Genomic DNA, 60,948 nt, shown 5'->3' on the forward strand with positions numbered 1-60,948 from the left:
GGCGGGGCCAAGGAGGTGTGATCCTCAGAAGACTGGCCAGTACAGACCTCTTGTTGCTCGCCCCCAGGCTCCTCTGGTCCTGGCAGAATGCTGGAAGGGATGGCCAGGGCCCGCATAGCTTCTGGGGCCTGCTCCCTCCCAATCTGTGGCTGGAGCAGGGAGAGGGGGGCATCCTGGGTTCTGATCTCTGCATCTGTAGCAGTGCAGGGAGCCGGAAGTGTGGGGGGGGATGGGGGTGCTGGCCAGGGTTGGGGTACGGGCCTGGAGGAATTCTCGGCTCTTCAGAAAGCCTGGCACAGGTGTCTCAAGGGTATCAGGCAAGGGCAAGGAGAGGGAAGTAGGGCTCAGGGCAGAGAGCAAAGGTCCCAGATGCCGGCCCTCTGGGGTCCCAGGGAAATGCAGCTCCAGCTTAGGGTCTGGAAAGGCAGAGGGGAAGAGACAGTGTCAGTAGGGACTGGCGGGGAGTTTCGAAGCAGCTACCACTTCTGGCAAGAGTGCCCGTGAGCCCTGCCCCACCTTTCACTGGCTGGGCTGAGAGTCCACTCACTGGTACTGGAGGCCAAGGACTCAAGACCTAGACTGGGTCTCCCAGGATAGGAATTACTCTGGGGCTTAAAGAGCAAAGAAGGAGAGAGTGGGGGGCGGGGGTCCTGGCCCCTCCTCTTACCCTGGAAGCAGAGAGAAGCCTTGGAAACACCACCAGCGGTCTGCAGCCTGGAATTCTCAGCCTCTAGGAGGGTCCTGGGGATGAGGGAGGAGATGCCGGGTCAGCCGTCTGTCCGCAGGCCTCTGGCAAGCTGGCCTGGGAGGACTTGCTGAGCCTGTGTCCCTGGCCCTGCCAGCTTCCTCTTCATTCCCACTGCCGCAAAAGCCACGCGTGGGGTCACACTTGGCTGAGCCCGGGGAGTCCCATGGACACAAACCACAGCATTGCACACATGCTTGGGACACATGGCCAGACTCACACACAGCGGATTCCCACACAGTCCACACAGTGTGCACACACCCACACAGCCCCCCCCACCCCCAACCTCAGGCCAGTGATCTCATCCTCCCTGTGGGGCCGATTCTCATGCTAATCACCGCCTTTGTCCATAGTGCAGTCTGGAGGGTCTGAGTGGGGGGCTTCCCAGGGGAAGTGGGAATTCTCACGCTGTTCCCATGGGATAGGCTCCCTCCTTCTCCCCCAGGGCCCCCAAAGCTGGTCACAGACAAAAGCAAATGAATTCTGCTCTCTCTCTCCAAATCCTTTTCATGCCTCAAAAACCAGTGGTTAAGCCGGCCCTGACTCTTTCCCTGGGTGGTTTGACTGGGGGTCGAAGCCCTCATCCTGGGATCTCTAAGTACTCTGGATCCCAAGCCTTTGGGGGCAGTGGCAGTCTTTGTGTCCATGACCCTGCCTCCGTGCCCCACGGGGAATGAGGAGGGTCCAGGGACGGGGGGGGGGGGCGGGGGGGATGCTGAGCATCCACTCCCTGCTCCTCTCAAGGACTCTGAGTCTGCTTAGTGTCTGCCGTGATCTCACCTCTGTCCTTCCCCACAGGGCTCTGACTCTCTGAGCTCGGTGTCCTCTTCTTCATCCCAGGACCCTCACTGACCTTCCCTCTCGGGGCCCTGCCTTCCCTGACCTCCTGATCCTGTCCCGGGGTCCCTGTCTTGGTCGGCCTGTGTATTCTCGGGGTACTGTCCTTGCATATCTAGCTCTGGCCCCGGCCAAAGGCAAAGCCCCATCCTCAAACTCCATCCCGGGGTCCCCCCCAACCCCCCAGGCCAATTTCCCAGAAGAGACTGTGGCTTTGAGAGAGGCGGCACTTCCTCGGTCTCAGCCTTTCTGGAGCCAACAGGAAATGTGATCAGCGGTAGGGCTGGGCAGGGCCAGGGGGCTGGGGCTCAACGGGAGTCAGGCCTGTGACATTCAGGATGGAAGGGGCCTTGGATGTCACCCCGCCCCTCTCCCACCTCCAGACAAGGAGACCAAGGCCCAGGTCGGGTACCCCTGGCCCCAACCTGCAGTTCATCCTTTGTGCGGCTGCCTGGGACTTCATCCCCTTGGCGTGAGCGCACACACACACATGTGTGCGCGCGCACACACACATACACACACACAGACTGGGCTTTTCAGCCTCAAGGTGGGGTCTGGATGGAGAGCCCCCCCCCCCAACGCCTGTGTGTCCAGCGGTCTCTCCTGAAGCCGTCCCACTCAGCAGCATCACCTGCCCTTGGGGGATCTCCTAGGCTCAGGAGACTTTTTCGTTCCTGCGCACACACCGGAGCAGGTGGACTCCGGTGGGACACGCCCTAGTGGGGTAGGAATCGGCCCGGAGTCACAGCACCTAGCGGCAGCCCAGTTCCCACCACCCATGGCTCTGGGCCCCTCTGGTGGTGACCCGGCCTCGGAAGGGGTGTGTGCATCCGTGTGCCTGGCCGGGCCCGGAAACCCGTACCTGTAGGTAGCCACCTCCAGGCTGAGGGACATCTGGAGCTCTGCCAGCTGCCGCCGACCTGCCAGCACCTGGGCGGTCTGGCCCTGCAGGCCGAGCTTCTCCTGCTCCAGAGCCTCCACAGTGGACTGCAGAACAAGGGGGGACAGCCCGTGAAGGGGCAGGCTTCCCCCACTAACTAACCCGGGGCCCCCTGGGCCGCAGCTCCCTCTGCTCCCTGGTGGATCCCCCCTCTACTCCCCTACGTTCTGCCCAGGGCACCCCCTCTGGGGTTTCCGAGGTTTGCGACCCCTCCCGGCCCTCTCCCAGGGGAGTGAATGGGACTGCAGCTCCCACAGGAAGGGGGAGGTGAGGGAGGAGAGGAGATGGGTTCCAGGGAGGAGAGGGGAACAAAAGTGGACGCAGAAGGAAAAACGATTCATCAAGAGGCCTGGAGCCCGCAGTCCCGGTTCCAATCACTGTCTCCCGTCCTCACACGAGGCCTCCACCCCCTCCACTTCCCACATGTTCTGGAATCTTTCTCCTCTGAGAGGAGGGGTGGGAGGTGGCGGCGGCCTGACCTCTGTGTAGCCCAGGCGGGAGGCCATTTTCTCAGCTGCTGCTCCCATCCACGCTGTGTCATGGGGAGCAGCTGTCCCGGGCTCTGGAATGTGCTGGGGGGGAGCTGAGCAGAAGTTACAGAGGAGTGGGACTGGGGCTGCACATGGGGCCCTACTGACCCCCTCTTGTCAGGGGGAGGGGGCAGTTAGGAACTGGGCAGACTCAGCGCTGGGGGGTGATGGGGGCTGGGAGGGGTCATGAGTTGGTTGCTCTGGTGAGCAACACCAGAGCCCGGGAGGAGCAAGGGGGGGGGGGGGGGGGGGGGGGTGGTCATGGCCAGACAGTGAGGAGGCCGCTGCCACCGTCCGTCCTATGCCTGTCCCTCCCCTGTCCCTCCTGGCAGGCCAGGGGTGTGCTCTTTGCCGCGGCTCTGAACCCCCCACCCTACTCTAGACAAAGTGGGGGAAGTCAGGGGCTTCTGGCACCAGGATGGGCTTTCTAAGAAGTGGCTCCCGACTGGGCAGCCACCGCCACTCCCGCTCCCCACTGCCTTCCCCAGGTCCCTGAGCCCCACGGGGACCGCACGGCTCCCCGCCCCGCCCCGCCCCTGTCACCTGGAACTTCTCGGTGGCACGCAGCCGCTCCTGCCAGCAGCCCTCCAGCCTCTGCTCCAGCGCGGCCCTGCGCTCCCGGAGGCTGTCACGTTCCGCCTGCAGCTGCTGCAGCTCCAGGCGACCCTCGCGGGCGCCCTGCACCGCGCGGCCCAAGCGCTCGCGGGCCTGGCCCAGCGACGTCTCCATGCGCGCCACGCGCTCCTGGTAGCCGCGCACCGCCCCGCGCCACGCGTCGCCCAGCTGCCGCGCCAGCTCCTCCAGCTCCGGGGCGGGCACGGGGGGCCCGCGGGGCGCGGCGGGGCGGCTGGGGGCGCGGGGCCGGGCGCTCAGGACCGCGCGCTCCTCCTCGTGCGCCGCGCACGCCACCTCCAGCTCGCGCTCCAGCTCCGCCGCCCGGGCGCTCAGCCGGGTCTGGGCGCACTTCTCGGCCTCGGCCGCACGCCGGATGCGGGCCGCCTCGGCCGCCGCCCGCTCCCGCGCCAGCCTCTGCTGCTGGCACTGGCCTGCCACGCCCGCCACCTCTTCCGCCAGGTTGTCGCGCGCCACCTCGGCCGCGTGCTTCTCCCGCCAGCGCTGGTCGACGAGGGCCCGCAGGGCCGCCAGCTCGTCGTCGGCACGGGCGCGCCAGGAGGCGTCCCCGGTCTGTGCCCGGAGGCCTCCGAGCTCCGCGCCGAGCAGCTCATTCTGCTCCTCTAGGGCCTTCACCCGCGCCAGGTAGGCCTCCAGGCGCCGGTTGAGCTCCCACATCTGAAAAGATTCCTCCCCCAGGCAGCCCTCCATCTTGCTCGCGAGCCTGACCCACCGAAGGCGGCGAGACGCCGGGCAGCGGGAGAAGCCAGCAACTCTCACAGCTCTTAGGATGCACGGGGAGGGGAAAGGAGACCTCCGGGGACAATGACGGGGCGGGGCGAGGAGCAGCCGAGCGACTGAGCGTCGGGAGTGGGAACGAGGCTATTCATACTCCCGCCAGCCTGGCGGGAAAAGGGGCGGGACCCGGGCCTTAACCCCTGGAGTTCGGGAAGCGGGTCCGGCCCGCGTCCGTGCGCCGCGCTGTGCGGGAGCTGGAGCCAGCGCGACGCCTGCCTGGGGAACCCGATCCCACGAGAGGCTGCCTGCGGGGGAGGCCGTGCCCAGAGCTGGGCCTGTGGAGGGGGCCGGGGACCGACGCCTAGGGGGGCGGGCGGGCATGGCGGGGGGGGGGGGTCGGCAGCGGGGCGGGTCCCTGTTCCTCAGCACCCGCAGCAGAGGTACCGCTTACGAAGTCCTCGGACTCAGTTTCTTCATCCACAAAATGGGAGCGATGATGGGCCTCTCACAGGACGTCGGTTTGTCTCGCCCTGGAGAAGGCGGCATCGCAGAGAGGACGGGGGTGGGGGGGACCCCGCGCGGAGAGCGAGTGCAAGGACGTTCTGTCCGGAGGCGCGGCGTGTGCACAGACGCCAGGACGCTGGGAGATGCAGGGGGCGGTGCCCGCCCACAGCTCGGCTCGGTGCTTCCCGCCGCTCTTCCCTGGGCCTGAGGCTCACAAACCCACTGATCGGGGAGGGCAAGGCCCCCCCAGTTCCCAGGAAAGGGGGGCCCCCAGTTCCCAGGAAAGGGGGGGCCCCCTCCCGCCCTCGGTGTCACGAGGCGTGTAGTGGGCAGAGAGTGCCCCCCGGTGGTGAGTGGCGGGGCCTCGAGGAGGAAGGGAGCCGAAAGAAGGGGCCCTCCTGGTCACGGCCAGTCCCTTTCTTAGTCCTTGTAAGGGGCGGGATCGTGTTCCCACGTCTTACTGGCGCTCTGGGACCGAATCCGCAAAACCTTTGAGGATTCTGCATTCTGGAAGCCGAGAAATCACTGGGGTGGGAGCCATGGGCGGGCCTTCTGGAGGAGGGCATCCTCCAGCCCAGTCGTCAGGGGCGGAGCTGCAGAAGTGCTCAGCCGACTGCCAACAGGTAAGTGATACTTGAAGCCATGACATGTTCAGGGGAAGAAGGCCCTCCGTGGGGGCCAGCGGGCACTCAGAGGGTGCCTGGAGAGCCAAATGGCCTCCTCTCCCCTGCCCTGGGGCTGTACTGGATTCCTGGGGCTTTTGTGAGGCTTTCGGCTGCACTTTTGTCCCCGGGGCCCAGGCCACATGGGCCACATGACACTCCAGAGGGCAGATAGAGTTCAGTGGCCATCCCCAGAGATTGACAGCCACGGATGTTTGCTGAAGAGCAGAAGGAAAGCGTAGACCTTATTTGTCCGATCTAAGGCTCATGCAGGAGCCGAGAGTTAGAATTTGACCAAATAGGAAAAAATGGACCCAATGACGTTTAATGAGGATAAATGTAGAAATCTGCTTTTGGTTTCAAAGTCAGCAGGAGTAAGAAGGGACCAGTGAAGAGGAGAGCATCTCCGCTGAAGACAGCCCGAGGGTCTTAGCGGACCACAGCTTGTCGTGAACCAGTGCTGGGAAATGGCTGCCCAACCCAGTGAGTGGTTAATGGACGCAGGGTGTCCAGACCAGAGGTGAGAGCCCCGTTGCCCTCAGTACATGGAGAATAGTTCTGGACACTGTGTTTTCAGAGGGACTTTGAGGGGTTGGAATTGATCCCAGAGGAAGAAGTCCGGGCAGCAAGAGAACCTAGAGCAATGTTCGATGGAGGCTTTCTCAGTCTGCTCCTGTCCCAGCGAAGCTCCAGAGCTAGAAGAGGGAGCCTCTGAGCCCCACACCCCCCAGAGGAGCATCCCAGAGCCGCTGGGAAGGTCTCTGTGCCCCATCCACATGTGCTGGGGTGCCGCTCCAGAAGGCAGGCTGCAGCTTCTCCCTCCTCCGCTCAGAGGAGAAGTGTGATGCCTCCCCAAGGCGAGAGGGTGTGGGCTCCCGAGGGGACCAGTCTTCGGGGGGGGGGTGCTGCCTGAAGGGCACGCTGGGGTCCCACTCCTGGGCCAGGAGTGTGCTCATCTCCCTCTGGGCCTGGCTGAGTTAGGGAAACAGACTCTGGATGGGGATGGCGGGGACAGAGGGCGCCCCAGGGAGGGACAGGTGAGGTGTGGGTGTGCCAAGCAGATGCCATGAAAGGAGCTGCCATGGGGCCATAGCCCTCCCGGGGGGGGTCCACACCTGAGGGGGGCTGACTACAACACTGGCTAAGCAGCACTCAGCCCCGTTTCCCCCTCCCACAAAGAAGCTCGGAGGGCGTCTGCCAGAGGTCCTGAAGGGATTGCAGAGGGAGATGCCGGCCCCTCCCTTTGCCTCCCTGTCCCCCTCCTTCCAGCCAGCCGGCTGGGCCTGGCGTGGGGGTCTCTCCTCCGCAGCAGGGCAGGGGGCCTTCCCAGCCTCCATCCTGGCCAGGCGGCTGACGCACAGACAGCAGGTAGGGTGGAAAGAGCACTGCACAAAGAGCCCTATCCCTCTAGGCCACTTGGAGGCGTCAGTGTACCGCTCTGGGTCTTGGTTTTCTCATGAATGTACTGGAACAGCACTCCCGAGATTCGAATGCTGGGGGCACCGCGTGCTCTGAATAAATATTGTGAGGGAATCACGGAGGACCCCTGTGGGCACCCGTCCCGGAGCTTCTGGCCATATTGGACAAAGGGGGCCAAACCATGGGACCCATAGACAGGCGGGCAGAGCAGGGTGCTGTGGGGTTAAAGTGGGGCCTCTGCCCTCAAGGCAGCGAGGAGCCATGGAAGGGTTTTAACCTCAGTCACGGGGTAACCTGCTCAGACTTGTGTCTTAGGAAGGTCACTGGGGAGGATTGAGGTGGGTGGACGGGGGGACAGGTGGGGGGACCATGAGCATGGACGGGCCGCTCCCGGAGAGAAGGTACAGAGACGAGACGTGCTGTCCCCTTCCGTCTGTGGGCACTCCGGGCCAGGGGTTCGGTGAGCACCCCACAGAGAGGCAGCCTTCCGGCTCCCGGCTCCCGGCTCCCCACCGGCCGGTCCGCCGCCTGTAGCGGGGTGTGGCACCAGGGGCCGCTGTTGCCTCAAGAAGCCTCCATCCTCCCGCCAGAACTGAATGTCTGAAAACTAAGATTTAGGGAGTGAGGCAGGTAATAGTGTTGTGATGGTGCCTGGTTTCCACTGGAGGAGACGGCTCCGAGAGGGTGAGTGACCCGTCCAAGGCCACACGGTCAGAATCTGGACTGTCAGACTCTGGGCATGAAGCCGTTGGGGTCACAGCACGAGTCAGAGAGAGGGACGCACAGAGAAGTCTAGTCTCTGCCATCCCTCGTGCTTCTCCTGTCATCTGACTTGGGGCCACCATAGGCCACATGGAGCCACCGTAGGCCACATGGAGCCAGGAGGTGACCGACTTGGGACACAAGTCCCATTGGCCTGGTTAGAGTTGAGTCTCCCTCCCCCTCCACCACCGGCCCGCCCAGCTTTGGGAGAAGTGGACAGAGAAGGACAGGGGAGCTGCTGGGGGACGCTGGAGCTGGGATTGGGGATGCGGGCTGGGCCACCAGGGCCTCCCCACACGGAGCCCCTGACGGGCGTTTGCTGCCTCACGGACCACAGCCGGGGCTGAGTGTGGGCTGGGCACCCCCCTGATGGAGGGCACAGACACCCCCTTCACCGCATGCCTGGAGCAGTGGGGCAAGGCTGCAGGGGAGGCTGTGCAGACCACCGGCTCTCGAGGCACACCCGAGTGGGAGTCCTCCAGAGACCCCTAAACTCTCCGAGTCCCAGCTTCTCCTCTGAGGCGCGACGGTGATACCTCTGGGCCTGAACCCAGACGGTTTGCTTCGGCCCGCCCTGGGCAAGTGCCCTGCGCGTGGTCCTTCCCAGGAGCTCACGGATGAGAGTGCCGTGAGTGAGGGGGTGGGGATGTGGGTCCTGGTACCCAGCGCCACCGGAGCACCCGTGCCCAGGCCTCCTGGCCTGCGAGGCCGTCTGGGAGGGGATCGCACGCCCTCACGGAACCAAACACGGCTCTCCGGAGTGGGCGTGCGCATCCTGTCCCCAGCAGTGGGGCTGCAGCAGGTCCCGCGGCTCCGCACCCTCCAGGCGCTGGTGCTTGCCTTTCCCGGGCTGTGCTCACCGGACCCCACCGTGGGGGCACAGCCGCACGGCTGAAGCCCAGGAGCCTGTCGTGGAGCAGGAAGAGCTGGGGCAGAACCCTCACGGTCGCATCCCGGCAGAACAGCGCGTCCCACGGACACGGGCGCACACGCAGCGTCTCCGGAAAGCAAACGGACGCTGGAACTGAAGGAAAGGACGGTGGGCCCCTCTGGGAAGAAGGACAGAGACGCAGGGCGTGGAGGGGTAGGCCCTGTGTGTAACAGAATTCTTTTTTTTTTTTTAAGATTTTATTAATTTATTTGACAGATGGAGATCACGAGTAGTCAGAGACAGGCGGGGGTGGGGGGGAGCAGGCTCCCCGCTGAGCAGAGAGCCCAATGTGGGGCTCGATCCCAGGACCCTGAGATCATGACCTGAGCCGAAGGCAGAGGCTTAACCCACTGAGCCCCCAGGCGCCCCTGTAACAGAATTCTTGATGGACAGAGTGCATGGAGCATTTGAAAGTAAATACAGAGGATGGGGTCATCCTGGGCATCTGGGAGCTCTTGGGTAAAAGGGTCCAGACTTTTCTTCTGTGGGTCCAGGAAAGGCCTGCGAGGCAGAAGCTGTGGGGCCAGAGGTCAGCCCGGACGGGGTGGCCGTCACCTGCTTCGGGACTGCAGCGGCTGTCACCGAGGGAGAGAGTGCCCTCTTGCTGGCGTCTGACCCGCCACCTGCCACCTGCTGGCTCATTTGCTGGGGGTCTGTCCTAAGGACCCTGGGGGCTTCCTCAGGCCGGATACTCCAGCAGTCTAGGAATGAGCAGCCACTGTCCTGATTCCAGGCTCCCTCTTCTGCCCTCCCTCGAGAGGCTGCGGTTCCTGCCCAGAATGTTCTATGGACCAAAGCAAGAGCCTAGAAGTTAGTTGCAGGCAGAACTTGCTTGCGCTGTGGGACCAGACAGGAGCGGAGTGGGGTGAGAGAGGGGCAGCGGGGGCGGGGGGCCTCCACCAGCCCCCATCCCACCCCCTGCCCCTGGCCAAGTAGGAGAGGGGCCCCGAGGCCCAACCTGCAGGAGCAGCTCCTGTCCACCAACTCCTCCCTGGGGCTCTGGGAAGCCTGCCCCAGCCCAAACCCCATAGATAAGCAGGGAGGTGTCCTGACTCCTCCCCCCTCATCTATGGGGTTTGGGGCTGCACTGTCTCCCTGCTGGGAGTCCGGGGCCAGGGGGACCTACTAGGAGGGCATGTGAGGGGAAGACCTTAGAGGAGAGCCTGGTCTGAGGAACCTGGGTGAGTGGCAGAGAAGGAGGGACTCATCGTCGGGGCAGCTGCGGGGGAGGGGGAGGTATATTTATCTTGTGAGCTGCTGGCATTAAAAATAACCAGGGGGCCCAAGTAACCCAAGCTTCCCGGCCACTCCATCCGTGGAGGCAGAGTGAGGGGGAAGCAGAGCCTGGGACCTGCCTTCCTGCTCCCACCCCGCCCCCAGCCCGGCGCAGTGGGGCAGGCAGGCGGGTGCCCAGGAGCGCCGGCCACCAGAGGGCAGGGAGGGAAGGAGCAGGGGAGCGGGGAAGCCGGCAGAACAATGCTGGCTCCCAGCCAGGAGCTCCAGTGGGGGCTGAGGCGAGGGGAGGGCCGGGAGAGAGGGGTGGAGAACGAGGGAAGAAAGGTGAGGGAAGTGGCGGCAGCGTCCCCACCCGGGTGTGCCCACACACTTGCCTGCCTGGTCCCTGAAGCCACCTGTGACCGGAGCGTGTCCTCCGGGTCCTTCCATGAGGAACTGACTCGGCAGCACCGCAGCAGGAGGCACTTAAGTCAGCCCTGAGGAAGGACTTCCCTGTGGAGAGGGGCAAAGGGCAGGTGGGAGCCAGAGAGGGCTGGGGAGGGTGACTCTCTCCTTCTGGGCATCCTCCGGGGAGTCCCCCGGCTCGGCTGGTCTGTGGCCCACGCTCTAGTCCTGAGGCAGGTGGCTGAAGGGATGACCTCACCTTTCTGCCTGTGCATTTCCACAGTCCCCGGCTGGTTTCTGCGTCAGGAGCTGTGATGACAGAAGAGACAATCCCAGGAAAGCTTGTGTGAAAAGTTGAGCCTCTGTAGGGCGGGGAGGAGAGGCCTCAGGGGCAGGGGAGGGCCGTCCTCCTCGGTACCGGGTCCTGCACAGTGAGCTCCGAGGTCCCCCCGGGCTCCGGAGCCGAGGGCTCCTGTGGAAGGACGGGGTGGGCACCTAGCGGGGGTCAGAGACTACTTCCTTAGTGGCCGGGGGTTTATCCCCACCGCAGGGTCTGCACAGAGCTGAGCTCTGAAAATGTTTGCCAGGGGGATAAACGCTGCCCGTCCGCAAAGGGCCTGGCCTGGCCCCTGGGAACCATGATACCACCTTCCCTGTGTGTCACCCAGGTAGGGGGAGGCCCCCCAGGCTTCCTGGTGCTCAGACACATCCCTGGGAGGGCCGACATGGATGGGGGCTAGGTGTCCGGCTCCGTGCTGTGCCAGGCCAGGGGACGATGGCTCTCCCTCCCCAGGCTGCTCTAGGCTAAGCCCGGGATACCCTTGCCTTTAGGCTCCTGCTGAAACCTTAGCTTATAATCCTCCACCTGAGACTGAAGGGCCCTGGCACCTGTCGGGCCCTCATAATCTGGGGCCCAGAAAGAGAGAAGAGGGGCCCAGTGAGGGGCACCTGCTTGTCCCAATGCAGGGGGAGAGACGGAAAACAGACTGTGGAGACTGGAGCGTCCTCTTAACCCTGAAGAACCCACTCCCCTCGCTGAAGAGCAGGAGGGTGTGGAGGGGCCCAGCTCATGCGTCCGGGGACCCAGCTCGTTGGTACTGGACTCAAGCGGCCCCTTTTGTGGGACCAGGGATTTCCCTGCTGCCTGAGCAACCCCCCCCCACGCAGGCCACACCCCTTTCTGGTCCTCAGTTTCCTCTGACAAAGGAGAGGCAGGATCCCTGAGGGCGCTTCCTTCTGGGACTCTGCGCTCAGCTTCTAGAATTCCCAGCTTCTAAGATTGCACCTCACCTCGGGCTGCGGAAGGGAGGGCTGGTTGCTGAGTTCAGAGCAGCTGTCTGCTGGGGCCTGAGTCACCGGCTTGAGTCCCAGCCTGGCTCCGCACACCTGTTCCGCTCCAGGGGTGGGGGTGGGGGCTCAGGCTGGAGTCCCATCTCCTCTGGAGGCCCCCAGGTCTCCGAATGGCCTTCCTCCCTGCCTCCTGATCTCCCACGCCCCCTGCAAGCCCCGCCAGCTCCCTGGGGGCAGCGGGGAGAGGCTGGCCAAGCCCGTGGAGGGTGAGGTGGAGGCAGAGGTGCTGGGAGTGGTCTGAGGTTTCTGGGGTGCTGGGCAGGGGCAGAGAAAAGGCAGACATTTGGGGATGTGGCAGGAGAATGGAGGAGATGGCCTTTGAAAGTCCCTTCCAGTTGGCCCAGTTGGGGGGGGGATGAGAAGGGGACCGGAATGTCCTGGGACTTGAGTGATGGTTCAGGAGGAGACCGTGGCCTGGGGTTAAGTGGGGTCAAGCCTGTCTCACCCTACCCCCTTACATGCCTGCGAGCTGACCCTGCTGTGGGGAGCGATTGTCAGGGCCCTGCGGGGGGCCGGAGGAAAAAGGGGCGGCGGGGAGGGGGCAGGAGGACAAGGACCCAGCCTCTGGGACACCTGAGGGAGAAGGCAAGCCAGGCCCCCTGCCCCGCCCAAGGCTGCTGGGAGGGGAAGGAGGCTGGGAAGGGCAAGGTGACAGAGATGGTGAGGAGGGGCGAGGCGGGCAGCCGCCCAGAGTGGGGAGACCCTGGGGGGAGGGTGCTGTCGGCCTGCCAGGTTCCCGCTGCGGCCTGGGAAGCACCCAGCCCAGAGATCCTTATCCAGCCTAGGCACAGAACTGGTTTCTCGACTGGCAGCGCCAAGGGGGACAGGGACAGGAAGAATCCAAGAGGTCAGGAGGGCAGCAGGCCTGCAGGAGCAGGGAGGGCCCCCGGGGGGACCCTTGGCACCCGCTGGTACCACAGTGTCAGCCAGCTCTGGGGGCCTCGCCGGCGCGGGCGCAGACCCTACCCGTTACACCAGTCCACTTCCGTGCACACCGGAGGGCCCCCAGGGCCCCACTGTCCTGCCTGCCCCCCATCTTTCTCAGGTGCGGCTGGCCCAGCCAGGGGAAATGCCTGGTTGGACCCGCTCTTCTCTGCCTCTCCTACCCCCCCAACACTCCAAGGCTCCTGAGGTCACGGGGGGGAGGGGCAGGGGAGCCAAACAGGCGTGGTGGGGGGGACCCGGGGGCTGCTCCTCAGAGCCCGCTCCCTTTCATCCCCCGCCACAAAGGGCCTGGCCGCCCCAGTCCCATCCATCTTGTGCCTGTGGCGGCCCTTTGTCTGGACCTCAGGTCAGAGGGCCTGACCAGCACGCCCCCCTCCTCTGACTCCCACCCCTGGGGCCCTCAGTTCCCTCCCCTGCTGAATTCCCCCTCCTCCCTGACCCCTGCGTCCCCTCCGCCAGGCTCCTCCCCGCCTCTCCCTTTCTCAGCACCCTGGGGGGTCCAGAGGCTTAGCTCTTCTTGCTGCACACGGGCGGGGCGGCCCTTGGGATCTGGGGGCCTCTGTGCCACCCAGGGCCCCGGCTCCCACAGGCTTTGTCCTCTTCTGTCTGGCTGGGCCCCGAATCTCCTGGTTTGGACGTCGCTAGGTCCGTGTCAGCCCTACGCCCCTGCCCCTTGCAGAGTGTCTGTGCGGACCTCAGTTTCCCTACGACACGCGGACCTCAGTTTCCCTACGCCGTGCGGACCTCAGTTTCCCTACGACGTCAGATGTCGAGGCAGGCGGCGCAGGGCGGGTCAGGCCTCTGCTGTGCATGGCAGTCACCCTACCCCAGGGGAGCTTCCCCCGGACTCCCTCCCTTGCCCCTGCCCTCCTACCTTCTCTGGCTCTCACTCTCCTCCCCTCCCTGCCCTCGGTGGTGCCCAGACAGAGGAGGCTCGAGGCTTGGCAGCCGGGCCCTCTGCTGCCCCCTCCATGGTAGAAACCTGAGAGGCCTGTGGAGAGAAGGCTCTACCCACAGAATCTGGGGGACACAAGCAGGGAATGGGGGCGCCTGTGCCTTTTCTCCTAAAAGCCAGGCTGAGTAATGAAGACCCAGGTAACGGACGAGGAGGAAGAGGGCCTTCGGACGGGAGGGGAAAAGCTGGAGGGACTTTCTCACGGGTTGGGCCTGGCTGGGCCAGATGGGTGAGGCGGCCCCTCCCCGATTCCATCTCCCAGGTCCAGGACGGTAACTTCCCTGTCATCTGAGGCTGGAGGGCGGGGAAGTACAGGAGAAGCCAAGCCAGGGAAGGGCCTGGCCCTCAGGGAGCCCCAGTCTCAGGGCAGACACACAGCCGTGGCCTTTAGGGAGCCCCCGTCTGATGGGGAAACCCAGCCCCCGCCCTCCGGGAGCCCCCAGTCTGATGGGGGAGACCCTGTCCCCCGCTCCGGGACTTCTTGGGAAACAGACACATTGGTCTCCTCTCTCCTCAGCAACTTGACTCTAGAGACAAACTGGTCAGAAAAACAAGAGTCACAGAGGCCGAGAAGGGTCCTGGAGAGCTTGAGTGAAGGTCCTCCAGGGAGGGCGCGGGAGTCAAGCTAAGGTGGGAAGGTGGGCTGAGGAGTCCGCAGCCTGGAGGGCCGTCGGGGCGCAGAGGTCAGGGACCGGTGGGAGGGGAGGAGGCGAGGCAGAGGAGTCAGGACACTTCCGGAGTCAAACAAAACCGGCCTCCTGGGTGGCTCAGTGGGTTAAAGCCTCTGCCTTCAGCTCAGGTCATGATCTCAGGGTCCTGGGATCGAGCCCCACATCTGCTCTGTGGGGAGCCTGCTTCCGCCTCTCTCTCTCTGCCTCTCTGCCTGCTTGTGAGCTCTCTCTGTCAAATAAATAAATAAAATATTTAAAAAAACACAAAACCTGGCCTCCAGAAAGCCCAGATTTACTTCTCTGTTTCTGAAAACAGCCCCCCCAGAACCAGAAGCAGAGACCAACCCGAGACACCCCCCATTCCTGCCTCATGCGTCTCCAGGTCTGCATTCTTCACCCTCTGCCCCAGCCCCTCCCCGGCCACCTGCTTGCTCTCCCTCCCCTCCCCTCCCCCTGATTCTCTCCATGTCTTCACCTGGCAGCCAGAGGGGCCTCCCCAAGAACTGGTGGGATGCTGTCCCCTTCAAATCCTTCCATGGCTTGTCACTGCTCTTGGAAGCCAATAAGCAAATAGGGACTGTGGCCCTCAGGCCCTTTACGTTCGGCAAACCCCAGCCCCTGAGGGCCCCACTGTCTTAGCACCTTCCCCAGACCCCGGGCAGCCCCAAACTGTCCTCGGGGCCTTCACCTAGAGCACCTTCCCCTCTGCTTCACCCCACTGTCAGGCCCCCCTGAGTTCTTTGTTCTCTAAAACACCTGCTCTCCCCACATGGCTGCCCGCCCCCAGTCTGCCTCCGCGGTGCTTTCTCCCTCCCTCTGCCCCCTTCCCCTCAAGCCACTGCACAGGGCGCCCTCAGGAATCGATGGGAGCATTGATGGTGTCACCATCTCTTCCCATGAACAAGCTGTGGCCTCCCGCAGGCCTCAGGAGGGCAGGGATCTTGTCCCTGGGATGCATTTCTGCCTCCCCGCATCCAGCACGGAGCCAGCTCCCAGGAGACGTCAGGAGGCCCGAGGCGGCCACACACAGGAAAGGGCCCACCATCTCCCCCGCCCCACACTCAGAGAAGGGACCGGCTCGCCCCAGGACTCTGAACAGCGTCCCCCCACTCCTTGGCCCTGACCCTCCGCCCCCAGCAGCAGCACGTGGCCTCTCCTGGGCCTCTCCCGGGGCAGGAGCCGGTCGCCCTGGCCCCAGGGCACCCCGCTCTCGCAGGGAGGGGAGGCTCACTGCCACACGCAGGCCGTGAAGCACGGCGCGGGCTGTCAGCACTGCTGGCGGGAGAGGCCGCTTCCGGCTGGGCGAGAAGCACTGGGCACCTCTGGGCGAGGGGGGCACGTGCAGGGGAGCGGCCCACGCAGGGAGGGCGAGGGGCCGTGTCTGGAACATCTGCTGACACGGGTCCGCACTGTTATCTGCACAGAGGGGCCACCGCTAAGGTGAGCTTGTTCTGTTCTTTTTTTCTTATAATTTTCTTTTTTTTTTCTTTTTTAAGATTTTGTTTATTTGACAGAGAAATCACAAGCTGGCGGAGAGGCAGGCAGAGACGGGGTGGTGGGGGCTGGAAGCAGGCTCCCCACTGAGCAGAGAGCCCGATGCGATGCGGGGCTCAATCCCAGGACCCTGAGATCATGACCTGAGCCGAAGGCAGTGGCTTCACCCACGGAGCCCCGCAGGCGCCCCTGCTCTATTGTTTTTGAATAGGCTCTGACCTAATACAGTTTCTGGTCTGAGGACCCCTTCCTGCCCTCTCAGCATTTTGGAAATTAGGCTCACAGAGGAAGGACCTTCGCTATTGCTAAGTGCTGTGGACCTCATGAGCCTGATTTCGCTGCTTCGATGCCTTGGCTAAGGGGGGTGCTCTGTGTGCTGCTGGGGGATACGTGGGCTCGGAGCACTGAAGTCACTGATGGGCCAAAGGTGGCCAAAGGTGGCCAGCGCACAAGGGAAGTGGACATGAGCGGGACAGGGGGCGGGGGAAGCCACCGTCCACCCTGGCTGGGTCCCGCCAGCCCCCACCGACACTCCCCAGCACACAAGCCATTAGACTACAGAACGGAGGCTTGGGCCTCAGTAGCTTGTCCGGCATCACAAAGTGAGCCAGCGACAGAACCAGGATAGGACCTCTTCTGACGCTTGTACTCACTTGGCCCCATAAAGCCGTGAAGACGGGGAGTGGGCCAGGCAGGCCCGTTAGAAGGCCCTGCGGTAGGAGACCAGGGCGGCCGGGAGAAGTCCCGGTCGGGGGCCTCGGCTTACGGAAGGGGGGCAGGCACTGGGGAGATGGCCATGGAGCTCGGGAAGATGCATAGAGCCTTGACCTGAGCATGGAGGTGTGGGGTGGCGGAGAGCTGGCACGGGGGCGTGTAGGTCTCAAGGCCGAGAGAGTCGCCTTGCAGAACCAGAGTCTCATCAGGAGACCCGGTCCGTGGGTGTCGGTGAGCTCATCTGGAACCGTGTGGGAGGCCAAGGCCAGGCCCGGGGTAGCCCACGGACTGGAGTTGGAGGAGAGAAGGAACAATTGGAGGAAAAGTGTGGGAGAAGGTGGGAGTCGGCTCCTCAGGGCCCGGCGCGCCCGCTCAGAGGTCAGGACCAGCCTTGGAAGCCGGTGTCACCATGCAGGAGGCTGCAGGGGTGGGGCGGGGAGTGGGGTGAGGGAAGGCCCCTCCCTCCCTGGAGCCCAGTGCCCCCTGCTGCGGGACACCCTGGCCTCCCACACAGCACTTCAGAGGCAAAGTGGAACTCCTCTTCCCAAGGAGCCAGAGACGACCTGTATTTTTTAAAACATTTTAATAAAATTAACCAATAAATATCCTACACTGTGTAGGCTACAGGGACAAAGAGCAGAAGCCAGAGGGTCGTCTTTCCCACTGGGGCCCTCAGGTCCCCTCACAGAAACAGAGGCTGTGCTCTGGGCTTGTTCGGGGCTGTTGGCTGGGGAGGGGAGTGATTCTGGAAGGGGGGATCTGGGCTCTTGCTATCCATCCCTCTTTGTTGGGGGAGGGGAGATGGAGGGGGTCCCCCCAAGGCAGAGCCTGGCTGGAGGCATTGCAGCATCCCCAGAAGTGAGGGGGAGTGAGGGGGTGAGGGGGAGTGAGGGGGTGAGGGGGAGTGAGGGCGTGAGGGGAGATATAGCCTAGAAGGAAGGGGAGGGGCAGGGAGCCTGGGAGAGCGGTCGCATGGGCACTGCAGCAGCTCTTGGACCCACCACCGCTGCTCACTCTCGCTCACTCTCGGACGTATACCCTGGTGCACACGACATCATCCGCCGTCATGGTCTAGAAGGACACAAGTCACAAGTCATTGTTAACTCATAGGTCTCAAGGCCTGCGGTCCTGTGGCTTCGGAGACCAAACCTCCTTCTAGATTCAGGACCAACAGGCAGGAGCTGGCCCCACATGCCCGGGTGTCACAGGAGGGAGGATGGCAATGGAGCCTCAGGGGTCTGTCCTCCACCCTCCTCCCCAGGCCAGGAGGGTCGTCGACCAGAGGACTGTTGGACCTCCCAGTGCGTGTCCTTTGCTCCACGCGGAAGACCGTGTCCTGGTCACAGAGCGACACTGTGTGGGACGGGGATGGCTTCGTCCGGCCCAGTAGCTCCCTGGGGAGACCAGTGCAGTTGGTCTTGAACCCCCTGTGCCCTGGACTGTTCCAGAAAACCCCCAAACGTGGTTCTGGGCCGACAGGGGACAGGCCTCACCAGGACCAGCTCCCCGTCATTGGTCAGCTCCCTGGTCCAGGAGGTCTTGGGGCCCTCTCCCTTCAGAAGGCTCTGCTCACAGACCATTTTGTTCTCGCTCTCCCACTTCACCAGGCTCTGCAAGAGAGAGGCCACGTGAGCGGGGCCCACGGCAGCGCAGGAGAAGGGCCTTCACCACGGGGAGCGGAGCCGAGAATCCAGGACAAGACTGGAAAACGGCCGCGGACGCCGTGAGCCCCAGGGACCCACCTTACAGGGCCTCCCGTCCACAGTCTGCTCCTCAAACTCTTCTCCGATCGTGAAGTTGATCTCCGTGGTGCGCACCGTGGTGGAGGTTTTGATGTAGAAAGTATCTCCCTCCTGTTTGATCTCCACGGCTGGCTTGGACGCCGCAGCCACGGCGATCTTCCTCAGCATCACATTCACCCCTGCAGGGAACGGGGGAGGCTGGCCTTCAGGGGCGCTCTGGGCCCCCACTTGCCCTCCCCACACGCGGCTCTGCAGAGCAGCTGCACCTCACGGAGCGGCAGGCCCGGACCCCGCGCTCTCCCAGTCACCCGCATCCGGCAGGCCTCCTCGCCGTGGCCCGATTCACTTCAGCTGGGGCTCTGCGTCCACCCTGCTTGGGACCCTCTGCGGGCGTGGACCCATCAGAGTCACTGTGTCTTCACCCAGGGCCAAGTACAGGCCAGACCCGCCCTGGCCGGGCCTCACCACTCTCGTCCTGGAAGTAGGGCCCACCTTCCTTCCTGCCGCACCCCCCCCACCCCAGCTGGGGCTAGCTGGGCCTTCCTTTGCCCCATCCCTGTCCCCCTCGGCAGTGACCAGCTGGGGCGGCTATTCCCCTCTACAGAGTGGCCCCAGCCCGGGGAAGCCAGAGGCTCCACTGGACCCTGATGTCCCCTGGGCTCAGCCTCCCCTGCAGGCCAGGTGACCCTGGGCAAACGGGTGGCACACGTGGGACCCAGAAACACAGCTCTGGGCACAACTCTTCTGAATCCAGCTATTATTTTCACTGGAAAAGGAAACCAAAGAAAAAGCCAGATCTGAGGCTCAGACAAAGTTCCCTGTATCAGACCCTTCCTTGCCAGACCTCCTGGGGGGCTCCTGTGCCCTTCTCCCCGCAAGGGACAGACAGGGACCCTGCTCCCCCCGCCCAACATGTTCCCTACTCTAGGATCACCTTGACCTCGGGTGGTTGGGTCTTCTTGTTCAGCCTCTGTGGATCTGGAGCCCCTGGGGCTGTCCCCCATATTCTTCCCCAAACAGGGCCTCTCCTCTTTGGTCCCCAGTCATGAGGAAGGGTGGGGAAGCCAGGAGAGCAGAAAGACAGGCTCCCAGGCAGGTCTTTCTGGCCGGGGCCAGGCCTAAGCACCATCACCCCACTGCACCTGCCCAGGGACCTCCGTCCCCCCTGAACTGGAGCAGAGACCTTCAGGGAAGCCATGGGTAGGGATGAAGGGGCAAGCGGGACTCCCTGGCCCTCCTCCAGACCTGAGCTCCTAGACAAACAAAACCTCTTTTCCCTTGGCATTGAAGCAGACCCACTCTGTTCCAGAACGAAGGGAGTGGGAGAGCAGGAGAACGCCCCCAAGAGCCCCCCTTCTGCGCTGTTGATCTCCTGGGTTCAGGGAGAGGTTTTCAGACCCAGGGGCCTTGGCAGAGGAGACACCCCTACCCCACCTCCCCCTGCAGTCCACCTGCCACTGTCTAACTCTTGTCTCTCCTGCTACAAGAGCAGCACGTGCACACACGCCCTGCCTGCCGCGGTGGGCACAAAGGCTATTTCCCAAAGACCTGAGCATTCCTCCCGGGGGGCAGGGATGCTCCACGAGGGCAGAGGAGGCAAGGAAGGGCCGAGGTCCCTGCAGACACTGGGCTGGGCTCTGAGGAGATGCCATTCCAGCCAGGGCTGTTTGTCTAGTGGGTCTGTTTTCAATCTGCCCCCAGCAGGGCCCGAGGAAGGCACGTGGCTCTGAGAGACCCCGCAGGGAGGACAAACAGGGCAAAGACAGACAGACAACGGGGTTGGGCTTTGGCTCTTCCTCTCCAGCTGGGCCTGTGGGTGTGCCTGGCCACCTCCTGCTTCATCCCCTGGGGAGAGGGGCCAGAATCCAGAGGAGGGGAGGGAATGGTATCTAGGCTTTCTGAAGGGAAAATCTTTTGGCATTTAGCTGCAAAGGCGGAGTGGAAAGACAGACAGGGCTCGAAGAAGTCTTGTGGTTTATGCGCAAGAACTAATGGCAAGGGATGATGGAAACATGGCATCCTAGGCCCTTCCAGGGTCCAGACACCCGCACATCCAGCTCAAGGTGTACCTTACTACTTTGTTCAGTCCCTACCCTGTTCAGTCCAGAGATCGAGGCCATGCTTACCCTCAGGCTGCAGGCTCCTGCGGTGGTGGTGGGGGCTTCCCAATTGCTGAGGTCCTTAACTCACTTTCCTCCCTTCCCAGAGCCCCTCCCCGAAGTCCCGCTCTCTGCCCCGCCCCCACACACCAGAGGGCACCCAGAGTTGGGAAAGGCAGTTAGAGTGGGTTTAAGGTTCCCCCACCTTTAACCAACACACCCATCGGGGCTGCAGCAGGTCTCTGGGGAGGGAGGGAGAGGAGAACTGGGATTTTTGGAAATGGGAGGTTGGGGTTTCACACGAAGCCATTTGTTGAAATCTCAGAAAGTGATAATTATCCAGAGTGCCTGAGGATTCTGGAGCTGCCCACTGAAAGGAAATATTTGTGTCACAGATGGAGAGTGGGGGCACAGCGGGAAAAGTGCCAAAGGGGGAGGGAAGGGGCAACCGTGGGAGCCAGGGTGGCCGAGCACCTGGTGGGTGGAGCAGGGCCGAGGGATAAGGAACCTGCCCCAGGGCCTGGGCTACTGGGTGGGTGAGGGCGCAGAGGCTGGGACGGCTCTGAGGGGCTCCACCGAGTAAGGACCCAGGCCCCCAGCCCGGGGGCGGGTTTGCAGCTTCTGAACTGCCCAGAGCTCCCCAGCCCCATCCCCAGGGATACCGACCTCGTGCTTCTGGTTTCTACTTAATTCACAGGCGGGCCACTGCAGGAGCTGGCATGGGGGTGCGGTGGGGGTCCCCCGCCGGAGAAAGGACCTAAAGGTCCCGGCCCTGAGCCGCCCCCCGCCCCCCCCCACCCAGGGAGCGTTCGCCCCTCTTCGGCCCCTTTTCTTGGGGATGCAGACACCCAGCCTCCTGCGCCTCGATTCCCGCCCTCCTTTCTTCCTCGCGCCCACCTCCGAGGACTCCCGCACCGCCCTCCGCTCCCCGGGAGCTCCAAGACCTCCTTACCCAGCACTTTGAGCAAATCCTCGAAGTTTTCGGATCGGATGATCTTCCAGTTGCCGGAGAAGTCGGGCATGATGGAGGCGCGGGTGGCGGTCCTCTTAGACGCTTTGGTTGGAGCACTGCACGCTGAGTCTTTTAGGCAGAAGAGATGTCGCGGTGGCCTCCGCCTGGTCGTGAGACTCAGGACAGGAACGTCGCAGGACAACCCCAGAGCTGGCTCGGGCTCCTGCGCGGGCAGCCTTTATACCCGGAGCGGACCCGCCCCTGCCGAGAGAGACCGGGAGAGAGAGGGAGAGCTGCCCCGCCTCCCGCCCCGCCCCCACCCCACCTGGGGGGCCCTGAGTCCCGGCTCCCCCGCCTCAGGAACTGGTCCCCCGTGGGCGGGTCCGGCGCGCGCGGGGGGCCGAGGCGGCGGGCTCCCGCGCGAGGGGTGGCTGGGGAGGCGACGCCAGGGCCGGGGCGCAGACGCTCAGGTCTCACGTCCCCAGGGTCGCGGCCGGCGTGCTCCCCGCCCCTCCCCAACCTCACTCCCTCCGCTCGACTCCTTGGCGCCGGACACCCGGCGACACCAGCAGCGGGCGAGCCCCGCTTGGAGCGGGCGCTGGGGACGAGGCTGGCGGCCGGGCTCGGCTCCACCGCGGCCCGAACTGGGCGCAGCGTGCGCGCCCCGAGGCTGGGACCGCCCGGGGAGGCCAGGGGCACCCAAGTGGGGCAACGGCGCCCCCTGCTGGAGCGGCTCGGGGGGGTGGGAGGGAGCGGACCCCCTGCCCGCGCCGGCCTCCCGGGGGTTCAGGGCTGCGGCTGCGGGGGGCTCAGGAGGCGGGCGCCGGGAGACTTCTTCCTCTTAATGGGTCGGGCGGGCATCCAAGGGTTAAGCAGGAGCCCCGGGCGCGAGGCCGGGGAGGGCAGAGGTCACAGCCAATCACTTGACACGAGCTCTTTATTAAGGCGCTTTCTCGGTCGCGCGGCTCCCCAACCCCCGGGGGATCGCAGCAGGCGGCGGGGAGGGGGGCGGGGACGCGAGGCGCGGAGCCCGGCGCGCCGCGCTGCCGCCCGTGTCGGAGGGATACGGGGTGCCCGGGGAAGGGGTGGAGCGGGGTCTCAGGTGTCACCACCCCGCGCCGTCCGACGGCGGAAGGAGCGCCCGCCCTCCGCTGGCGGCTTCCAAGCGCGAGATCCAAGGAGGGGGCAGGGCCCAGCTCCCCGCCGAGACCCCTTTGCGGAGGGCTGGGGGCCTGAAGCAGATGGAGGTCAAGCGGGGAGCCCCGGAGACGGGCCGGGAGATGCGAGGCTGCAAACCGCAGAGCGGCGGAGGCGGACCGAGCGGGCGGGCGCTCGGGGGATGTTGCGGCCCAGGTGCCCTCGGCGACGGCCTGCACGTCGCCCCGCGGCCCGCACCGCACCCGTCCCCCCCCCCCCCCCGCCACTGTCCCGGGGCTGCGCTCCCAGCTCCCTGCGAGGCGGGGAGGAAAAACCCCACATCTGATCCCAGAGCTGGTACCTCCCTGCCAGCGTGGCCATGGGTGGAGCAGAGGACAGGCTCACTGAGCTCCTGAACCCTTTTTCGTCAGGGCCGTGCAACGGTCTGGAGGGCTGGGGGCCTTGGCTAGGGAGGGGTCGGAGGAATAGAGCCAAACGGTGGTGGGGGGGTGGCTGGCGGCTTCACCAAAGGCTGGAGAGGGCTGGAGCCCTGGGCTGTGAAGCGGGAAATCTCGGAGTAATCAGTAACGCCTATGTCCGGGAAACAGTAGAGCAGCTGGGCTGTGCCTGCGCGGGCGGGACGGAGCGGCTGTGAAACAGCGACTGGATGGGCCCCGCGCAGAGAGCCCATCAGCTCTCAGGCTTCCAGAAGGGAGCTGGGTGCTTCAGCTGCTTTAGGGTTCAGGGTTTGTGCGGGAGGGCTCATCTGGGGGTGGGGATGGCCCGGGCTTCTGGAAGTAGGAGGGCAGCAGGTCGGAGCTCTTCGAGGAAAGACAGACAAAAGCGGAGGTGGTGGAGGGAAGGGGGTGGTCCTTGGGGGGTGCTTAGGGCCTGTGTTCCTCCCCCACAGGCTGGTTCTCACTGCTGTAGGTAAACGGAGGGGATTAGGTTCTGACAGTGGAATCAGGCTCCCAGCCAAGGGATGAGGAGAGGCTTGGGGGAGGGAACAAGGCGGCTACTCCCGCACCCCCTTCCGCCTTCCCTGCCTGCCTTTCCACCCAGGTCAGTCTGCCCACCTCTTCACATCAGCTTGAGTCCCCAGCCCAGAGGGTCCAGTCCCCTGCTCAGTGGCGACCTTTCCTCCTGCAAGAGAGAAGGGCCAGCTCAGGCCCTCTCCCCCCACAAGCCTGGTGACTCAGGATGTTAAAGCCTCACCCAAAGGACGGTCATCAGGAGGCCAGACTTACAGGAGCAGACGGGGGGAAGGGGGGGCCGCGGGGGGTGTGGTCTGTCTGAGAATCCTGAGGAGGCTGGAAGAGGGGCTCCCTGGGGTGGGGGCAGGGAGGCCTGGGCCCACTCCCCTCTCTTCACTTCCTCACTCCCCCCACTGGCCTGGCGGCCAGAAGTTCCAAAAAGACAGAAGTAAGACAAAGGGAAGTGGGGCTGGGAAGGGGAATTTTTTCCAGATGTGAGTGTTTGTGGTTTGGCAGCTCTGGGCCTGAGCTCCGGACCCTGCACCCCAACCCTAGCAGAGGGAGGTGGGTAGAGGGTCTGGGGCAGGGTGCTGGGAAGCAGGTCTCAGCTTCCAGAAGCCCTGGTTGCCCACTGGAGCCTAGGGGCAGGCAAGCGGAGGGGGCTTAGGGAAGATGCAGGGAAGGGGATGGGGGTGGGGGGGACACTGTGGGTGGGACAAGAGGATTGGGGGATGGGAAAGGGGGCTAACAGTGGAGGATGGGGGAGCCTAGGGGCAGGGAGCAGGCGTGGAGCCAGGCGACAAGGAGGGCTTAGCCCCTGTCAGTCACTCAGTCGCAAACAACTGGTTTCAATTTCCCCACCAGGATCAATGAGAAGGAATTTCCTAGTGTCGCTGGCCTTTTCATTAGGACCAAACCTGATGCAGGTCAGCCCCAGGCAACCCATTCTCCCTTTCTAGGAACCTCGGTCATACCCCTGTCGGGGGCTGCCCCAGGGATTTGGCGACTGGGGAAGGGTGCAGAGTTGGTGAGAGAAGCTGGGGGAGCAGAGGCAGAGCGGGGTGGAGTGGGGAGGAAACAGGCCTGAGAGCTAGGCAAGGAAACTTCTGGGGCTTTGTTCCCATGGCAGTGAGGCTGGGAGGAAAGTGGCTGGCTTTGCAGCAGAAGGAATGGAGGGGGGCACACTTCTGGCTGGGTGGAGGGGTGTGAGCATGAATGTGCACGAGTGTGTGCATGCCAGAGGGTTGCCCACCCCCCGCTCCGCCACTGCCCTGAGGATGGGGCAGGAGGGACCACCTGCCCAGCTGGGGATGGAGAAAGTGGGAGAGTCGTGAACCCCTCCCTCCTCTCCCCCAGCCGGGCCAAGGAGATTCCATGGCCAAGTTCAGCACTGGAGAAAAGCCTCGCCCCAGCAGTGTTACCGCATCTGCTGTTGGCTGGGAGACTGTCAGAAATTGAACCCAGGTGAGGCAGGACATGGGTCTCTCCACTCAGCAGAGGGACAGCAGACTGGGCAGAAGTTCTGCAGGGCCAGGGAGCCGTGGGAGGGGGGCGCTGTTCAGCAAGAGTGGAGTAAGAGCTAGGAGTGGCTGGGGCAGGACAGTGGTGACCCCTGGTCCCCAAGCCGGCAGGATTTCCCGCCACACAGTGTGAACTCAAGCAGTCTGCCTCATGGTCTGGTCTGACCCTCAGGACAGAGGGGTATGTTCCATTCTTGTCTGTGTGCCTGGGCTCGGGGACCCAGCCCTTTTCTCCCCACGTCAGATTGCTGTTACAGCAGGGAATGAGGGCTCTCTGCCCGCTGGGAGACGGGGTCTGAGACCTGGAGAGCCGGCAGAGGGCCCCCCTCGGCCCCAACCCCAAGCCAGGGAAGGTGTGGGCTGAGAATCCTGAGTGACCCAAAGGGGCAGCTGGACTGGGAAGGAAGGGACGGCAGGGACCTCTAGCGCCAGCCCCAGGCCATGGTGAAGGAGGCAGGTGTGGCCAGGCAGGGTCAGAGGCTCCGGTGGGAGGAGGGCTGTGGGCTCTGGGAGAAATCACCGCGCAGGCCAGGGGCCGGGCAGCACCCAGGCAGCCAGGCGGCTCCTCTGTTGTTTTTGGCTCTGCTACCTGGTTCCCAGCTGCCAACGCTCTCCTCAGGGCTGGGCCGGGCAGGCAGGAGGGAGGAGGTGCGGACGCACGGGCTGAGGACGTGTCCAGACCGAGTCTTGTCCCCTGCGAGAGGCCCCCAGCTCTGCTGGCCTCTTCCGGGGGCTGCACAGAGCACAGAAGGCCCCTGCCCTTGCTCTTCAACCCCGGGTGTGTGCTTCTTTGTCCCCTGCCTGTGTTCCAGCGCCCCGACTGGTGCTTCCTGCTGGCCTGGCAGAGAGCCACGCCTCTCCCCACTCACACCGCTGCCCCGTTTTCCCAGCTCGCCATGGAGACAGGCACCGATGTCCAGCAAGCCCGACTCTGCGGTCCTGCTTTTTAGAGAACCTCCAAGGTGGAGAGGGGGAGCCAGTGTGGCCGGCACTGCTGACAGCAACCGCCAGCATCTACTCTAATCCTGGCCGGAGGTGGCCCCCATTTCCCCTCCTGAGGGACTGCCTCCCCTGCCCCCACCCTCCCCCAGACGGCATTGCTGGATGGAGAAGTCAGGCAGCACCGTGACCCGGTTAAACTCCTCTTGGCTTTTATGAGCCAGCGACTAGGGCCAGACCCTCTGTCACTCCTACCCTCTGCCGAGCCCTGGTCCCTTAACCCCTGGCAGCCCAGGGCAGGAAAGGGATGGCTGGAGCCGTGACAAGTTTGGCAGGCTGAAACCCTGGGTTTGCAGGGTACCTGGGGACAGTGGCCAGCCCTGGAAAAGGACAGCCTGCAACCTAGCCCAAGACCTGTTCTGGGGATCCCAAGCCATCTCCCAGATGCCTCCTCTCCCACTCTTTGATGATGGGAAACTGAAGAAGAGCCAGGGGTCCAGGAAGCCCTCTCCCCATTGAGATGAGCTGGAGCTTCGGGCAGAAGGGGAAGATCAGCAGGGCTGCAGACGGTGGGCACCAGGCCAGAGCAGCAGACTCCAGGATTGAAGAGGAAAGGGGCATGGGGGAGGGGAGAAGGGCAAGGTTCCCAGAGAAGAGAGTGGGGGCGTTTGAAGTACTGGATAAGATAGAACAAGGGCATTGGACTCACCGTCCCTGGGAGCAGGGGCAGGATAACAGGAGCGAAGGGCTTAGCTTCAGAAAGGCAGTCAGCCAGCCTCGGGAGGAGTCCTCCTCCAGGCTCCTCGGTGCACCCAGGGCAGCCGGCCTCCAGACCGTGATACCCAGCAGTCTGGGCGCCCACTTGGCTCCAGGGAGGAGGCCAGACCCCCCGCCCCTTTAGGCCAGCATCCCCAACCCCAGGGCGCTTCCGGCTGCAGACCAGGCCTAGGCTCCATGCTCCTTAGGGCCAGTGGGCCAGACTCCCTAGAGACAGAAGCAGAGGTGCAGGGGACTTGAGCCGAGTGAGGGAGGGCCCCAGAAGCTGGGGTTCTGGGTGCCTGCCCCCACACTCCCATCTTGAGTGGACAGGGAATTAAGAAGGGATACAAGAGTTCACAGTCGGGCCCCTTTGCAGGCTAGAACCTTGTCTTTCCAGTGACCCTCCCCCCATCCCTGCCCCTCCTTCAGCCGGCTGGAGAGGTGGGCAGTGGGGGAGGCCCCAGACTGACCTAGCCCTAATGGCTTTCCCTGGGCAGCATGAACAAAATGGGAAAAAGATGTGTGAGGTGGGAAACTCTGATTTCCTTTCTCCTGCGGGCACCAGCTCTGGAAAATGTTAGCTGTCAAAGAGAGACGGAACAGTCTCCGGCCTCCCCCTGCCCATGACCCTGGCCCAACCCATCCAGCAGGGGCCCCCAGCCTGCCCCCAGGCTGGCGCCTGAGCAGTTTGGCCAGGCTGCCCTGACGAAGCCCCACCTCCCATCTGTGTCTCCTCCACCAACCTGAGGAAGACATCTGTGGGGTGGGGGGCGATTAGCACTTGGGGACCCGCAGGGACATGTCCCTGGGGATCAAAGGAGCCAGCCAGCATCGCCTGGATTTTGTAGTCTCCTGCCTACTAAACCCCAGAGCTCTGGGACAGTCAGCCTCGGGATTCCAGGTCTCCCGAGGATCTGGACTTTCGGTGGGACCGTCTTCCTGCCAAGCTCGCAGGAACCGGCCCAGAGAGGGAGCCAGCCTGGGTCCTGGGCACTCGCAGGCCTTTCTTGCTGCTTATGGGCATTGTGGTCTCTGGGTGCCCAACCCCCTCTTTGGAGCTCCCAGACCCCCTGGGGCTAGGCCTCCAGGAGCCCCAGGGAACCGATACCCAAGCAGGGAGGCGGCGCTCTGTGCCTTGGCTGGAGGGTGTGCGTGGAGCAGGGCCGGGCCTAGCCTAGGAGGAAGCCACCAAGACACTCGGCCCTTTCTCCGAAGGCCCCTGTGCTCCTTCAGCAGCCCCACCGGCTCGCCCTTCAGGAAAGCCTCCCACGTCTACCCACTCTCCCAGCCCAGCCGAGAGCCCCAGTCCCGGCCTCGAGCTGCCAGGCTGGATTACCGGCCTCTTCCTCCCTCTGGGTCCTGGGCGTGGGCTCTGTCTCCCTCCCGGGCTCCCAGGGCAGGGGCAGTCCCCCTTCTTCCTCCTTCGGTTGTGGTTGGATCCATCTCAGGGACTCCTTCCAAAGAAGCAACCGAACAGGATCCCATGGGGCAGAAGGGAATGAGGAGACCAGGCCGACCCTCCTCTGGGGGAGCTGCCCTGACGAGGGAGGCCAGACAAACTGGGTTCGTGGAAATGCTCAGGCTGTGACAGATGGGCCAGCGTGGCAGGCCTGGCCAAGAGAGACCTGAGCGCCGTCCCCACGCTGTCTGTCTCCAGTCTGGCCCATCCCAAAGCCGCTCTTCAACCCTTCAGGACAGAATTTGGTTGAGCCTGGAAGACAAAGGTGTTTGTCTTTCTATGCCAAATTCTCCTTTTTTCTTTTTTTCTTTTTTTTTTTTTTAAGATTTTATTTATTTATTTGACAGAGAGAGATCACAAGCAGGCAGAGAGAAGAGGAAGCAGGCTCCCCGCTGAGCAGAGAGCCCAATGCGGGGCTCGATCCCAGGACCCTGAGACCATGACCTGAGCTGAAGGCAGAGGCTTAACTCACCGAGCCACCCAGGCGCCCCTCCATGCCAAATTCTTAAAACTGCCTCCTCTCTCCGCACCTCTCCCCCTATCTGCACCTCTCTCAGAATCTGACGTGTCACGTAAACCTTTCCAAGAAAGCCCAGGGTCAGTGGTGTCCCTGAGCGAGGCTAGACAGCAGACCTATTAAGCACGCAAGACTGCAGGTCAGCCCAGCCAAGTGGTGGGGGCAGAGAGGAGGGACATGACCCGAGCAGGGGCTCCGAAGGCGGTTGGGGTTGAGGTAGCCAGGGCCTCGGGGGGAAGCCCGGCCCCCTATGCCCCTAGATGGCCCTTACGCATTTCATCACTGCCTGGACGAGCTCTCACAGTCTGTCTGCCAGAGGCTGTGGCCAATTCCCAAAGCGGGCCACACTGGGTCCTGACCCCTGAGGGTGCGAGCGCTCCCTGGGCGCTCCGTGGTGGGTGGGCCGCGTGTACACAGCCCAGATGAGAGTTCAAAGGCCAGAATGTCTGCCTGGATTGAGGTGTTTGGGGGGCGCCTGGCCGGCTCAGTGACTCTTGATAGTTGGGTTGTGAGTTCGAGCCCCATGTCGGATATTGAACTTCCTCCAGAAAAGAAAGGCAAGAAAATAAACACTTGCTCAGGGTCACCCCCACCAAAGATCCTCCATGTGTGGGAAGCTAGTCTGTCCCGAAGCAGACCACTTACCACCGCTGCCCCGGCTCCTAGCGTCTCTTCCTTAGACAGAGCAAGAGCTCCGTGGTTCTCTCCCTCTCCTCTCCCTTCCCAGCAGCCCGGGGGCTGGAGGGGGGCTTCCTTTACACCCTGAGTCAGTTCAAACCACTCCTTTGTCAAAACCCTGCAGAGGCTGCCGTTCTGTGCAGAGAGAAGCTGCGTCCTTACAGTGGTCTAGAGGCTCTGTGGTTTCTGCTTCCCTCTGCCCTGCTCACCGACCCCGCTCCTACCCTTTCCTCTGCCCAGTCTGTTCCAGCGACACCGAGCTTGCTGCTCCCGAACATGCCAAGTGAACGCCTGCCTCAGGGCCCTTGCCCCTCTTGCTCTTTCTGGAATGTTCTTCCCCAGGTGTTTACACAATGGGTTTCCTCACTTTCTTCAGGCCTCTGCTCCCATGTCCTGTCCTCAGAGAGCTCTTCTCTCTACAACCCACCTACAGTCCTGTGTCCACGTGCACCTGCCTGCTCCTTACTGTCCTGCCCGGCACTCATCGGCCCCACTGCAAGGAACCCCACGTAGATTTTGCTGATCATACAACAGTGTCTGGCAAAGGCTGGTGCTCAATAACCGTTTCTGGACAAATAAATAAGTAGTAAACATGTGACTTCAGCCAAAATCAGTGACTATTAGACTGAAAGAAATAATCGACTGTGCTTTCCGTTAGTACTCTTGTTCTTTTTCTTTTTTTAAGATTTATTTGAGATAGAAAGAGAGAGAGCACGCGGCAGAGGGAGAGGGAGAAGCCGTTTTCCCGCCAAGCAGGAAGCCGGACGCGAGGCTCAGTCCCAGGACCCCAAGATCATGACCTGAGCTGAAGGCAGACGCTCAACCAACTGATCCCTCCAGGTGCCCCAGTCCTCTTGTTCCTGACTGAATCATGTATTTAACAGTCCTGGGGAGGGGCGTGAAAGAGGTACTCTGCAAATATCGGGTCTGCAAACGAGACCGGCCCAGCTCCCACGAGAGGGGTCGGGACCCCGCACGCTCCTTGGCGACGCCTTAGCCCCCTGAAGGCGCTCGTTGCTGCGCCTGCCCAGGTCCCTGAGGATCCAGCTCAGGCTCGCCCTTCCTGGGTCTCTAAGCCCACAGCTGGCCACGGGACATCTCTGACCCTCATTCAACAGCTCAGCCTCTCTAGGCCCTCTAGGGCTGCAAGTCCACGGGCTCCAGCACACCCCAGCCTCCCCTTGCCCCAACCACATAAACTCGCCACTTCTGCACTTGGGCTGCCGGATAAGGCCAGAAGACCTGCCAGCCGGCTTGCACACCCCTGCAAACCCAGGTTCCAAACCCAGCTTCTGCCCTCCGCGGGCCCGCCATCAGCCTCTGCAGCTCCCAGCTTCTGTCCCTTGGCTTCTGGCTCATACTCGGATTTCGTGAGCACACCAGGTCACCAGGGGCTGCCCAGAAACTTACCCATCCACCCCATACCGCCCACCTTCCTTTCAGTCCCAGAAGACAAGGGTCCCTACTGATGGTCAAGGTGAAGCTCGTCCTCCCCGTCTTTCGGGGCCCGCTATAGCTCCCAATTCATGCAAAAACCAGACCCTCTCCCTGGCTCTCATCTTACTGGCCCTCGCCGTGGTGTTGGACACTGTCCCGTTTCTGCTGGAGACTCTTCTGTTGCCCTCTGGTCCCTGGCAGCCTTCAACAGGCCTCCCTCCAGGCCTGTAAGATGGGCGTTCCCAAGCCTCTGATCTCAGCCTTGTGCTCTCCTGTATACACCTTCCTGCAGGAGGCCCTCGTGCCAGTCCAAGGCTCTTCACGCTGGTGAAGGACAGCCCTCTGTCCCCCGCAGGTCAGAAACATCAAGGCCATCTTTAATCTTCCTGCCCTGATGTCTAGGTCTTCTTGATTCTCCCTCCGCGGGGACACTCGCAGGCCTCCTCCCACTTCACTGATGCAGCCCTCCCTCAGCGCTCATCCAAAGTATCCACATGGAACTCGTCTCCTGGCCCTTCTCCAATCCAGCTTCCATTCCGCAGCCAGCACTATCCTCCCATCCAAGTGGGACCTCATGGGTCCCCTGCTTCAAATCCCGCAGCGGTCTTGGACAGCACTGGCTGTCTGACGTGAGCTGACGGGTTTCCCTTTGTCAGAGGGTGAGCGGCCAGCAGACAAAGACCACGCCGCTTCCCTCGTGTCTAGCCCCACGCCCGGCCCCCAGCGGTGCATCAGCAGGATCTGAGCGGAAGGGTTCCAAGTCTTCTCAGAGGCCGCGTGGCTGGGTCAACAGCAGAGTCAGGCCGTGGTGAAGACCAGAGGCTTGCCACCCGCACATGGCTACTGGGCCTGGGCAACATTTCTTCTGTCAACCCAGGCTTCTCCAGCTATCATGTGAGAGTATCAGCACCGGCCTCAGTGAGGACGGCGCAAGCACCCAGGGGACCGAGCACCAAGCACCCTGCCTGACCCAGGGACACCATTGTTGTTGACTGACAGCAGCCATTAACATCACGGGTAGAAAAGAGCCTCATGGTTTTCATTTTTAAGTAGGCTCCGTGCCCAGCGTGGAGCCCAACACGGGGCTTGAACTCACAACCCCAAGGTCAGGACCCGAGTGGAAACCAAGAGTCAGATGCTTAACCCTGAGCCACCCAGGCGTTCCGAGTCCCAGGGTTTCAAGGCTGGAACCCTTGATGCCACATTTAGTACGTGGCAGAATCCCACTCCAGCCACGGTGACAAGGTCACCGGCTCTCATGCCGCGAGCTGCTTGCCAGCGCCGGGAACGGGAGCGCTCTGGGAGCCGCACGCCCGCTGCGGAGGGAGGACACTCAGGACGCACCTGGCACAGTCACTCGTGGGCATTTGTCTCTGCACTTGGATCTGGGCTCCTGTGCCCTGGGGCAAGTCCTAATCCTAGCATTGTTGACTTTGCTATTGTCAGTTGTGATCCTCTGTTAACCCAGAAATCAAACGACTCCTCCTTGCAGGCCCACTGTGGCCACTGGCGGGGGGGGGGGGGGCAGCGCCACCCCCCTACTCAGGGAGAGCCACTGGGTTTGAGGAAGATTCAGAACACCGAGATGGCGTCTAGCAGGATACGCCTCTCCTCGCCTTGCCCCTCCCCAAGCTCACCTGCAGAGGGGGTCTCTGAATCACAGCACCCCCTCCCGCTGGGAAGGCAGTATCACCGGGAACATTTGTTTTCCCTACACGGGCTCCGGGCTCCATCCCAGGGACGGGCATTTCAGGGAAACACTTGATCAGGACTCACAAGGCAATCTGCAAGGGCGCTGGCCACCCTCAGAGGAAGCCAGGACCCTGGGAACAGCAGGGCAGAGAAGGAAGGGGACTTGGGCAGAGGGGTCTCGTGCAGCTTTGCAGGGCAAGCTGGGCTCTAACCAGGAACTGTGATGAGAGGAAACACGGAGGAAATGGTTGCAAGGTCCTCTGGGCCCCAGCTTCTTCCTGGTGAGCAAACGGCTCCTGCCAGCCCTGCACCAAGACCAGACGTGGCGGGAGCAGGGCGGGGTGGGGTGGGGTGGCTGGGTAAGGGGCCACCAGAGCCGCTGGCTGTTTACCCAGACGCACACAAAGCCGACCTCCAGTGAGACCTTCCCAGGTAGCTCCCAGTTTACTGATGACAAGCGGACTCCGACCTGCTCTCGAGTACTCCCCATTCTGGGTGCGGCCCTCCTCGATGATTCCCACCTGGAGGTGTGTGAGGACGCCTGGCACCTCTCCCAAGTGTCACAGACATTCCTCACGTCGGGCTCAGCAGGAACCAACTTGCTCAGGGCCCCACAGCCGCCTGGGCAAGCAGCCCCTTGCGGCCAGGACGGGACAGCAAGACCACAGCAAAGGTCTGGTGTGGCCACAGGAAACTCCCTGCTACCGGCTGCTGTGGCGCGAACGCCGTCCCGGGAGCCAAACCAGCCTGTTAAGAGGGCGCGAGTCCCGGAGCAGATGCCAAGGCCGCGTTCTCTCAAGACACAGCGCGCACAGCGATCCCAGACACGAGGTCAGGCCTGTGACTCACCCTCCCAAGCAGGACCGACCGGGATGGCATCACCAAGCACCTGTCCCTCCCGCAGGCCCACCTGACTCACGCTGCCGGCCACATCCCCTCTGCGGGAAGGCGTCTTCGGGGTTTGGGGCGTCACTGTAGGCGTGCTCGGTTCGCAGTGGGGACAAGGACAACGGAGCAGAGCACGTGGGCTACATGCAAAGGCTTGGTCGGCACTTCCTGATGACTTCCAGTGAACGGGGGGCCGACGGTGCCGTCCACCGAGACCCGCGGACCCTTGCTCAGCCACAGCCCCGTAAGACCTCATGCCAAGATTTTTCTGTTCCCCAAGTAAGCTCTATGTCCCACGGAGGGCTTGAACTCACGACTCCCGAGATCCAGAGCTGCATGCCTGACTTGAGCCAACCAGGCGCGCCTCCTCCTGAGGAAACTTTCTAACGGGAAGCTCTAACAGCAGCACACACACATTTCCGTTATAAAAGTTTATCGAGGGAATAATTTGAGTCTTTAGAGATAAAAGACTAAAAACCACGAAAACACTTAAAATTCTTTTTTAACCTACCAAGGGGGATCTGCATTAAACAAACCCTCCAAGACCTTAGGAAAGAGACTGCTTTCCTAAGTCAGGAAAATTGATTCCCCAGTCACACTCTTACCTCTACTGCCTTGGAGCCCGAAGGAGAACTGGACCTGCCCGGGGCCGGGCCCTCTGGAGGTCAGGGTGGGAAGGACGGGCGACAGGTGGGGACTCTCAGCTCAATGTGGAGTCTGGGATACACTGCCACCCCGCCAGGGTACTTGAGAGGGAAAGGGGGCGCTGCTCGTTACTTGAGAACAAAAGGCATAAAATGGGACCCGCAGCCTCCCCGGTGATAAGGCAGCTGGGACAGAGACTGCGCAGGGGCCCTGCCCGTGGAGGTCGAAGGCCCGCTGGAGGCCGGCACCCTGGGACCCGCGCTTAGCACCATGAAGAGGGGAGCGGCGCGGGGCCGTGGAGGCCTTAACCAGACACACGACACGATGCCTGACGTGAGATCTCACAACTATTAAGCCCGGGGTGGGCGTGTGTCCCCCTCACAGCTGAGCTCGCCAGCAGGCGGAGCCCCGGTTCTCCGGGGTCAGCGCCCCCGCTGCCGCTAGTCTTTCGGGGGGCTCTGGGCCAGGTGCTGCTCCCACTCGACTTCGACCAACTTGTACAGCTCCATGGCGGCCTGCGCGTCTTCTACGGACGAATGTCCGCTCTTCCCAACCTGAACACGGAAGGGAGACAAGCGCGTGAAGCCATAAGAGCCTCTCTCTTCCCTTCCCGACGGGCTCCCCCCGCCGACACGCCACCGCCGCTGGGTCGGGGCAGGCAGGGCTCGAGCCCCGCACTCCTGTCCGCCCCGGGTCCTGCTGCGGGCTCTACATGCCGCGCTGCTCTGCGCTCGCCACACACGACGTTCCAGGTCCCTGGTGGGCCTTCCGAGTCTGCACCTTCCGCCCCTTCCACAGCCGCTCTCTACACAGCGCGCGCCGCCCTCCTGCCAGGCAGGCCGTCCTTCTCCCCGTGCAAGCGTGTCACAGGAGACCCAGATGCCCACTCTGCAGGCTCTCAGAGCACCACGATGTGCCTTCTCCCTTTCCCAGCCGGGCTTCTGCACACACCTGAAGGTGTTCCCTCTCCTGAACACCACCCCCCAACTCCAGGACACTGCGCAGCAGAGAACAGGAACTGTGGCCCTACATACAGGTGGAGAGACCATGGGGCCCCTTTGTGCCAAGCTCTTCCCATCAGAGCGGCCCGCCTGCATCTCCGTCCAGGGTGATTCTGGGGCCAGAGTCTGCAGCGAGGCAGCACGGAGGGCTCCCCCACCCCCCACCCCCATCCCCCACGCCCGAGCCGAGGGCCTGGCAGCATCTGGGGAGTCGCTACCTGGATGTCCCGGTTCAGAAGCTTCTTGGTGAGAGTCTTCAGGGACATGGTGGCATTCTCCGGGCAGTCGGCCTTCCGGTTGAGGGGCGGGATGTGGGAGGTGTCACGGGTGAGGGACTTGGGGTGGAAGTACTGGAGGGCTTTGAAGTCGTTGTGGATGGCGTGTCCCACCACTATCTTCCCCGTGAGGATCTTCAAAATCTGCAACAGGCGCAGAGGATGTGGGGGTGAGGAGGCGGCGGCTGGGGGGGGTCCTGCGTCCCGGAGGCTCAACGTGCCCACGGGTCCCTCCAGACTCTCTTCCACCACGCGCTCGCCCGCCTCATCCCCCCCCACAAGGTTCCTTCCATCTGAGGTCCACCTCCGCTCCCCCAGAGCAGCTGCTGCCTGTGGCGTGACCTGGTTTGGATTTAGCAGCGGCTCGTATCCTCGTTTATTTCCACCCTGACAGCAGGTTACGTCGCCCAGTCCCAAATCCCAGTCCCGTGTAAGACGCCTGCTAACTCTCCAGTTCAGTTCAGGCTCCGTGAACCCCCCAGCCATTGCCACGTGCTGGACACATGCAGTCGAAGACGGGCTCCACGGAGGTCACAGGAGTCCCAAGTCACAGGCAAATAGTCATGCACGTGGGGCTTTTCTGGGGGTTGGGTCTATGGTTTCCATCAGACCCTGGAAGGGCCTACGAGCTACGAAAGAGACTCGGGCTGCAGAGGGAAGCGGTCCAGCAGCCTGGAACGCCAGCCCCGCTGCTCTCCCCATTCCCCAGCTGCCCGGGAACCTTATTCACACTAATCTTGAGACCAAGCAATAACCTGTCGCCGTTTCAGGATCTTAAGGCAGGAGAACAACCAAAGAATGTGCCATGAGGTCTGAAGGCCATTCCCCAAGTGGGGCCCCATTTGTGAACAAGAGCGGCAGTCCTGTGGTCAGTGCAGAACCCCCAGGAGCCCCCAAACGGGGCCAGACCCTCTAGCCTCACACCCCAGCGTGGGCACCGGGAAGGGCGTCAGGACGAAAACCGGACGGGAGTCCACGATCAACGAGGTCCCTGCAGGTTCCCGACAGCAACTGCCATTTGCCAGCCGCCAACACCTTCGCTGGGCGTTCATTCGACACACAGCCCTCCTCCGAGGTAAGCGGAGTTGAGATCTCAGACCCATTCCACCTCCCGCCTCTCCCCAGCCCTGCTCAGCGTGCCCACGGTCTGCGGCCCTTCCTCCCAAGTACTCTCTAGGATCGGCCCCGTCCGCTCTGACGACGCTCCTCGACGGTCAGGACGAGAACACAACCAGCAGAACAGACAGAGCGGCCGGGTCGGAGAACGCGGAGCTGAAGCCACCGACGCAAACCACGGGCGCCCCCTGGAGGCCCCCTGAGACCTGCCGCTTCCTCTCCACCTCCTCCCGCCCCTCGGGTCACCCTTTCCCTGTCCCTCCGCGCAGCTCCCCCGTCGGGCCTCCAGCACGGGGCCACCAAAGAGAGGTGTGCTCCGTGAGTGAAGCGAGAGCCCCGACACGCCTGCCCCGTGAGTTACATCCCCTCCGTTTCAGGCCACCTGCCCCAGGTGCGCACAGCACCCTGCGCAGGCGGCCCCCGCCAGTCCCACTCCTGCCACGCTGAAGCTTGAGAACTGTCTCCACCTCTCCGTGCTCAACCCCAAACTCCAGCTCTACCAGCCATTCCCAAACGGAGCCCTTTCCCTCGCCCTTCGCGGCTGCTGCTCTGCCCCTGGGCAGCGGTTCCCTCCCTGTGTGGATTCCCAGTTCCCAGAGGAGAAATGGTTTCGGGAGCGCAGGTAGGTCTCAGCTGCCCCGGTTCGGTCACGGCAGCGACCTGGAACTTCCCGGACTCTCAGCCTGCCTCACCTCAGCGGGAAGCCCCCTTCACCTGGCCGTCCACCTGCCTCCTTCCCAGGCTGACCCCGCTGGCTGAGGAAGGGCCCGAGCCTTGCTGTGTCCAGCGCACCCCATGCCTCTCACCTGGCCCCGGGCGACCTTGAAGGGGGTAGCATTCACCATGTGCTGCTTCCGGATGCCACTCCACCTGGTCCGGTAGTCCACGATGTGGCAGGGGGGAAGGACGTACTCATCATAGAGCACGTCTCCATGGTAGCTGACGATGCTACATCGGGCCAGGGAGCTGACGTGCCCCTTGGGTCCCGTGCCCACCATCTCACAGTCAATGGCCACCATCTTCTTCGGCATCTTCTGAGATGCTGCGGAACACTTATCGTCCGAATGAGGTTGGGGGGAGCTCTGTGGGGCATTCTTCTGAGTAAGGTTCTTCTGGGGGCCCTTCTTGTGGGGGCGAGCTGGATGGTTCCTAATCTTTGGGAGGGCACTCTGGAACTCCTCCAGCAAATCCACCTTCGCCACCGCGGACCCGGCCTTCTGCGCAGGGGCTGGGGTCAGCCACGGCACTGCAGCCTTCTTGTCCAGGGACTGCTCTGGTCCACTGCTGGAGACAACGGTCTTCTTTTTTGGAAGGGGAGAGACATTCCAAGTGCCATCCGCGCTCGAAGTCTCCCCTTTCTTTGCAGGTTCTGAGTTCAGCTTAGGCGCCTTGCTCGGTGGCTGGTTCTTCTTATTCAGAAAGCCCCTCCGTTCCAAGAATCGCCGCTTCCTGACGAATTTACGGTGCTTCGCATTCCCCTCAAATCCTTTTTTGGGGGGAGGCTCACCAAAATCCAGATTGAGGAGCAAGGTAGACATGAGAACAGCGGATGGCGAGGGCACAGGTGGGAAGAATGGTTACTGATGACAAGAAGACGGAGGACTCATCCTCTGCCGAACCCCGCGGGCCGACATCGGGAGGTCTGGAGGACACCCTGGGGAAGAAAGCGAACCTCGTAACCGAGCCGGCTCCGCTGGGGAACGGTAAGACCCACCTGCGGGGGGGCTTAAGGCTGGAAAGACAGCAGAGCCACCCGCCAGAGTGGGAATGAACCCGGAACGGGAAACGCCGTTCGGAGCACGGTCCGAGCCGGGAACCCAAGACGCTGGCGCGGCCCCCAGCTCACCAGCTGCAAGGCTCGCAAGGGTCACCTGCCCTCGGCCGAGCTCAGTCTCATTCCGAAACCGAGGGGGCTGTCGGGCCAACGAGCTCGAAGTCGGAGCCCGGCGAGCCAGAACCGGGGAGCTCCATCGTCCGCCCGGGCGGGGAGGTCTTAGTGTGGTCGCGGGCAGTGGCGGGGCCGGCCCAGGGGGTCTGGATCGCCCCGCCCCCCCCCGCGCGGCTCCCTCGGCCCCCGGTGCGGCGACCCCCGCGCGCATCGCACCTCAGCCCCGCTCCCGACACAGGCCCTCTGACAACACCCATCCGCCGGGGGAACCGCCGCTGCGGGCCGCCTACGTCGGCGAGCACGCCGGGGGGGGGGGGGTCCGGCCACGGCGAGCGCCCCTCGCGCCCACACCTACCTCCCAGCGGCCCCGCTAAGAGCGGAAGCGCCCGGAGCCGGATGAGGAAGTCGGCGCGCGCCGGCGAGGTCCCGGCCGGTAGGCGCGCGGGTTGGACCGTGCCGGGGGCCGGCGTGCGCGCGCCCGCAGCGCCCCCGCCTCCGGGAGCGAGGCCAGGGACTCCGAGTGCGTGAGCAGCGGCAGTGGCGGCGGCGGCGGCGGCGGCGTGGGGGGCGGCGGGGGCGGGACGCGCTCCCCGGCCCCTCTAGCCCCGTGGAGGTACAACTCGAAGGTGGGGAGGCCGCGCCTCGCGAGAAACGCCGCTCGCGGGACCGGCCCCACTTCCGGGGCAGGCGGGAACTGCTCAGGGAGGGGCGGGCCCGGGCGCCGCGGCACGCCTCTGTGACGCCGTGCGCGGCGCCCCGCCCCACGTGTGCGCCCGCGCCGCTTCGCGAGCTGTGACGTCAGGGGGCGCGTCCGGTCTTCCGCCCCAGCGGCCCGCGGGGTAAGAGGTGTCGGGGGTGTGGGGAGCCGAGGGCCCTACCCCCGTGGCCCCGACCCTGGTCCCCGCACAGCGCGCGCTCGCGGCCGACGCCCCGGCTGGCCCCCGGGATGCCGGGCGTCTCGGCGCGCGGCCTCTCTCCGGAGCAGCGGAGACAGCTGGCGGTGAAGCTCACGCGCGTGCTGGCGCGCTACCGCCCCATCCTGGACGCCTACATCATCGTGAGCCCGGGGTGTGGGCGGGGCTGGGGGCGCGGCGGGAGGGGTGCGCGCGGCGGGCGGAGGGCCGGGGGGTGGCTTTTGCCCGGTCCTCCGCGCGTCTGTGCAGGAGGGGGTCCTCCGCCCTCGGTGTTCAGCTGACGTGCGCGTGAGGACTCCTGACCTCGGGGCGGCTGCTCGCCTCGCACGTCCCGAGGGAGGCGCGGGCGCGGGCGCGCTGTCCCGGAATCCGCCCCGCTGTGGCTGAACCCCTGGCTCAGCGGGGCGTGGAGTTAGAGCTTCGGGGTCGGGCTGCCTTCCTGCCTCCTTCGCCGGGTCAGCCGAGGCCTTTAAAGAAACTCCGAGCCCCGGCTTCGCCGCCGTGGTCTTCACCGCTGTCTGAAGGCTCACGGGGAAGCGTGAGGGAGCCGGTGGGTGAATGGCACCGGCGTCCACGGACGCGTTCGGCCCCCAGACCCAGAAGCACCCTTGACGCAGCTCTCTCCTTCGCTGATGTGCCCTCGAGGCCTTCCCTGAGCTCTGCCTGCAGGATAGATACCAAGTTCACCCGTTTGTTCCCATCTCCATTACTACCCCCGGGGGGCCAAGCCACTGTCCTCTCGCTCCTGGACCGCTTTCTAACTGATCTGTGTCCGCTCTGTGACCACTTCTTCACAAAGCAGCCTGATTGATCTCCTTAAAACCCACATCTGATGAGGGGTTTCTGGCTGGATCAGTGGTAGAGTAGTAAGTGTGAGCCTCAGGTTGGGTGTAGAGTTTGCTTAAGAGGAAAAAAAGAAGGGGCACCTGGGAGGCTCAGTGGGTTAGGCCGCTGCCTTCGGCTCAGGTCATGATCCCAGGGTCCTGGGATCGAGCCCTGCATCGGGCTCTCTGCTCAGTGGGGAGCCTGCTTCCCCCTCTCTCTCTGCCTGCCTCTCGGCCTGCTTGTGATCTCTGTCAAATAAATAAATAAATAAATAAAATCTTTGAAAAAGAAAAAAAAAATGCTGCCTTGTTTCCTGGATGCTTTCGTGAGCTCTTAACTCCTCACTGTTATCTAGAAAACGCTGCACAGTCTGTGCCCTGCTGCCTCTTGAAGGCCATCACGCTGGTTCTCCCACGTTCACTCTCCACACGTACTCTGGCCTGATTTCTGTTCTGCAGACATGGTGGGCACCTGGGCCTTTGCACTTACTCGTGTGCCTGAATGTTTTCCTGCACAGGAAGGCAGTAGAACAGCGGGGTTAGGGGCAAGAACTAGAGTCCAGTCGGTTTCAGATCCCAGCTTTGCTACTTAACTAGGTTTTCGAGTTGGACAAGTTACTGAACTGCAACGCGCAGTCTCCTTAGGTGTAAGACGGGAGCTGAGCGGCTACTTACAGGTTTGGTTGAAGATTAAATGCATTGATACGGGGAAAATGTTTTGGGCAGCGCCTGGCATATTAAAGTCTTTGATAAGTGTTTCCTGTTAGCGGAACTTTTAAAAGACTATTTGCTTGAGAGAGGGAGAGAGCACAGAAAGACAGTGAAAGGGAGAAGCAGGCTTCCGGCTGGCAGAGAGCCCAGTTTGGGGCTTGATCCCAGGACCCTGGGATCATGACCTGAGCTGAAGGCAGATCCACTTTTTTTGGATGAGAACTTTTAAGATCTACGCTCAGCAACTTTCAAATATGCAGTCCAGCACTGCTAGCTGTAGTCAGCCTGCCGTACGTTACTTCTCCGAGGTGTGTTTGTTTTACAACCAGCAGTTTGCTCTCTTTGGCCCCACATCCTCCCTCCCTCCGCAACTACTGCCTGGCCTTGCTCATCTGCCTTTGTGTGTCCATCATCCGCGTCTGGGCTCGAGCGCCAGCTCCTCAGACAAGTCCCTGTTGCTCTCTCTGGAGGAGTGCTCTCTCAGACTCCGTCAGACCCGCCTGATCAGGGCGGTCGGCCTGGCGTTTGATGCTACTTGGAGCTACTTTTTTTTTTTTTTTTTGGTCAGCTTTTCGAGAACAAGAACAGTGTCTGTTTCTTTGTGTGTTCTCTGAGCCTAGACTGGAGCTTGGTGCGTGAGCAGAACTCCAGAACAGGTGGGGAACAGCGTGTGACTAAAAATGCCGTCTGGCACGTGCAGCGTCCAGCACGCATAACGGCAGAGTGCTCAGTGGCAGCGTGCTGACGCCACAGGCCCGTCACTGTGCTGTCGCCCATGCAGCGGCGAAGACGCTGGCCCCGCCCTCAGGCTCAGCTGTGTGGAGCAGACACAGAGCAGCAGGCGGGGGGAGTGCAGCAAGGAGAGGCGGGTCCGGGATGCTGCCTGGGCCCCTGGGGTGTGGGGGCAGCAGTGACCAGGCTGGGGAGGGGCACCTGCTGGCTGCAGCCGGCGGCCCTCTGTCTGGAGGGCCCGGGAGGAGTGGGGAGGGCAGTGGCCAGCCCGCTTCTCCCCTCCTGCAGGAATTCTTCACAGACAACCTGTGGGCCACACTCCCAGGCTCATGGCAGGAAGCGCTGGATGGACTGAAGCCTCCCCAGCTGGCCACACAGCTGCTGGGGGTGCCCGGGGAAGGGGAAGTGGTCAGGTATGGGCAAGAGGGGCCCCGGGCTGGGGGACTCAGGCTCACAGTCTCCCCCGGGGCTTCCTGGGTTGCAGACTGGCGCGGTTGGGTTGCAACGGAGCTGTTCACTGGGGTCCCGGCCGGCCTGTCGCAGGTACAGCTCGGTGTGGCCCCTCTCCCTGCTCGCCCTGAAGTCCACAGCCTGTGCCCTGGCCTTTACCCGGACACCTGGGTTTCAGACCCCCTCCGAGTTCCTGGAGAACCCCAGCCAGAGCTCCCGCCTGACAGCTCCCTTCCGCAAACACGTCAGGCCCAAGAAGCAGCACGAGATCCGGAGGCTGGGAGAGGTGAGACGGCTGGCGTGCGGCGGCGTGTGCGAGCACACGCTGTGGGTTACCGCGGTGTGGGCACCTTGTGTCACCGGCATGACGGCCCTGGGCAGGCGTGCCATAATCCTGCCTCGAGGCTGCCTTTGGGTCACCTGTTCGTCCTTTGGATGGGTTGGTTGGCGGCTGTGTCCAAATCACTGTCCTCTTCCCGTTTCCCACCGCCACCGTCTGCTCTGGGCTTCCCGGCGGGGCTCCTCTGCTTGTTGGTACTGAGAGGAGCAGGGAGTGGAGCCTGAGCCTGGGGTCAGCGCCCTTCCTCTGGGTTTCCGCATCTCCTGTCTCTTCGTGGCCCCCCCCATCTCCCTCCGCCCCCTGCAGCCCCTCCCCCCTCACTGTGGGTGTTTGCTCTGGGAACCGAGGACCAGTGGCCAGGAGAGCTTTGTTCCCGCCTCTTGTAGTTGGTGAAGAAGCTGAGTGACCTCACGGGCTGCACCCAGGTTGTGGATATAGGTTCAGGCCAGGTGGGTCAGACCCCCAATATTCTGCGGTTTGGGGTTTGGGGTTTCTTTTCTTGAGTTGTGGGGATAGAAAGCAGGAGGCAGGTCGTGAGTCCACAGGCCCCTGGAAACAGGTGCTGGGGAGTGGTGGAAGTCGTCGGGCGGATAAGCTTTCTGGGGGTCTGGGCCACCTTCGAGGGAGGCGCTCGGGAGGGGCACTGAACAGGGCTGTCTCCGTCCTCGCTCTCGTGACCCCAGGGCCATCTCTCCCGGTACATGTCCCTGGGGCTGGGGCTGACGGTGAAGAGCGTTGAAGGGGATCCGAGACTGGTGGAGAGAGCCCAGCGCCTGGACCAGGAGCTCCTGCAGGCTCTGGAGAAAGAGGAGAAGAGGCACCCACAGGTAGGCCGGCTTCCCTGCAGCGGGGGCCGCGGGCGGGGTTTGGTTGGCTGGACTGGGGCACGGAAGCTGGACCTGCTCTTTCCCGTTTCCGGGGTTGAGATGGTGCCGTCTCTAATCCTGCTGCCCTCCCCCTCCCCCCACCGCCGCCCGAGGGCCCCCTTTCATCAGAGCCTCCTCAGATCTTACAGGGACTTTCTGGTTACCAAGTGCTTTCTACCCTGTGTGTTCTGCTCCGCCTGCCAGCCGGCCGGTCAGGTACCAGGCTGCTGACGGATGAGGGCACTGGGACTCGGGGAGGAGGTTTGCAGTTCCCTGGGAGGGGCCCAGAGTTCAGCCCGGCTCCTGATTCAAGGCTCAGTTGTCCCATTTCCCAGCTTCTCTCCCTCCTGGGAAGGAATGCAGAGGACACACCTCTTCCTGTGACCCAAGGTGGCACGGGGACAGCGGACAGACCTTACACCGGCCCTCGTTCCGTCCTACCCGCACAGGTGGTCCTCGCCGGCCCCCGCTGCTCCCCACAACATGTGGTTAGGTGGGTAGAGCCCACGGCCCTGTGCGAGGAGCTGCTGCTTCCCCTGGAGACCCTGCCTCGGGGCGGGGCCCGCCTGCTGCTGACTGGCCTCCATGTGTGCGGGGACCTGAGCGTCGCCCTGCTGAGGCACTTCTCATGCCCGGAGGTGGTGGCGCTGGCCTCGGTGGGCTGCTGCTACATGAAGCTGAGCGACCCTGGTGGCTACCCGCTGAGTCAGTGGGTGGCCGGGCTGCCAGGCCACGAGCTGCCCTACCGGCTGCGGGAGGGAGCCTGCCACGCCCTGGAGGAGTACGCAGGGCGGCTGCGGAGATCCGGCCCCGGCCTCCGCGCCCACTGCTACCGGGCAGCCCTGGAGACCGTCGTCCGGGGGGCCCGGCCTGAGCTCCGGAGGCCTGGCGTGCAGGGGATCCCCAGGGTCCACGAGCTCAAGATCGAAGAGTGAGGCTGGGGGGGGGGGGGGAGGGGGGGGGGGGGGGGGGGGCATCACCGCCTGAAGGTCTGATTCCCTCCCAGCCTTGCTTGTTGGTTTATCCTCAAGTCCTAAATGTGCCAGGTCAGTGCGTGTTGAGGTCTCGGGGGCAGTTCTCTGAATTTCTTGAGAAGGCAGTTGTCGCTCTCTTACGTGGGAGCTATTAAGTTTTTTAAATGCTGAAAATATAGTTAAATAATGGGACAGATCTGGCTGAAGATATATTTTGCAATTAATTTGCTACCGGACAGACCGCTCACAGCCAGAGAAACGTTTGAAAATGCGTTGTAGGGGGACACATGAAGCAAAGTTGCAGTCGAACGAGGACGGTTTTGACGGGCAGTGGAGGTTCTTAAACCCAAACTGAGTGCCGCCTGTGGCCCCCGCAGGTATGTGCAGCGGGGGCTCCAGCGGGTGGGGCTGGACCCCCGGCTGCCGCTGAATCTGGCCGCCCTGCGGGCCCACCTGTCCCAGGAGAACCGGGTGGTGGCCTTCTTCAGCCTGGCGCTGCTTCTTGCCCCACTAGTGGAGACGCTGATTCTGCTGGACCGGCTGCTCTACCTTCAGGAGCAGGGTGAGCGCCGGGTGGGGGACAGGACGCAGGGTGGGTGGGGCCAGAGTGCTGAGGCTCCTCCTCCAGGCCCGCAGCCCCCACACCTGTTGGGCTGCCCGGGGGTGGGAGCCCGGTCAGTGCAGATCGCTGCGGAATCAGATTCCAACCTTGAGCCGCATTTTTTTTTTTTAAGGATTTTATTTATGTATTTGACAGAGATCACAAATAGGCAGAGAGGCAGGCCGGGGCGGGGGGGGGCAGGCTCCCTGCTGAGCAAAGAGCCTGATGTGGGTTGATCCCAGGACCCTGAGATCATGACCGAGCAGAAGGCAGAGGCTTAACCCACTGAGCCACCCAGGTGCCCCCGAGCCGCATTTTAAGCCAGAACCCCAGGCTTCAAGAACGTACAGTGGACATCATATTCCTGGTAGAGAACTGGGTCTGCTTAGACACCCTGAAGCCTTCCCCGGGGGTAACGGGCTCTGCCCACAGGCTGCCAGGGGATGACTGAGAGTCGGCACTCTTCCTTCCTGAGTAGCCCTGCCACTTTCTCCCAGGCTTCCACGCTGAGCTCCTGCCCATCTTCAGTCCTGAGCTCTCTCCTAGAAACCTGGTTCTGGTGGCTACAAAGAGGCCGCTGGGGGAAGCCTTCTCTCTTCTGGAGACTGAAGACCGCTGACAGACACCATCTGAGACTACCCAGCCCCACCACTCAGAGCGCCAGCATCCTCTACCCTTGTTCCGTGTTTGTGTTCTACAATGTAAAGATGTATTTTTAATTTATTAAACAAGTGTAGTCTTCATCTCTCTGCCATTATTGGTCAGCGTGGAAAAGGACAGACATCAGCCTCCTCTGGGAAGATGCTGAGGTGCGGCAGCTGGGCCTCACGCCCCCCACCCCTACCGCCCGCCCCCGTGGGAGGCGCCCCATCCCTCACGGGTCTCTTGCCCAGCGGGCTGCAGGCCCTGCCCTGGGGGAGGCTGGCAAACTTCCATCCAGGTTCTGGCAGTACGTGAGGAGGCCCCTTCCTTCAGTCCCAGAAACAGTGCCGGGGTCAGGTGGCTCCATCTACCGGAAGGCAAGAGCTGCACACAGGGGAGGGGAGGACTCCTAGCTCTTTACTGAGGTCTGGAGAAGAGTGGCCCTGGCCTTCACGACGAAGACGAGGGGAGAGGCTGCTCTCCTGGGTTCAGTACCAGTAGACTTTCTTGTGTCTCCGCGGCTCCTGGATCCCCATGGCCTCCATCACCTCCTCCTCCAGTGTCTTTAAACGGGGCACGTAGGTTCTTTCTAGAGCATCTGCCACCGAGGTGTCTTTGGGACCATCTTGTTGAGCCAGAGGAAGGAACACAAGTGGGAGGGCTTCTTAACACCCCTCACTCCCACTCCTCCCAGCCCCTGCCTCCTTCTTGCCCCTCAGTCCACGCCTCACCAATCCACGTCTCAGGGACGATGCCGTCTGCCCTGGGAAAATCAGGTTTGGGGATAATTCTTCCCGATCTCGAGGAGACACGAACGCGCTCTCCCGCCTCAGTGAATCTCCATTCCACCTCGGTGGGTTTCCTAGTGGGTGGAAGAGAAAAACCCGGCATGGGAACCAGCTCTTCCTGCCGTGTTCTGCCCAAAAAAGCCAGTGGCTGAAAACAGGTCACCATCTTGTCGCTGTTCATCTGTACTGGGGTGACCTAGAGGGGCTCATGTCCATCACATGGACAGCCCCTCTCAACTTCGGAGCCCGCGACCCACTGTTCCTTTGGTATCAGTGTGGTCAACAGCTACGTAGACACGCAGGGTGGGAAACCCTCTGACCAGGGCCACGTGTGCTTGCCTGTCCACGGGGTCCACAAGCTTGACCTGGTTGTGGAGCAAGGGCGCTTCGCTGGGGATCATAGTTCCCCTGAAGTCTGCGGTCTTGCCGACGTAGCGGTAGTGCTGTTGGAAGAAAGCCGTTGCCTTCAGCCCCAGGGGAACAGCAGAGCAGTCAGCTGTGTCCCTGCCCCTGCAGCTCGTCTCCTCCTGCCCTGGCTGCTCACCGCACAGTGACAGAAGGAACGGAGCAGCCCCGTCTCTCTCCACTCACCGTGTTCAGTCCCTCCAGGACCACCCAGTTGCGCTGCCGGATGACCTGAACCACTTTGCCTTGCTTCCCAGCATCCTTGCCTTCCAGGACCTCCACCTGCGGGAAGACGTGCGGGTCAGGGAGGGGCGCTTGTCCAGGAGCCCCCCCCGCCACTCCGCCCCATCCGAGGCTCTCACCGTGTCCCCACAGAACAGATGCCACTCTTCATCAGAGATGGGCTCCACAGCCACTCGGCGCCGCCGGGTCCCTGGAGGGTTCTTCCTCCTGTCTGCAAGGGAGCCCGGACGGCTCATCCCATAGCGGTAGTCGCGGGGCAGAGTGACCTTGGATGCCAAGGCCAGCAGGGCAGAGAGACGCATGGCTGGAGGCCGGGAGAAGTCCCCTGGCCAGGGAAGACCCAGAAGCCTTCTCAGTCAGCTCTGAAGTGGATGGATGGAGGGGCGCCTGGCTGGCTTGGTCGGGAGAGCACGTGACACTCAAGCTCAGGGTCCTGAGTTCAAGCCCCACATTGGGTGTGGAGCCTACAGTAAACAAACAAACAACTAACTAAAAGCCAAAAAACCCCCACAGAATAGACAGACAGAAACAAGTGGGCAAAGAAGCGAGGGAAAGAATTTTTTTTGCGCTCAGTCCATTGCTAAATGGATCTCACTGAATCCCCATGACATGTTCTCTTCACTTTACAGATGACAAAGGACTTACTGAGGTTCGGTGACTTGCCCGTGGTCTAAAGCTACTACGTGAGAACTGACATTCACACCCATGTGTCTGACTTCAAAGTACAAAAAGTTCCCCAAGGCCAGGGACTGTGCCATCTGGGTCACCCCTGAGTCCGGCAGATCCAAGCAGGGCTCGGCATATAGTGGACACTCTGTAAACAGTTCTCAGATACACGCACAGACAGCAAGTAGGAAACACACCGGGAAGGGGATCAAATCAGGGGCACACGGCCAAGGGGCAGGCAATTATAAGAAAAATCACAGAAAAAAAGGGGGGGATTAAAATGTTGCTACACCACTTCCCATTCCTAAATTCATTCAGGAAACAAGCACTCCTCCTCCCTAAGACACCTTTTTTTTTTTTTTAATATTTTATTTATTTGACAGATCACAAGTAGGCAGAGAGTCAGGCAGAGAGAGAGGGGGAAGCAGGCTCCCTGCCGAGCAGAAAGCCCGATGCGGGGCTCGATCCCAGGACCCCGAGACCATGACCTGAGCCGAAGGCAGAGGCTTAACCCACTGAGCCACCCAGGCGCCCCGACAGCTTCTTTTCTAAAGGAAAAGGCCCCAGGGCCAGACTCTAGGATGACAGAGTCCTGGATTTCCCAACTAAGTATGTACTGGGAGCCTCCCAATTTTGGATGATGAACTAAGTCAGTGGGCTGATGAGAGAACCGAGGCAGAAATACTAAGCTCTTCTACCTGCCCGGCACCACGCAGCTTTCCTGCATCCCGCACTAAGGGAAGAGGATGGAGGGGGTGCCTGGGGGGCTCAGTTGGTTGGGCGGTTAAGCGTGGCACTCTTGATTTCGGCTCAGGTCACCATCTCAGGGCATAAGACTGAGTCCTGCACTGGACTCCACACTCAGCAGGGAGAGATGATCTCTCCCTCGGCACATGCTCTCACACTCTTCCAATAAATGCATAAATCCTTTTTAAAAAGGGGGAGAGAAAAAGAATGGAGCAGGGACTGTTAATCTTATTTTGTAGCTAAGAACGGAGTCTAACTTCAACGTACAAATAAAGCATTCTTGGGGTGCCTGGGGGGGCTCAGTCAGTTGAGCATCATCTGCCTTCAGCTCAGGTCATGCTCCCGGGTCCTGGGATGCAGCCCTGCATGAGGCTCCCCGCTCAGCAGGGAGTCTGCGTCTCCCTCTTCCTCTGCCTGCCATTCCCCCTGCTTGTGCGCTCTGTCGAAAAGGTAAAAAATTTTAAAAATAAGATCTTTAAAAAATAACAAAGTGAAGGGCATTCTCCTGGCACAAAGCGCTGCTGGGGTCAGAGAGCTGCGGCCCCTCCGTGCTCACCGCCTTACTCTGCCGCAACCCAACGCCTGCGCCTGTTTCCTCACCCCTGACACTCCGCAGGTTCCCCTCGGTCTGAACAGAGCGCAGAGCGAAGTCCTGTCAACGGTAGCACGTCTTGCGGCAAACGAAACATGCGTACACTCGGGCAGAGACCTCGACATTTATGCGAAGGGAGAGCGGGGCCCGGGCGGCTCAGCCGGTTAAGCCTCTGCCTTCGGCTCAGGTCATGATCTCAGGGTCCTGGGATCCAGCCCCGCGTCGGGCTCTCTGCTCAGCGGGGAGCCTGCTTCTACCCCCTCCCCGCCCCGCCTCTCTGCCTGCTTGTGATCTCTGTCAAATGAATAAATAAAAAATCTTAAAATAAAAAATTTTTCGGGAAGGAAGGAGAGCCCCAGGGCTCGCTCGAGGCGAGGAAACGGGCGCGGCTCCTTCCTTCTGCTCCAATACGCTCACTGCGCGGGGGGGGGGGGGGGGGGGACAAAACCCGACCCGCTTGGCCTGAGCGTCGGCCGCCCCCCCCCCATACTTCCCTGTGCGGAAACCACGACGCCCGGCGCTGTCCCCAGCGAACGTCGGGCCCACGGCTCCCCGCAGATCCAACCCGCGCGTCGGAGCGCAGCCCCGGGCCCCGCCGAGCGCAGGGAGCCGCCCCGCCGGGCTGGGAACGAAGCGGCAGGGGCACGGACCACTGGGTCGGTTCCGCAGACGAGGAAACCCGGGGGCTACTTCAGCCGCCGGATCGGGGCGAGGGGCCCGGGTCTGCAGCTCCGAGAGGAGACCCCGGAAGCCGGCCCGCTGGACCCGCCCTCGTCTCCCGCACACCCTGGAGGGACGTCCTCGGGGGGCTTCCGCGGCGTGCCCCGGCGCCGCGCCCCCCCCTCCCCGGCTCCAGCAGTCGTCGGCACCCACCCGTTCCCGGCAGCCCACTGAGCACGGCCGGGGCAAACGAAGGCCCTTCCAGACCCCGGCTCCCGGACGACCCTGGCGAAGTCACCACCCTGTGCGTACCCGACGCTCACCTCGGCTTCCCGCCGCGCCGCCTGCACATGCGCCCTGGCACCCCCCCACCGCCGCGGTCCCTGGGCTTTCTGGGAAATGTAGTCCAAATGCGAGCGGACCCTCGGGCCAACCTCGCTGTGCAAGCTGGGAGTTGTAGTCCGCCGCCTGGAAGCGAGCTGCAAACAGGAAATTTGGTCGGGTAGGAAATGAGGAAACGTAAGAACACCGAGAAGCACGTCGGAAGTTGAAGGCCGGGCGGGATAGGCCTCAGCGCCCGGCAACGTTCCCTCACGCGCTCTTCGCGAGGGCCGTTGGGAATTGTAGTTTCCAGGGAGCAGGGCTCCATTTTCTAGGGGATTGTGGCTTCCCATTCGCAGCCGAGAGCCTCCCCTTCCAGGCAGGGCTGAGGCCCGTCCTCTCCCCGCGCGCCCCAGTCCGCATCAGGGGGTCAGGGCAGATTAAAGAAACTGCCCTAAGGCTTCTGCAGGAAAGGCTGCAACGTGGGCCCTTCGAAGGCTAGTCGATGGGCTTGTCACAAAATGTCAGCTCTGGGAGGGCGGGAGATGACCTGCCCCGGCCGCTCCACACGACTCATGCGACTCGGGGTCGTGGGAGGACGCCGCTCGCGGCCCCCGGGCCCTTCCCCACCGCTTGGGCTGGCGGGCACCCCCGCTCGGACTCGACGCAGCAGCTCCCGTCCCCGGGCCGGTGGGGGCTGGGCCGGTGCCCACGACCCCGCTCCCGCCAGCCCCGCGCCGAGGCCTCCCAGGGGCCGGTGTGGTGACCGTGCAGGCGTGGAGCGAGGGGTGCGGCGCGCGCGGACTTGCAGCGCCCACCCCACCCGAGAAGGGGATCTCCGCGACCGCCGTCCCTCCCGTGCCTCCCGGCCCAAGCAGCAGGCGGATCCGATCTAGTAATCAACGGGTTTTATTGTCCTAGAACTGAAATCGGCTACGGTTCTCGGAGCTACACTCCCAAAGCTACAGTCAGCAAGTTTTCATCAGAGCCCGAGGGAGAGGGGCGAGGGCAGACAGGAGACCGGAGAGAGGCAGAGAGACCACGTGCGAGAGGCTGGGCGAGGGCACTTCTTTCCCTGTCCTCTCAGTGGGGTTCGGGTCTGGTGACGACACTGAGGAGACCGGGTGGGGGGTGTGAATGGGCCGTGACAAGAGAAGGAACACCAAAGCCCCAGCTACAGAAAGAAAAGTCGTCAGACCCCAAACAGAAGGGGAGCCTCCCGGTGCACTTCGGGAGTGGGGGCAGCAGTGGGGGAAAGAGTGAGGAGGAGGGGGGCACACGAAGGGATGGGGTCTTTAAAATTTTTTTTTGTAATTTTCTTTTATTAAAAACATTTCCTAAAAAATGTGTCTTTTCCTTTATGTCTGGGTGACATTTATGACTGTAGGCTGGCCTTGAGCACGTGGGGTGGGGACAGGGCTAGGGGTCTCCCCAGGGCAGAGATCAAGGTGGGGGGACAGATACTCAATACTCCCCTGCCCCCACTGGGTGAGGCCAACCCTGCCCGTCTCAGGAGGCCCCAATCTTTTGATGATCAGCTACAACTCCCAGAACTCCTGGGGTCACCAAAAGGAAGGGTGTTGTCAATCATCAAGGATTTATGGAAGGGAGCCCCTCCCCCACAAGCTGTCCCACTTTCCCTGAATCTAGGCAGCTGGGATAATAGGTATGGGAGGAAGGGACAGGAGTGCACGAAGACACCATCCTCCTGCCCACCCTCCTCCCCAACTTGAAGACTGCCCTTCTCAGGCCCAGAAGCCGACCCCCGCTGTCTCTTCTCCAGCCTTTCCACTCCTACCTCTGATCCCAGCTAACCCAGAGGTCCAGAATGCTGGGGGAGGGGGGTGGGGAGGAGGTGTCAGGAGGTGGAAACAGCCAGTCCAGGCCCCACCGGATACCCTCAGAAACAGCTCCAGGAAGGCAGGGACACAATGGTTGCATCTCAGCCCATGAAGCAGAAGACAGGGCCCTGACTCAGATCAGATCACAGGGTGTTGGGGACAGGGAGGTGAGGGCCAGGTGGCCTGCCCCATCCAGGTCAATCTCCAGAGGCTGGGCTTGGAGTGGGGGGGAGTAAGTGGAAGAGGAGAGCAGGGGGGGGGGGGGGGGGGGGGTTCCCAGTTTGCAGGCCATGGCCAGTTTCCCCAGTAGCACCCAGACAGCAGCAGGAACGGGGCAGGGGCTCCTCTTGAAACATTGGTGGCTACAGGCTGCGGGGGAGGGTTGGAGGGGAGAAGGGTTATCGCGTGGCCTTCTGCCAGCCACACCCCAGCCAGGGCCAGTGTCCTGGGGGAGCCCACCCTGCCTCCGATGCAGGCCCTCCTCCTCCTCTCCTTGGGTGGCCAGGCCCCCCCAGCCCAGCTGCCTCAGGGCAGGGGGCTCCCTCACCTCTCATGATCTCTGATGCCTGGGGCCTCAGCATCTTCCTTGGCAGCCTCTTCCTCCTCCTCCTCCTCCTCTTCCTCCTCCTCCTCTTGAGGAGGGCCCCGGCCAGAGCTGGGCTCCGAGGGGGTGCTGTTCTCCACCTCCACAGGGAGGGGCCTCTCAGCCTCCAAGGGGGCTACTTCCTTCTCCTCCCCTTCAGGGTCTTCTGCCTCCTTGGGACGTTTAGGGGAGTCCTGGGGAGGATTGGCAGAGATGAAGCCCACTGAGGCCAGAGAGGGAGGATCCCAGCCACCTAGCAGAGCCCCCGCTTCCAGAGAGGCTCCTTCCTGGGCACACCCACTGTCCGCTTCCCCAGCCCTCTGCCAGCTGAAGGGTCTAGGGACCCCAGACTAGGTGCTGGTCTCCCCAGATCAGGATGTCCCTGAAGTACCCCTGCCCGCCCACCCCCTCCGCGGCTCCAGGTGGTGTCACCTCCAGCGTGTCCCCTGCTCTCCTCTTCAGCGCCCCCTTCTCGTTCTTCTCCTTGGCCGGCTCGTCGATGACCAGCTTCCCCTCCTCATCACTGCTACCCTCGGCGCTCCCCTTCTTGTAGCTGTCTCCCTCTGCGGCTTCGGGCTCAGGCTCCGGTTCGTCCACAGAGCTCTTCTTCGGGGCGGACTGCACGGAGACGGGAGGGGCTGAGTGGCACCAGCGGGGCCCATGGGGCCCCTCCCCGGACCCGCCCACGGCCACTCACTCCTTCCTTCTCCCACCTCGCCCCCGCCCGCCCCCAGGTGCCCAGTCTCACGAGTGATTTGAGACCCACCTCTGTCGGATTAGCCCCGGGCTAAACCCACTGGCCGGGCAGGCAGGGCTCTGTGCAGGAGGGGGGAGGGCTGGAGCAGGAGGCAAAACCTCGGGTCAACTTCTCCCGAAGGGAGCTGGGACCCTTTCCCCGCCGACCCCCGCCCCCCACCCTCCCGCCTCATCCTGCCCGGCTCACGAGCACCTCCTCCTGGAAGCCTTTGTGGAAAGAGTTCAGGCCGAGTCCTACTCTCACACTAGGCCCCGTAAAGGGCTGTCCCCACTTACCGCCTCTGTCCTGTCCTTGCCCCCCACACCATGCACCCCACCCCCTGCAACCCCAACCCCTCCTACAGGGCCTCCCCCACCCCCACCCCTACCCCCACTCCTGCAGGCTAAACATTTCCGGTCCTGTGGGCTCCGGAGCCAGTGGCCACACCTGCTTCCCAGGGGGTCTCTGGGGTGGACAGCCGCTCACCTGGTAGCCAGAGGCCTTGACAGTGGGGTTGTTCTCAATCTCCCACAGCCCCTCGCTGAAGCCTTTCCTCTTGTTGGGCTTGCCAAACTTCTCCTTGGACTCCTCATACGGGAAGAGGTCTTTGGGGCCCAGGAATGCCCTGGGGAGAGAGGGGAGACTGTGCTCTGGAGCCCTGGCTGGTAAGCTGCGCAGCCCCAGCGGGAGGGGCGCCAGATCAGCCTCTGACCGCCCCACCTCCAGCCCCTCACTCACGTCTCATGGGTCCCGAAAAAAAAGACTTGGTACTTGTTGGCTGTGGATTTCACGGCCGCCTCCGGCATCTCGTCGATCTGGGAGCAAGATGAGGGAAGCCAGTGAGTGGGGTCCTGAGGTCGAGTATGGGGCTGAGCCGGCCTCCAAGACACATTTGCGTAAAACCAGACTGAGACGGACCCGGGAGATCCCCAAGGTGGTGTTTAAACCCTTTCAAGCAGCAGGACTTCGTTCAGAGTCAGACAAGAAGCCCGGAGGAAGCCTGGAGCCGGGACCTGCTCCTCGGGCTTGACAGCCCAGCCCAACCAGGGCCGCCTCTCCCCTCGGGCTCGCTGGGCTACTGCCCGCCTACAAGCCACTGTGCCCACCGTGCAGGTGCTGCCTCGAGCCCTTCGTGCCGTGGGCTCCCCGGAGGGCCCACCCAATCACCTCCTCCCAGGCACCAAGGTCCGAATTCCCACGCTGCCACCAATATACTTGGAAGACCTGGGGCAACGCAGTCAACGTCCCCGACCTCAGTTACCTCATCTGTAAAATGGAGCATGTCAAGGCACTTAAGCCGTCCGGTGGGTAAGGATTAAATGGCCATGGCCTGGCCCGCAGTCCAGCCCTCAGGTGCGAGCCCTCCTCCCCGGACAGACGCTGGCCTCTGGTCTCCCACACTCATTCAGTCTTGGGGAGCCTTCCCCTCACAGAAGGCTCAGCCCCTCTCCTTCAGAGCCCCAGGGTCACGGTCAGCCGCAGGAGTATCTGAGCACGGCCCGTGGAATCAGCCTTGCACCTGCCCTGAGACCTGAAAGCTCGTCTGTCTGTCCCCCCTGCTAGGGGCCTGGCACACCCACAGCTCAAAGATTTGACGCTGGAAGCTGAGCAGCAGGGAAAGGCGGCCGGTTCTGGTGGAGGGGGAGGGGCAAGGGCAAGGGCTGCCCACCTGACACCCCCACAAGACAACGCCACAGGCCTCTGGGGAGCACTTTGAAAGACTCCTGAGGTTAGTCACTCATTTTACAGAGGAGGAAACAGGCCCCCCAAAATGACAGGGGAAGTTAGTGAGGGTCTGAGTTGGTCTCCTGACTTGACCCCCTGTCCCCCACATCCCGCAGGCACGAGGAGCACCATGGTGGGGAAGGTGCAGAGGTCTGCGGTCGGGGAAATGGACAGGCAGCGGCCCCATCAGCCTCCCCAGACCAGGCCCTGGAAGCCCAGGCCAAGCTGAGCTGGGGGCAGAGGGGCGGGGGGACTACAACTCCCAGCAACACTTGCAGCCGCCCCAGAAGCCTGGCTTCCCGCCGGACACAGGCCAGGTGGCCATGTTGACTGGGGCCCCAGGCACAGATAGGACCCAGACGGCCAGGCCAAGGCGGTGATTAACACAGAGACTGGGACGCAGGGCCTGACCTGGGCCGCTGAGGAGGCTGGGCGGCTGGAAACCAGCTGAGACACACCCAGGAGAGGGGGTGGGGCCCTGGGCCTGAATCTGGGGGGGGGGCATCTTGCTCCAGGCATGGAGACTTCAGGTCCCTGGGCACCTCCCCCCTTGCCCTGTGGCCTCTGGGGACAGAGGTCCGGCTCCTCCCCTCAGGAAGGCCCAGCACCAACTGGGCCCTCCCCATGACCAAGAGCTTGGGGTGTGACAGCAGGGGGTGGAAAGGCACGCAGTTCCCCCCCCAACAAACAGGATCCCCATCGCCATGACAACCCCCCCCCCCCCCGGGGCCACTCAGCAACCAGGAATGTGACCACCCCTCCCCCCCAGGCCCTCTCTCCGGATTGGGGAGGAGGGGACACTAACACACCCCACCCCCCAAGCCTGGAGTCTGGCACCTGGGTCCCAGGCTGCAGCCTGAAACCACAGCTAGGGGCTGGAGGGCCTAGGCCCTTCTCAGGAAGCCAGCCCTTGGGTGCAGGCGCAGGAGGAGTCGGTTCCCGGCCAGGACACCTGGGTCTTGTGACCAGCCAGCTCCCCACACCCTCTCAGAGGGGGCAAGCAGAAAAACAAAATGTGAGCCTCCAAGGCTTAGAGGTCCCCAGAGAAAGGCTCAGGACAATAGCAGAAGGCCTGGGCCTCCTCTCGGAGGATCTCAGCTCCAGAAACAAGGGGCAGGGCTGGGGAGCAAAGGGTCTTGCTGCGAGCACAGCAGGGAACCTTGCGCTCTGCATTCCTGGTGGTCACACCTGAGCCGGGGTGTTCACCTGCTGGAGGGCCGAAAAAGAAACTGAGGCTCAGGAAAGGAGGGGCCAGAAGTTCTCCCAAGGAGCACAGTTAGGGCAGGGCTGCTCCCAGGCACGGGCCACAGGAGGCCATGGACAGCGAAGTCAGAGGCAGCTCAGCGGTGGGACGGGGGACCCAGGAGGCCACCAGCTGCCCAGCCTCAGGGGCGGAGGAGAAACAAAAAAATGGATGGGAATTAAAAACAAAACGATTAACCAGATACAGCCGCCCTGCTGACCCCTCCACATAAAGGGTGGGTCTGGAAGAAACGAAGCCAGCAGCCTGGACAGGTGGGCACCTACCCCAACAGGGCCAACCCCACCCCTGCCTCCCCTTGACTGTAGGTTCCTGTGGGGGAGGTGCCAGGAGAGGGGTGCTCCTTCCACTTAATGCAAGTCCCAGCCCCTCACCTCCACCGGGGAAAAATCCCTTCCATCCTTCAAGCTGCAAAGGAAACGTCGTTTCTTGCATTTTGAAGCAAAGGGCGGTTCTTCCTCCACATAGAGGACATGAGGTCTCAGGGGAGGCCTGTACCCCCAATACAGACATATGTCTCCCAGGCTTTATATCCAGGCTGTGACTCCGAACAAGTGACTCAAGGCTAAGTGGGTCAGGGTGGGGCCAGAGGAGGGCTGGGGACCCCACCACACCTCCACACACACTGGCCAACAGGGGAGGGGGCTCCGAGGCTTCTCAGCCACAGCGGGAATCCAGAAGGTCCATCCTCCCAGGCCGGGGCCCATCCACTCCAGGCCCAGCCCTCTGCACTTGCTGCATCACACAGAGCCGAGCACATGACTCGAGTCTTCCCAGAGCCCACGGCCACCCTCTGAGGTCTGACAAGGGAGCTGAAGCTCGCAGGTGCAGAAAGCGGACGACTCCTCGGCCCAGGGCGGTGGCCCACACGGAGGAAGAGAGCAGGGAAGGCTAAGCCCACACAGCCTGCCAGCCAGGGTTCTGACCACCACACCCAGGGCCAGGCCCAACCTGACCCAGGAACCAGAAAATCTGGGGCAGGAGACAGTTGGGGCCGGGAAAGTGTGGCAAGCCTGAGAGACAGAAAAGAGAAGGTGGGGCCTAGCCGTGGGGGGGGGGGGGCAGGGGGAGTGAGCTGGGTGAGGCCCTCTGGCTGCTCAAGTTTTCTGGGATTGTGAAACAGGAAGCAGAGAGGAGGAAGGAACCTGGGAGGGAAAAAATCCCTGAGTCTTGGAGGTTAATTGCTAAGTGCTTGGAGATCCCCCAAAAAGTCAAGCAGGAGGAAGAGGGAAAGGAGAAGGTTAAGATGGAGTCACCCTCCACTCCAGGCAGGTCTTGCCGAACACGTGGCCCCTCTGGCTGGGCCTCTCCCCGCCTCACCCCCAGTCAGCCGTCCTCCCCAGAAGCAGGCCCTTCGCCATGGCTGAGGATTCTGTCTCTTAGATTAGGTGGGGCTGTCCATGAGGGCCCCACACTCCTCCTCCCTCTCAGGAGGGGCCAGGGCCCCTCAGACTCTGTTCGTCTGGGGGCTAAGGCAGCATCCCAGCACGATGAGGAGGCTCGGACTGGTCTGTTCTTTCCACGTGAGAGGGGGATTCATCTGGGAGGTAAGAGCCTTGGGTGAACCATTCCCCTAATGTCACAGAAGCCAGAGCACAGGCTTAGGGTGGCACCTTCTTGCCATCCAGTCTGACCTGCCCTCCCCAAGCCAAGCTCTATCTCCAAGGTCCAGGCCTCAAAAAGAAGACCTGTCTTCCTGTCCCCATCCTCTGTCCTGGAGGTCCAGAGTGAAGACAAGACAGAAGGGCATCCCCAACCTAGCCTCACCCTAAAGCTCTACCTCATGGGGCCCAATGTGGGCCCCTGTGTCCCTCTCCCTTTTTTCTCTTCCCTGATCCGGGGAACCCACATTCCAGCTGCACCCCTCCCTGGGGCCTGGGCCAGCCTCCAGACTTTGTCCCACCCCCAGGAGGTAGGAGCAGTGAAGACCTGGGTTCAGTTCTTGCCGGGCCCAACAAGGTCTTGGTGTCCGGGCCTAGAAGCCGGACAGATCAAAGGTGTAGGGTAAAGTACACCGCGGTCCACACGTCACACACACCATGTGCACACCAGGCTGGGTGGCTGCTTCTGCTTCCAGCACCCCCCACGGCCCAGGCTCTTAGGAGGCCCTGTAAGCTGGGAGAGCCCCACTTCTCCCTGTACTTCCTTCCATTCACAGGCTAGACATCTGGAAGTTTCAGGGAACAAGGAGCTCAAGGGATACGGGATTACGCATGCTGCTCAGAAGAGGGTATAGAGTGAGGAAGGGGCCTAAGTGGCCCCCAAAGTTGGCCTGGCCACCCGAACTAGGTCCAGTGGAGCCTGGGGAAACTTTCCCCAGCTCCAGCAGGGTCTGCAACCATAAGGACACAGACTCACGTGGAGAGGAACCCAAAGCCTGGAGGCCGTTCTGCTCTTGGCCCCTGGCCTGGAGACTGCCCTCCACCCACTGCTCTCTGCCCTCCTATTCGGTTCTCCTGAGTCCTACCTCTAGGGGACAGTCACACCCCCTCCCAATTCCAAAGGCCTCTTCAGACCAACTTTGAAGTTGCCAGAGACAACTGCCCCCCCCACCCGTAACACTCCCGACCTCCTCCAGCAACCTCCCTCCCCCCACTCCCCTTATTTGAGCTGACCCAGTCCTTACGGGAAACCTGATGCACACATCAGGTTGGGCTTTCGGGCCCCACCCTCCCACCTGGCCAGGTGCTGGGGGTGGGGGGGCGCGTATTGGCGGGCTGACTCAACCACATGGCAGACCCGGCCGTTGTGGCGGGAGGATCCTATCCGAAGGGGGAGCAGCAGCTCGGGCTTCCCCCACCCCGCCTCCAGGAAGAGGCAGCCTGGACTGCACCTCCCGGCCTCCCCGGGCCGTGCCACCCTCAGCCCCCCGCCTGAGTTGCCAGCATATGGAGGAACACTTTTGTAGGGCTGCGGAGCGAGGGGTCCTGGCGGAGAACTTCCGAGCCAGGCAGATCCCCTCTTACGCCGCCCCCAAACACTCCTCGACCCTCCCAACTTCAGACCTCTCTCGGCCGCCCCGAACCAAAGTTTTCCAGGAGGGAACTCCGCCTTCACTCAACCCTCCCCGGCGGGGACCCTCCTGCTACCTTGCGGTGCGAGCGGGCTCCGACCGGGGGCAGCGACTAGGGACGACACCGGGGGTCTCTAAGGGGGTCCCCGGGCGCCCGGGAGGGGTTCCCGACGGCCCCAGCCCAGGCCGCGCGCCCCACGCCGCCAGCCTCGGGGGGCCCCCCCGCCCCCACCATTATGTAACCGGCGGGGGGGGGGGTGCGGACACGCTCGCAGCGAGCCGGCGACTCGGCCGCCCCCCGCCCGCGCCCCTCCGCGCGGGGCGCCCGCGTCCTCCCGGGTGTTACGCAACCCAGCCCGGGGCCGGGGCGGCGGGCCGCGCTGCTCACCCGGGCCGGCCAGTGCGGGTAGCCCTTCATCTTGGCGAACACCAGGTCCCCGCACTTGTACTCCTTCTGCCGGTTGGAGCGCGACATGGCGGGGCTCCGGGCGCCCCGGGCTCCGCGCCGCGCCGGCGAGCGTGAGCCCAAGTTTGCGCGCGCGGCGGTGGCGGCGCCGCTGCGCTCCGGCCCTCGCGCGGCCCCCGCCTCGATGGCGGCCCCCGGCCCCAGCTCCGGCGCGGCCACGGCTGTGCGCCCGCGCCGCTCGGACGGGGCGGGCGCGGATGCGGCGGCGCGGTGCTGCGCGCTCGTGCGGTTGTTTGTGTTTGAAATTCAATTGCTCCCTCCTCGGCGCGAGGCCTCTTCCTCCTCCCCCGCCGGCCCCCTCCCCCTCCTCCCCCGCTCCCCTCCCCCTCCCGCGCCGGTTCGATGCGCGCGGCGCTCGACGCCCCGGGCCTGCCGCGGCCCGACGCCCAACCCGGGGCCGCCCGGCGGCGCGCGGCGGCACAGGCGTGAGGAGTCGAGCGCCGAGCTGGCCGAGCGGGCTTTGTGTGCTGCTGTCGGGGGGCGCCAGCCTGCACGCCCGCCGGGAGGAGCTGGCGCCCGGCTGGACGGAGCGGCCTGGCGCCCCTCCCCTGGCCCGGGGGTAGCTCGCACGCGGGGCCCGACGCGGCCGCGGGAGCCCGTGTGCGCCCGGGCTCTCCCTGCCCTCCGCCCCCTCCGTGTCCCCCAGTGCTTGCGGGGCACCGACGTGCAGACGCCCGGGGGTCCGAGCGGCCTCGGCGGAGGGGAGAGGCTCGAGTTTGGGAGTCGGGAGGTGTCCGAGGGCTCGTGGCACAGAGCGGCCACGTTCTGGCCACTACTTCCTGGCAAAGGCGGTCTGGGCTCCGCCGCCGCTGAGCCTGCAAAGACGGTCCCTGTTCTCGGGGTGGGGGTGGAGGTGGGGGGGACACCACACAAGGCCAGTAAATCCCAAACCTCCAGTAAACCACACCGTGAAGACCGGGGAGCCGGACACTGCCTCTCTGGGGAGGGAGAGGGGGAATGGGGCAGAATCTGGGAAGGCTTCACAGAGGTGGTGACTTGGAGCTGGCGTCGGAGAATGAGGGATTTTGCTGGATTCCATATTCCGTTTCTGTCTGGCTTCTAGGTTGACAAGAGGTGGAGTTAAAACTTGAACTCAGGTCTCTTCCCATTAAGCCAAACAGAACTGTAGTAATTATTTCTTGGATTTGCTGAAATCCAGGCACCTATGGTCTCTTAGAAATAAGATATTTGGGGCTCCTGCGTGGCTCAGGGGGATAAGCCTCTGCCTTCCGCTCAGGTCGTGCTCAACGGGGAGTTTGCTTCCCCCTCTCTCTGCCTGCCTCTCCACCTACTTACGATCTCTGTCAAATAAATAAATAAAATCTTTTTTAAAAATTAAAAAAAGAAGAAATAAGATATTTGGATCTCTTATGGCACTTCTGAGATCCTTAAAGTTTTGCAACTGCATATTCTGGATTTGAATAGGTAAAATAGGCATGCATGCTTTTCTAACCACGAGTTTCCCCGATGCACTTCAAAGCATATGCAAAGTCTTCCTGCAAGGAAGCCCAGGATGTAGCAGAAGGCCCAGGTCCTCACCCCGCTCCTGAGAACAGGGACCCCTTGAACTTCCCTGAGCCCCCTTCCTGACCAGGACTTGGGAGGCATGGGATGGCTGCTCCTGAGAACAGGGACCCCTTGAACTTCCCTGAGCCCCCTTCCTGACCAGGACTTGGGAGGCATGGGACGGCTGCTCGGTG

The 60,948-nt window shown here is 62.9% G+C and overlaps 6 protein-coding genes across 9 annotated transcripts in view; 1 reads left to right on the plus strand and 5 right to left on the minus strand.

The window, feature by feature from the left end:
• The window catches only part of LOC111138945 (nestin), an 8,770-nt gene extending 4,395 nt beyond the window's left edge, over positions 1-4,375 (minus strand). The window contains 5 exon segments of the mRNA XM_022490970.1: positions 1-227; positions 229-416; positions 668-741; positions 2,445-2,569; positions 3,596-4,375. The exon segment at positions 1-227 is cut by the window's left edge and continues 933 nt beyond it. Of these exon segments, the coding sequence (XP_022346678.1) occupies positions 1-227; positions 229-416; positions 668-741; positions 2,445-2,569; positions 3,596-4,375 (1,394 nt within the window).
• Positions 4,376-17,362: 12,987 nt separating this feature from the next.
• Positions 17,363-21,483, minus strand: LOC111139001 (cellular retinoic acid binding protein 2). Its single transcript, XM_022491073.1, has 4 exons — positions 21,223-21,483; positions 18,172-18,350; positions 17,923-18,039; positions 17,363-17,500 (listed from the first exon to the last, which is right to left on the minus strand). The coding sequence occupies exons 1-4, from the start codon at positions 21,290-21,292 to the stop codon at positions 17,450-17,452; spliced, it is 417 nt and encodes a 138-aa protein (XP_022346781.1). The 5' UTR covers positions 21,293-21,483; the 3' UTR covers positions 17,363-17,449.
• Positions 21,484-33,638: 12,155 nt separating this feature from the next.
• On the minus strand, positions 33,639-38,705 carry LOC111138859 (interferon stimulated exonuclease gene 20 like 2). The gene is made up of 4 exons (XM_022490778.1): positions 38,503-38,705; positions 37,066-37,913; positions 35,087-35,287; positions 33,639-34,421 (listed from the first exon to the last, which is right to left on the minus strand). Exons 2-4 carry the CDS (start codon positions 37,795-37,797, stop codon positions 34,308-34,310), a joined length of 1,047 nt encoding a protein of 348 aa, XP_022346486.1. The 5' UTR covers positions 37,798-37,913; positions 38,503-38,705; the 3' UTR covers positions 33,639-34,307.
• A 1-nt stretch (position 38,706) lies between these two features.
• On the plus strand, positions 38,707-45,302 carry LOC111138857 (ribosomal RNA adenine dimethylase domain containing 1). 2 transcript variants are annotated; one of them, XM_022490777.1, is made up of 8 exons: positions 38,707-39,204; positions 41,617-41,741; positions 41,872-42,064; positions 42,505-42,567; positions 42,802-42,945; positions 43,434-43,915; positions 44,336-44,520; positions 45,057-45,302. In XM_022490777.1, the coding sequence occupies exons 1-8, from the start codon at positions 39,094-39,096 to the stop codon at positions 45,176-45,178; spliced, it is 1,425 nt and encodes a 474-aa protein (XP_022346485.1). In that variant the 5' UTR covers positions 38,707-39,093; the 3' UTR covers positions 45,179-45,302. The 2 variants fall into 2 exon arrangements, with proteins under 2 accessions (XP_022346485.1, XP_022346484.1); XM_022490776.1 differs by lacking the exon at positions 38,707-39,204 and having other exon boundaries at positions 40,810-41,741.
• A 69-nt stretch (positions 45,303-45,371) lies between these two features.
• LOC111138860 (mitochondrial ribosomal protein L24) lies at positions 45,372-49,649 on the minus strand. Of its 3 annotated transcripts, XM_022490782.1 has the most exons (7): positions 49,516-49,649; positions 49,330-49,331; positions 46,757-47,101; positions 46,581-46,676; positions 46,329-46,432; positions 45,933-46,063; positions 45,372-45,826 (listed from the first exon to the last, which is right to left on the minus strand). In XM_022490782.1, the coding sequence occupies exons 3-7, from the start codon at positions 46,937-46,939 to the stop codon at positions 45,690-45,692; spliced, it is 651 nt and encodes a 216-aa protein (XP_022346490.1). In that variant the 5' UTR covers positions 46,940-47,101; positions 49,330-49,331; positions 49,516-49,649; the 3' UTR covers positions 45,372-45,689. The 3 variants fall into 3 exon arrangements, with proteins under 3 accessions (XP_022346490.1, XP_022346488.1, XP_022346487.1); XM_022490780.1 differs by lacking the exon at positions 49,330-49,331; XM_022490779.1 differs by lacking the exons at positions 49,330-49,331; positions 49,516-49,649 and having other exon boundaries at positions 46,757-47,667.
• An 865-nt stretch (positions 49,650-50,514) lies between these two features.
• On the minus strand, positions 50,515-59,504 carry LOC111138998 (heparin binding growth factor). The gene is made up of 6 exons (XM_022491071.1): positions 59,171-59,504; positions 53,522-53,598; positions 53,270-53,408; positions 52,480-52,665; positions 52,012-52,241; positions 50,515-51,833 (listed from the first exon to the last, which is right to left on the minus strand). Exons 1-6 carry the CDS (start codon positions 59,255-59,257, stop codon positions 51,827-51,829), a joined length of 726 nt encoding a protein of 241 aa, XP_022346779.1. The 5' UTR covers positions 59,258-59,504; the 3' UTR covers positions 50,515-51,826.
• Positions 59,505-60,948: the final 1,444 nt, after the last annotated feature.

Source organism: Enhydra lutris, unplaced genomic scaffold, assembly GCF_002288905.1.
Source record: "Enhydra lutris kenyoni isolate GAN:26980312 unplaced genomic scaffold, ASM228890v2 scaffoldscaffold94, whole genome shotgun sequence".
NCBI classification, from domain to species: domain Eukaryota; kingdom Metazoa; phylum Chordata; class Mammalia; order Carnivora; family Mustelidae; genus Enhydra; species Enhydra lutris.

Coding starts and splice junctions, on each gene's coding strand:
- LOC111138859 (XM_022490778.1), bottom strand. CDS start 37,797: ATGTCTACCTTGCTCCTCAATCTGGATTTTGGTGAGCCTCCCCCCAAA. Junction 35,288..37,065: donor TCAAGGTCGCCCGGGGCCAG/GTGAGAGGCATG, acceptor CGCCTGTTGCAG/ATTTTGAAGATCCTCACGGG. Junction 34,422..35,086: donor TTCTGAACCGGGACATCCAG/GTAGCGACTCCC, acceptor TTCCGTGTTCAG/GTTGGGAAGAGCGGACATTC.
- LOC111139001 (XM_022491073.1), bottom strand. CDS start 21,292: ATGCCCGACTTCTCCGGCAACTGGAAGATCATCCGATCCGAAAACTTC. Junction 18,351..21,222: donor GGATTTGCTCAAAGTGCTGG/GTAAGGAGGTCT, acceptor CGTTCCCTGCAG/GGGTGAATGTGATGCTGAGG. Junction 18,040..18,171: donor TGGACGGGAGGCCCTGTAAG/GTGGGTCCCTGG, acceptor TCTCTCTTGCAG/AGCCTGGTGAAGTGGGAGAG.
- LOC111138860 (XM_022490780.1), bottom strand. CDS start 46,939: ATGCGTCTCTCTGCCCTGCTGGCCTTGGCATCCAAGGTCACTCTGCCC. Junction 46,064..46,328: donor CTTGTGGACCCCGTGGACAG/GCAAGCACACGT, acceptor TCCACCCACTAG/GAAACCCACCGAGGTGGAAT. Junction 45,827..45,932: donor CGTCCCTGAGACGTGGATTG/GTGAGGCGTGGA, acceptor TGGCTCAACAAG/ATGGTCCCAAAGACACCTCG.
- LOC111138857 (XM_022490776.1), top strand. CDS start 41,473: ATGCTGCCTGGGCCCCTGGGGTGTGGGGGCAGCAGTGACCAGGCTGGG. Junction 42,065..42,504: donor AGATCCGGAGGCTGGGAGAG/GTGAGACGGCTG, acceptor CGCCTCTTGTAG/TTGGTGAAGAAGCTGAGTGA. Junction 43,916..44,335: donor CACGAGCTCAAGATCGAAGA/GTGAGGCTGGGG, acceptor TGGCCCCCGCAG/GTATGTGCAGCGGGGGCTCC.
- LOC111138998 (XM_022491071.1), bottom strand. CDS start 59,257: ATGTCGCGCTCCAACCGGCAGAAGGAGTACAAGTGCGGGGACCTGGTG. Junction 52,666..53,269: donor TCAAGGCCTCTGGCTACCAG/GTGAGCGGCTGT, acceptor GTCTCCGTGCAG/TCCGCCCCGAAGAAGAGCTC. Junction 52,242..52,479: donor GAGCAGGGGACACGCTGGAG/GTGACACCACCT, acceptor AATCCTCCCCAG/GACTCCCCTAAACGTCCCAA.